This window comes from Dendrobates tinctorius, unplaced genomic scaffold (assembly GCF_039654945.1).
Source record: "Dendrobates tinctorius isolate UK_male_01 unplaced genomic scaffold, ASM3965494v1 ptg000107l, whole genome shotgun sequence".
NCBI lineage: Eukaryota > Metazoa > Chordata > Amphibia > Anura > Dendrobatidae > Dendrobates > Dendrobates tinctorius.
In genome coordinates this window covers 23509903-23581991 of record NW_027361775.1, presented here as the reverse complement: position 1 = coordinate 23581991, position 72089 = coordinate 23509903, and the positions used below count along the sequence as shown (strand labels likewise).

The 72089-nt window shown below is 45.4% G+C and overlaps 1 protein-coding gene across 3 annotated transcripts; it reads left to right on the top strand.

Annotated features, from left to right (window-relative positions):
- The first annotated feature begins 13999 nt into the window (after positions 1-13999).
- On the top strand, positions 14000-49775 carry AP2M1 (adaptor related protein complex 2 subunit mu 1). 3 transcript variants are annotated; one of them, XM_073589261.1, is made up of 11 exons: positions 14000-14152; positions 21628-21744; positions 25444-25709; positions 29938-30020; positions 35642-35777; positions 35857-35998; positions 44269-44388; positions 44730-44865; positions 45547-45644; positions 48341-48452; positions 48694-49775. In XM_073589261.1, the coding sequence occupies exons 2-11, from the start codon at positions 21671-21673 to the stop codon at positions 48826-48828; spliced, it is 1302 nt and encodes a 433-aa protein (XP_073445362.1). In that variant the 5' UTR covers positions 14000-14152; positions 21628-21670; the 3' UTR covers positions 48829-49775. The 3 variants fall into 3 exon arrangements, with proteins under 3 accessions (XP_073445362.1, XP_073445363.1, XP_073445364.1); XM_073589262.1 differs by having other exon boundaries at positions 14098-14210; XM_073589263.1 differs by lacking the exon at positions 14000-14152 and adding an exon at positions 14275-14408.
- The last annotated feature ends 22314 nt before the right edge of the window (positions 49776-72089 follow it).

The following is a 72089-nucleotide window of genomic DNA, read 5'->3' as shown; positions in this document are numbered from 1 at the left end:
TAATAGTAATAATAATCTTTATTTTTATATAGCGCTAACATATTCCGCAGCGCTTTACAGTTTGCACATATTTTCATCACTGCCCCTGAAGGGGCTCACAATCTAAATTCCCTATCAGTATGTCTTTGGAGTGTGGGAGGAAACCGGAGAACCGAGAGGAAACCCACGCAAACACGGGGAGAACATACAAACTCCTTGCAGATGTTGTCCTTGGTGGGATTCGAACCCAGGACAGCCACTGAGCCACCGTGCTGCAAATATACCATTTGTTTATTTGTGATCACATCCCAACTAGATGTGTCCACCCTGGCTCAATACACTAGCATTCAGCGAGTCCATGCACGTCTAGTCCGCAAATGACTGCAATGTATGCAAATCAAATACTTGCGGTCATGCTTCTGCGACAGCAGAAAATCTTCACCGCACGTGCACTGTCATGGTGACTGGAGAGTGCCTGTAGTCATACAGTGACTGCAGACTTTTACCCTAAGGCTGGACAACCCCTTTTAATTATGTTTGTCTTTTTCATCATTATCTTTTTATTAAACAGAACAATGAAACGGAAAACAAAAGGCAGTAGTTTTAAAAAAAAAAAAAAAAAAAAAAAAAAAATGGAGATTGAGGTAAAAAAAGAAAGGTGATGTCAGCAAGACCTTGAAACTAGCACATAAGCAATATGATTTGCTAAATCTCAAGATGACATCCACACCTGTAGGGTAGAATTGTCATAATCTGAATAGGTGGTCCCACAAACAAATGTAGTAATGCTAAGAGTCATGGTATAAAGATACAGGAATCACCATTGGATGAAGAGCTTCTATCCATTTAATATTGAGATGATACATAAAGTAAAAGTAGTAACAGACAATACGAAGTAAAAGGGAGAATAAAAAGGAAAAGAAAAGCAAGGAGTTAAAAACAGGAAGTCAACTACCAAATGCCAGTAAAATGGAGTGTTATAACCATAAGAGTTCTCATTCCATCGCGTAGCTGAAATGGGGTGAGTAATATCTTACAGCCACCTATCAATGTCTGGGACACACCACATTTTTCAGAAAGTATCATGTTTGTCATTGTTTTTTGCCACTCCAGGACCTTTTTAAATGCTTTTAACGGGGCCACTCCTTAGTGCTTAGTATGCACATGCCAATATTTATTTACTTGATCTCATAAATTTAATTTGCCCTTATAATTTTCTCACTCTGCTTCACCATCTTAGACTATTTTGTGCTGATTATAAAAATATTTAAACAGTTTGTAATTTAACAAAATAGTTAAAAAGCCAAGGGGGGTGAATACTATAGCAAGCCCATGTTCAGGACTCGCACATAAGTTTACAACCTCTTAAGGTACTGTCACACTTAGCGATGTACCAGCGATCCCGACCAGCGATATGACGCGGTCAGGATCGCTGGTACATCGCTAAGTGGTCGCTAGTGAGCTGCCACACAGGCAGATCTCACTAGCGACATCGCTGGGGACGGGGATCGCTACTTACCTGTCACACCAGGCGATCCTGCGTCCTCCCGCCGGGCTCCACGCGTCGCTCGTCTTCACAGCAGGAAGCGCCACAGGAAGCTGACGACGAGAAACAGTCCTGAACGTTCTCGCGCGATCAGTGATAACCAGCGGGGGAGCCGGTCGTAGGTAAGTATCAGACACAGAGATATCGCTAGCAATATCGCTATAACGTCACTAGTTATAGCGATATTGCTAGCGATATCTCTTAGTGTGACATGCCCTTTAGCTGATTCCAATTAGACAAACAATACACAGGGTTAATTTAACAGAGCCCCTGTGCCCATATGGAAATAATGTAAAGAGTTCCATGAAAGGAAAGTATTACCCTAAAGAAAAACTTTGCACACCAGAACTAATTCAATAAAAAGAAAACTATGATTAATATCATGATAATGAATAATATAAAGAAATGGTGAACAATACCAAAGAAAAAGTGAGGCACCACAGACCCGGAGGCAAGTTGTATCAAAAAAGTATAATGCACACCACCACAAATAAATAGACCTTGTGACCAATTACTAAGTAATGCCAGATTGGACAGTCACTAAATGAAGTTGCACAAGAAGATGGTAACAAGATGACGTGGTGGAAATAACAGTATAACAATTACCTCAGGTCTGACGGCTGCGTTTGCCTTCTTCCGGGGGAGACTAGCTGGTTGCCAATTAAGGAATTGTAGTACACCCGTTTCTGGGTGATTGTCTGGGTTGTTAATGTTCACAGTGCCATCGGAGGAATAAAATAATCAACAATATCTATAAACAGAAAGATGGGGAGGGAACACTTAACTAATTTAAATATCCTGTTCCAGATGTATTACATCCTAGAGTACGCAAAAAAAAATAGAGGAAATTGCAGAACCACTAGCCAGAATCTTTGAAAAATCCTGGAGAAGAGAAGTAAGTCCCAGACGATTGGAGAAGGACAAATGTCCCCATCTTCAAAAAAGGAAAGCTGATAGAGCCAGGAAATTACAGGCCAGTGAGCCTTGCGTCTATACCAGGAAACATCTTTGAACAAATTATTAAACATTATGTATGTTAGTAATTGTATAACAATACAGTAATTATCCAGTGTCCGCATGGGTTGGTAGCAAACAAGTGATGCCAGACCAATCTAATTTCTATGATGGAATTCCTGTCTGGGTGCCTAAGGAAAATGCGGTAGATATAGTATACCTCGACTTCAGAAAAGCATTTGATAAAGTATCTTATACTATCCTTATTAAAAAAAAAAAAAAAAAAAATTACCCAGTAAGGGATTGACAAGGCTACGGTTAGGTAGATTCAGAATTAGTTCAGTCATCGTAGTCAGAGTGGTAATAAGTGGTTGCACATCCAATTGGAAAAGTGTTTCAGGTGGGGTACCACAAGGCTCTGTCCTGGCCCCAGTGATGTTTAACATTTTTATAAATGATCTAGATAAGGGAACTGAAGGTAAACTAATCAAATTTGCAGATGATGCAAAGCTAGGAGGGATAGCTAACACTAGAGAAGACTGAAAGGAATCAGAAGGATTATAGACAAGCTTGAACAATGGGCAGCAACTAATAGAATGGTATTTAACGGAGTGCAAGATTCTAAATCTGGGCAAGAAAAACAAAAATTACATCTACAGAATGGGAGGATTGAAACTAGGCAACAGCACGTGAGAAAGACTTGGGTATATTAATAGATCACAGACTGCACATGAGTCAACAGTATGCAGCAGGAAAAAAGGCAAACAGTTCTAGGATGTATTAAGAGAAGCATACAGTCTAGCTCACGTGAAGTAATTATTCCCATCTTCTCCTTCTTGGTCAAGCCTCATCTGGAATACTGTGTCCAGTTCTGGGCACTACATGTGGGGAAAAAAAAAAAAGACATTGAAAAACTGGAGCAAGTTCAGAGAAGAGCTAACAGGATGGTGATTGGACTGCAAAGTATGTCCAACGTGGAACGATAAAGAATTTGGGTATGTTTAACTTGCAAAAAAAAAGGCTGAGGAGACTTGATAGCGGTCTACAAATATCTGAATGGATGTCATAGTGTAGAAAAATTCTTGTTTGTACATGGAAACACTAGAAGCAATGGAATGAAACGGAAAGGGAGAAGATACAGATTAGATATTAGAAAAAACTTTTTAAAGGCATCCTGTTACCAGTTTTGTGAAATAGCAGCTAAAAATATCTTATTCAGCGTTTGCGCTGCATTCCCTAAATCCTTATATAACCCCTTGATTCCCCTTGTTATACGCCCGAAAAACCATTTTAATTTTTCCCGCTTTGTATGGTAATAGTCAGTCTGGTCCGATGGGTGTAGTTTCGGGCCTCTCCATCCTTCCCATTGGCTGTTGCTTGCTGTCCTACGTCGTGGATGATGCCTCTTGCATCGTCCACATCGCCGTGCGACATCTCGCGCCTGCTCCTATATATTGCGTTTCTTAGGCTAATTTCACATTAGCGGTTTTTGCGCAGCGTATTGTGCGCAATAGAAACGCATACAAAAAACGCATCATGCGTTTTTGCATGCGTTAGTTTTTATGCGCATTCGTTCTCTAGGGGTTAAAACCAGTGTCTAGACACTTTTACGCCAAAAACGCATGCGCACGAAAACGCAGACGAACACGTCCATGCGCATGCCTGCGTTCCCATAGACGGTAATGTGTTATTTTGTCGCATTCCGTGTGCAAGCGTTTATTACGCCTTTCGGCAGACCCAAAAATGCATCAGGTTGCGTGTGGCGCACGTAGGCGCACTCCTTGAAAAAATGCATGCGCATGAAAACGCATACGAATGCGTGCAAATACAAGACCATGCGCATGCCACGTTAAACATAGGTGTGCACGATGCGCTGCGCAAAAATAAGCTAATGTGAAACCATCCTTACCTGCGCAGTATGTTTTTCCCAACTGCAGGCAAAGCCGAAAAACACAAGTGTCATGCGCCGGCACATGTACTTCTGGCTCATGTACCAGAGCATTTGCAAATGCATGCACACTTCTGTTTTTTGGCTTTGCTCGCAGTTGGGCAAAGCATACTGCGCAGGTTCAATGTGTTGCATAGCAATGTGAATTGTTATCCACTGCTGCCACAAGATGTAAGTTCTCCTTCAGTGGAAGTCTTCAGAGGCTAAACGGGCATCTGTTTGATATGGTTTAGTGACTCGTGCTGCATTGAGAAGAGAGTTGGACACAATGGCCCTTGAGGTCCATTCCAAGTCTAAAGGCCCCTTTCCATTTAGCGATGCACCAGCGATCCCGACTACGATACGACCCGGTCAGGATCGCTGGTGCATCGCTAAATGGTCGCTAGTGAGCTGCCACACAGGCAGATCTCACAGCGATGTAGCAGCGATACAGCTGTCCTTACCTTTCAGACGCGGCGATCCTGACGTCCTCCCGTCCGCGTCCACGCGTCGCTCATCGGTGACGGCAGGAAGCGCCCGACGAGAAATGGAGCCGCACAATCAGCGACAGACAGCGGGGGAGCCGGTCGGAGGTAAGTATCACACAAGCGATATTGCTAGCAATATCGCTGCTGCGTCACCAAATCGGTAATGCTTTAGCGATATTGCTAGCGATATCGCTATGTGTAAAACTCCCTTAACATTCTATGATTCTACGGGTTGAGGCTCTTCCTCCTGGTCGGAAGATGGAAAGGACCTAGGGAGTGCATCTGCCTTGAAGTTCTTATCCGTCGGCTGGAAATGGAGAATAAAATTGAAATAGACGAAGAACAATGACCACCTGGCTTGATGGGGCTTAAGCTGCTGTGCGGTCAGTAGCTAGGCTAGATTCTTGTTATCAGTGTAAATAACCACTGGATGCATCGCTCCTTCAAGCAAAAATTGCCACTCCTCCAGAGCCAGCTTTAGCGCCAAAAGTTTACGATCACCTATCTAGTAGTTGCAGCCTGTTAAATATTTTCTGCAGAACCAGAATCCAGAAAGGCCGATTCAGTGAAATGGATGTCACAGGAAACTGATATTGAGAGAGTTAGGGGAGGAGAATAGTGCTTGCCCAAGGTAGTCCCTCAAACAGACCCTATGCTTTGGAGTTTCCAGGTTGTTTTTTTTGGGGGGGGATAAACTGATTAAATGTTTGGGACTGCCACAATAGAAATGCCTCTCTTCGGCATGACAGTCCACCTTCCGGTGCTTGGCCAGCTTCAGCTGGTCGATCTGCTTGGATTCCGAGGAAGGTGTGAAAGTTCAGGTCTGCTTGATTAGACTTTGAAATGCTGCACAAAGATCATCTCTCGCTAGTCACATCCTTGGAACGCTCCTGAATCCTGATGTCAGTTCTGGTAGCTAGGGACAACAGGTCATCCAGTGAGGTGGGAATATCACGACCAGCCAACTTGTCCTTAATTCTTTCCAGAAGGCGACCACCAGCACCTCATCCAAGGTAAGTTTGGTGGATAGGGTCTGGAGTCAGACAGAGTACTGGCCCACTGTGAGGTTACCTTGGCGCAATCTGAGGAAGGAGGATGCTGTAGAGGAAATATTGCCAGCTCCTCAAAGACCTTGCAGAAGGCTTCTAAGAAACTGAAGGTTGGCGATGATTACCCACTCGCATAAGGGATTGAGCCAAGACCTCGCCAGTGTGATGGGACATGTTGCAAGATACTTCGACCATATCTGATGTGAACGGATGGGCCAAGAGTTCAAAATGCAGCGTGCATTGGTTGACTGAATCCTCAACATAAGGGCAGTTTCACACGTCCAGATAAATCCGGTACCGGAGCTATCAGTGCCCGTGTGCATACGGAGGTCATCCGTGTGCTGTCCGTGTTTTTGAAAAATTTTCAATGTTAACCCTTTGACTTTTAAAAATGCACACGGACAGCATCCTTGTGCGGTACGTGTTTACACGGACCCATTGACTTGTATGGGTCCGTGTGATCCGTGCTGTTGCACAAAAATGGACATGTCAGCGTGTTTTACACACGGTCCGTGAAAACACGCTAACATCTGCATAGACACATTCATGAGAATGTGTCTACGTGTGTCAGTGTCTCCAGTACGTGAGAAAACTGTCACTACACGTACCGGAGACACTGACGTGTGAAACTGCCCTAAGGCAGGATCACCACCATAATGTGTAATGTGGAGGAGCTGATGGACAGGGTTTGAAACTAAGAGCATAGCTGCAGGCTGATGAGTTAAGGCTGAGGTTGCCACAGATTGGGGGGGTGGCCTGCAGATGTCAGCACATGCAGGCGGTGGGTCACTGTCCACAGGTAGATTTTGTCCTGCTTCTCTTTCTGGCGGAAGACTTCTTGGTACATGTCTGAGATATAAGAAGCTTGGGAGCCAGTGAATTCCTTTTCCTGAGCAGACTAATGGGGGCATTGGAACTACTATGCTGTGATCTGAGGAGGGACTAGAGGGGCATGACTAGCAAACACCTGACTTATCGCTGGAGCCATGATGGTGGCGTTAGACTTGGCCCCAGATGGATGCCAGGTGCTGCTCCAGGACAGACATTGAACGCACGGCAGCTGACCTCAAAAAGGGCAGGTAGATGGAATGGCCAAAAGTAAACAGAACAGTATGGCAGGTATGGCTAGTATACAGATTGATATGTCAGGTGCTAGAAGGTACAGCTGGTACAAAGACTGGCACTGCAGGCAGGTGGTGGAGGGCACAGCTGATATACAGGCGGGCTTGGCAGATAAGCAGGCAGGTGCTGGTGGGCACGGCTGATATATAGGGAGGCTGGTGCAGGCGGGCATGACTGATATATAGGGAGGCAGGTGCTGGTGGGCACTGCTGGAATACAGGGACACAAGGCAAGTACAGACAGGTACAGGACAGGAAAACTGACTGGCTGGTATTTGGGACCTGACAACTAGCAAGCGTGCAGAAAACTTTCTTTAGATGTTGCGCAACCACCTCCATTCAGGTGGCTTAAATAATAAGTGTCTCCCAGCCACTGGCTGGGGACACTTTGACTGCGTGCGCTGACCTTTTAAGAAGAGAGCGCGCACTTGCGCTAAGGACAGTGCCTGGGAATCTGAGAGCTGAGCACAGACTCCAGGAAGCAGCCGGAGGAGGGGCCGCAGAGGTGAGCGAGTCTGCGTCCCTGCCTGGGGAGAACCATGCAGGGATGCTGGAACTACAGATTATAATTGGTGTGCTTGTGTGTCTCCAGTATGTGTTAAAACTATCACATGTATCGGGGTCACCGACTTGTGAAGGGGGCTTACGGAGTGAGCGGTGACATTACACAGGACCTTCTCGGCTAGTTCTTATTTCTGTAACTTACTAATTAAATTAAAAAAACGAAGAGGATAAAATACATTCAGTACGGCTTCGGGGTGGAGATTTATTATTTACTTTGTGACAGGCAAAAAAGGTTGTAGATCTGAGTGTAACACCTAAAGTAAGGCTCCGTTCTAATGATTTTGGTGAGGTTTTTGATGTTGCAGATTTTCTGCACCATTTCCTCACCTTAGACACTGGTTTTTTTTTTCTTATGTCATGGTTTTACTAAAGCTGCTTTGTTTTTTATGCTACCTGGTATATGGTTTGATAAAACGTTATTGCTATACTTGGGTGCAGATTGAAACACACTAACAACATGTGCCCTTTTTATCTACAGTTGTGGCCAAAAGTATTGACACCCCTGCAGTTCTGTCAGATAATACTCAGTTTCTTCCTGAAAATGATTGCAAGCACAAATTCTTTGATATTATTATCTTCATTTAATTTGTCTTAAATGAAAAAACTCAAGAATTGTCCTAAAGCCAAATTGAATATAATTCCACATCAAACATAAAGAGGGTGGACAAAAGTATTGGCACTGTTCGAAAAATCATGTGATGCTTCTCTAATTTGTGTAATTAACAGCACCTGTAACTTACCTGTGGCACCTAACAGGTGTAGCAATAACTAAATTACACTTGCAGCCAGTTGACATGGATTAAAGTTGACTCAACCTCTGTCCTGTGTCCTTGTGTGTACCACATTGAGCATGGAGAAAAGAAAGAAGACCAAAGAACTGTCTGAGGACTTGAGAAACCAAACTGTGAGGAAGCATGAGCAATCTCAAGGCTACAAGTCCATCTCCAAAGACCTGAATGTACCTGTGTCTACCGTGCGCAGTGTCATCAAGAAGTTTAAAGCCCATGGCACTGTGGCTAACCTCCCTAGATGTGGACGGAAAAGAAAAATTGACAAGAGATTTCAACACAAGATTGTGCGGATGTTGGATAAAGAGCCTCGACTAACATCCAAACAAGATCAAGCTGCCCTGCAGTCCGAGGGTACAACAGTGTCAACCCGTACTATCCGTCGGCGTCTGAATGAAAAGGGACTGTATGGTAGGAGACCCAGGAAGACCCCACTTCTTACCCCGAGACATAAAGCCAGGCTGGAGTTTGCCAAAACTTACCTGAAAAAGCCTAAAACGTTTTGGAAGAATGTTCTCTGGTCAAATGAGACAAAAGTAGAGCTTTTTGGGCAAAGGCATCAACATAGAGTTTACAGGAGAAAAAAAAAGGCATTCAAAGAAGAGAACACGGTCCCTACAGTCAAACATGGCGGAGGTTCCCTGATGTTTTGGGGTTGCTTTGCTGCCTCTGGCACTGGACTGCTTGACCGTGTGCATGGCTTTATGAAGTCTGAAGACTACCAACAAATTTTGAAGCATAATGTAGGGCCCAGTGTGAGAAAGCTGGGTCTCCCTCAGAGGTCATGGGTCTTCCAGCAGGACAATGACCCAAAACACACTCCAAAAAGCACTATAAAATGGTTTGAGAGAAAGCACTGGAGACTTCTAAGGTGGCCAGCAATAAGTCCAGACCTGAATCCCATAGAACACCTGTGGAGAGATCTAAAAATGGCAGTTTGGAGAAGGCACCCTTCTAATATCAGGGACCTGGAGCAGTTTGCCAAAGAAGAATGGTCTAAAATTCCAGCAGAGCATTGTAAGAAACTCATTGATGGTTACCGGAAGCGGTTGGTCGCAGTTATTTTGGCTAAAGGTTGTGCAACCAAGTATTAGGCTGAGGGTGCCAATACTTTTGTCTGGCCAATTTTTGAAGTTTTGTGTGAAATGATCAATGTTTTGCTTTTTGCTTCATTCTCTTTTGTGTTTTTTCATTTAAGACAAATTAAATGAAGATAATACCAAAGAATTTGTGTTTGCAATCATTTTCAGGAAGAAACTGAGTATTATCTGACAGAATTGCAGGGGTGTCAATACTTTTGGCCACAACTGTATGGATTTTGTGCATCTAATGTAAGTCTATGGGGAAAATCAGCATCGAAACTTCAGCGTACCCGCAACAGAGTGACATGTTGTGGATATAACGCACACTGCGAGAGTGACACGTTGGCGATATAACGCACGTCGCGAGAGAGCGACACGTTATGGATATAACACATGCTGTGAGAGAACGACACGTTGTGGATATAAGGCACAGCGCAAGACAGCGACACGTTGTGGATATAAGGCACAGCGCGAGAGAGCGACACGTTGTGGATATAAGGCACAGCGCGAGAGCGCAACACGTTGTGGATATAATGCGCGCCGCGAGAGAGCGACACATTGTTGATATAACGCATGCCGAGAGAGTGACACATTGTGGAGATAAGGCATAGCGCCAGAGAGCGACACGTTGTGGATATAACGCACGCCGAGAGAGAGTGACACATTGTGGATGTAACGCACGCCGCGAGAGAGCGACAAATTGTGGATATAAGGCACAGGGCAAGAGAGCGACACGTTGTGGATATAACGCACAGTGCGAGAGAGCGACACATTGTGGATATAAGGCACAGCGCGAGAGAGCAATACGTTGTGGCTATAACGCACTCCACGAGAGAGCGACACGTTGTGAATATAACTTACTCCGCGAGAAAGCGACAGATTGTGGATATAACGCGCGACACGTTGTAGATATAACGCACAGCACGAGAGAGCGACACATGGATATAACACACGCCGAGAGAGAGTGACATATTGTGGATATAACGCATGCGAGAGAGCAACGTGTTGTGGATATAACGCACGCCGCGAGAGAGCGACGTGTTGTGGATATAACGCACGCCGCGAGAGAGCGACACGTTGTGGATATAACGCACGCCGCGAGAGCGACACGTTGTGGATATAACGCACGCCGCGAGAGAGCGACACGTTGTGGATATAACGCACGCCGCGAGAGAGCGACACGTTGTGGATATAACGCACGCCGCGAGAGAGCGACACGTGGATATAACGCACGCCGCGAGAGAGCGACACGTTGTGGATATAACGCACGCCGCGAGAGAGCGACACGTTGTGGATATAAAATGCACGCAGCGACACGTTGTGGATACAGTCGTATGTAAAAGTTTGGGCACCCCTATTAATGTTAACCTTTTTTCTTTATAACAATTTTGGTTTTTGCAACAGCTATTTCAGTTTCATATATCTAATAACTGATGGACTCAGTTATATTTCTGGATTCAAATGAGGTTTATTGTACTAACAGAAAATGTGCAATCTGCATTTAAACAAAATTTGACCGGTGCAAAAGCATGGGCACCCTTATTTTCTTGATTTGAACACTCCTAACTACTTTTTACTGACTTCCTGAAGCACTAAATTGGTTTTGTAACCTCATTGAGCTTTGAACTTCATAGCCAGGGGTATCAAATCATGAGAAAAGGTATTTAAAGTGGCCACTTGCAAGTAGTTCTCCTATTTGATTCTCCTATGAAGAGTGGCATCATGGGCTCCTCAAAACAACTCTCAAATGATCTGAAAACAAAGATTATTCAACATAGCTTTTCAGGGGAAGGATACAAAAAGTTGTCTCTCAGATTTAACCTGTCAGTTTCCACTGTGAGGAACATAGTAAGGAAATGGAAGAACACAGGTTCAGTTCTTGTTAAGCCCAGAAGTGGCAGGCCAAGAAAAATATCAGAAAGGCAGATAAGAAGAATGGTGAGAACAGTCAAGGACAATCCACAGACCACCTCCAAAGACCTGCAGCATCATCTTGCTGCAGATGGTGTCACTGTGCATCGGTCAACAATACAGCGCATGCATAACGCCTTTTTGTATGACCAAACAACTCAATCTTTGTTTCATCAGTCCACAGGACCTTCTTCCAAAATGTAACTGGCTTGTCCAAATGTGCTTTTGCATACCTCAGGCGACTCTGTTTGTGGCGTGCTTGCAGAAACGGCTTCTTTCGCATCACTCTCCCATACAGCTTCTCCTTGTGCAAAGTGCGCTGTATTGTTGACCGATGCACAGTGACACCATCTGCAGCAAGATGATGCTGCAGGTCTTTGGAGGTGGTCTGTGGATTGTCTTTGACTGTTCTCACCATTCTTCTTCTCTGCCTTTCTGATATTTTTCTTGGCCTGCCACTTCTGGGCTTAACAAGAACTGTACCTGTGTTCTTCCATTTCCTTACTATGTTCCTCACAGTGGAAACTGACTGGTTAAATCTCTGAGACAACTTTTTGTATCCTTCCCCTGAAAAGCTATGTTGAATAATCTTTGTTTTCAGATCATTTGAGAGTTGTTTTGAGGAGCCCATGATGCCACTCTTCATAGGAGAATCAAATAGGAGAACTACTTGCAAGTGGCCACCTTAAATACCTTTTCTCATGATTTGATACACCTGGCTATGAAGTTCAAAGCTCAATGAGGTTACAAAACCAATTTAGTGCTTCAGGAAGTCAGTAAAAAGTAGTTAGGAGTGTTCAAATCAAGAAAATAAGGGTGCCCATACTTTTGCACCGGTCAAATTTTGTTTAAATGCAGATTGCACATTTTCTGTTAGTACAATAAACCTCATTTGAATCCAGAAATATAACTGAGTCCATCAGTTATTAGATATATGAAACTGAAATAGCTGTTGCAAAAACCAAAATTGTTATAAAGAAAAAAGGTTAACATTAATAGGAGTGCCCAAACTTTTACATATGACTGTATATAACGCACGCTGCGAGACAGCGACACGTTGTGGATATATAACGCACGCTGCGAGACAGCGACACGTTGTGGATATATAACGCACGCTGCGAGACAGCGACACGTTGTGGATATATAACGCACGCTGCGAGACAGCGACACGTTGTGGATATATAACGCACGCCGCGAGACAGCGACACATGGATATAACGCACAGCGCGAGACAGCGACACGGTGTGGATATAACGCACAGCGCGAGACAGCGATACGGTGTGGATATAACGCACAGCGCGAGACAGCGACACATGGATATATAACGCACAGCGCGAGACAGCGACACGGTGTGGATATAACGCACAGCGCGAGACAGCGATACGGTGTGGATATAACGCACAGCGCGAGACAGCGACACGGTGTGGATATAACGCACGGCGCGGGGAAGGTTATGTATCAGGCAGATTCCCATAACTCCCAGCGTATTTCCCTGGTGCTGTAAGACGCTGCATATTACTATATATTATACGTACAGTATATTAGTTTTGAAGCAGGAAAAACACCGCATCAAAAACTCCCCAACAGCTTCTGGTCGGATTGTAGCCTGTAACCCCACAGAGATATGGCGCCTGGGGCCGTGCAGCCTGGAAGCTTAGGACAGATGAGCAGTATGTAGAAATGACATGGGGGCAGCAGGAAGATGCATCCGGCACAATGGAAGCTGTGATCCATCGGGACCGGGAGGTGCAAACCGCAGCTTCCCACTAACAGCCTAAAATCGCACTATGTAGATGGACCAATAAGCAAAACACGACCCTGACAGTCTGAGCCACGGTCCTCCATAACCAAACACTGAACCACCTGGTGTCCTCCGTGCACTGGACCTATCACTGGCCCCCCTGGTGTCCTCCGTGCACTGGACCCAACACTGGCCCCCCTGGTGTCCTCCGTGCACTGGACCCAACCCTGGCCCCCCTGGTGTCCTCCGTGCACTGGACCCAACCCTGGCCCCCCTGGTGTCCTCCGTGCACTGGACCCAACCCTGGCCCCCCTGGTGTCCTCCGTGCACTGGACCCAACCCTGGCCCCCCTGGTGTCCTCCGTGCACTGGACCCAACCCTGGCCCCCCTGGTGTCCTCCGTGCACTGGACCCAACCCTGGCCCCCCTGGTGTCCTCCGTGCACTGGACCCAACCCTGGCCCCCCTGGTGTCCTCCGTGCACTGGACCCAACACTGGCCCCCCTGGTGTCCTCCGTGCACTGGCCCCCCTGGTGTCCTCCGTGCACTGGACCCAACACTGGCCCCCCTGGTGTCCTCCGTGCACTGGACCCAACACTGGCCCCCCTGGTGTCCTCCGTGCACTGGACCCAACACTGGCCCCCCTGGTGTCCTCCGTGCACTGGACCCAACACTGGCCCCCCTGGTGTCCTCTGTGCACTGGACCCAACCCTGGCCCACCTGGTGTCCTCTTTGCACATACATGTACGGGTCTGTTCAGAGACGTGTACGTCGCAGAGGTCTATGTACTAAGTTCATTGTATCACGTGACATGGCATGATCATCAGTCAGCTGACAAGTCGAGCTTCGCCTTCTAGTGCGCGTGCGCACGCTTCCCCTGTCAGTCACGTCTCGACTGTTGATTTAACGCAGCTGCGTGATGACGTAAGCACCGCGGAAAGGAGCGGGTGGGAGGAGTATCGGCCATCTTGCACTCTCCTCAGAACCTCTAGGATTGAGAGAAGGTAAACGGAGCATTGACAGACCGAACGTCGCGCGCTTATGCTGAGGCCATTATTGACGGTGCGGTCTGTGTCAGCTGTTACCTTTGTTACACGGGTGACCGTAACCATCATACGGGCTGCGTTTGTTATCGTCACCCGGGAACGGTCTGCGCTGGGCTGGCGGGTGTGCGGGCGCGGCTGTCACATTAGCCGGGTGTGGTCCCAGAGCCGCCGTGTCTCCGGGAGGCAGCAGCCTGATCCGCGGCCGCCATGGCAGGTAGTCAGTGATGGAGGCGGTGGTGGGGCCGGTCTGCACTCCGTGTCCCATGGGCATCATTAGTACATGGCCGGTGTGACCCTGGGGCCTCTGTGTGTATGGACATATAACTACTACTCCCCGCACTGTGCCTCTCGGTGTCAGCCCCCCACTGCTGGGACTCGCACGGGGGCAGCTCTGATGTCTGCCATATGATGACACCCTTGGATTTCTGGGCTGTAATGTTTCCAGCTCTAGTGTATTATGCGCAGACTAGGCCCACAGTCACACTTTCCGGATTTTACCTCAGTATTTGAAAGTCAAAACCAGGAGTGGGTGATAAATCCTGAAGTGGTGACGTGTTTCTATATACTTTTCCTCTGTTCCACTACAGGTTTTCGCTTAGGCCAGGTTCACATTGCGTTAACACATCTCGTTCAATGAATAGCATTGACGGGCTGTGTTAATGCTAAAGCATAAGGGGATATGCGTTGTTATACCGCTAGTGCAGATGCTTAATCTGTGCTAGCCGCATCCGAGGCTCCGTCACTGAATGACGGCACATCGTGAACGCGTGCCGCTTTACGGCATGCGTCGTGATGGGCCCGACAATGGAGGGCAATGGCAGCGTTAATGGACTGCTAAAACGCAATATGAACCCGGCCTTACGGATACTGAGGTAAAATACTGATAGTGTGCACATAGCCTAATTAGAAGTCTTAAGATCCTGAATAATCCACGTCTGTAGCCAGGTGCTGGTATAAAGACACCTGAATCATTTTTTGTGTGGTAAAAAAAAAAACTTCTAATTCCTCCAGTTTAAAGAGAACCTGTCAGCAGGATTGTGCACAGTAACCTACAGACAGTGTCAGGTCGGCGCCGTTATACTGATTACAATGATACCTTGGCGGTTGAAATCCATCTTGTGGTTTAATCTTTATTTTCAGTTTTGTGTTAATGATATGCTCGTGCTCTGGGGCGGCCTGTGGGGGGCTTCATGTGGTGCCCTGCTCAGGTATTCATGTGTATGGTGTCTGACAGGTCACTGTCAGGACCCCTAGTTTACATAATGAATATTAAATATACATAATGAAGAATAAAGCCCTTCTGCAGGCAGGTCCTAGCTGTGGCCCCTGTGCTGCAGCATAATCACATGTGTATAGCATTAATAGATCAAAAGAAAAAGCCAGCTTGCCGAAACTTGGAAGGTGCACAGAACTCCATCCTGATGAGACGTAACAATGTTAAGAGAATGTTTCAGCTCTTACAGTAAAATATCAATATTTATTCCATGAGATTAAAAATATAACATGCTCCTGGATCGCACTGTGGTGCGCACGAGGACAAAGAGCAACGCGTTTCCATCGCTGTTCATCAAAGCTTTGATAAAGATCGCTACAGCAATCGAAATGTGATATTCCAAATAAAAAAAATCCACTTGAAAATGGCGCGCACAGTAGCAGCTATCCGTGTATATAGAGGTGACCCGATAGCTGCTACAGTGCATGCGCCGGCGGCACCATCTTGCTAGAGAACAGAAAATTTTTGGCGATTACCAATAGCTGCTACAGCGTAGTCTCAGTGCTGCCATCTTGGAGGAGGAAATTTTATTTTTTTTTCTTAAGCAAGATGGTGCTGCCAGCGCAATAGCACCTACTGGTGATAGCTGCTACTGCGCAGATGCTGGCAGCGCCATCTTGGAGTAATTTTTTTTTTTTCTCTAGCAAGATGATGGCACCTGCACAGTAGCAGCTATTGGATCACCAGTATATACACAGATAGCTGCTACTATGCAGGCGCCTTTTCAAATGATTTTTTTTTTTTTAATATCAGGATAACCTTGCACATTACACATGCGATTATTCTGCAGGGCAGGAGCCACAGCTGGCACCTGCCTGCGCAAGGTTTTTTTTCTTTTTTTTTTTTTTTTTTTTTTTCCAATATGTGTATATATAATATTCATTATGTAAACTAGCAGGCAGATCAGTGACCTGTCAGAGGCCATACTGGTGAATACCTAATCGGAGCACCACATGAAGACCCCACACAGGCCGCCCCGGAGCACGAGAATCTCATTAACACAAAACTGAAAAGAAAGATTAAACAACCACAAGACAGATTTCATCAACCAATGTATCATTTATTCAGTATAATGGCTCCAACCTGACACTGTGAAGGATACTGGGCACAATCCTGCTGACAGCTTCACTTTTAAATGTATGGGCCTTCTCTTTATGCACAGTTATCCGGTATGTCCTGTGTAATGTCTGTTGGTATTCACATCAAGTCTTTGACACCACAATCAGGACCATACATCAGAGCAGGGCTTTCAGGAACCCATCTGCTTGGTGCCAATGAGTCGGCAACCAGAAAATGACTTTTCAAACTGTGAAAGTAGTTAATTCTGGATTGTACTGAAATTCTGTTTGATTCATTCAGGCTCCAGATAATTTAAACAGGGCACTGCAAAAAGAAGGCCCCAAAGTCTGTGTACTGTAGTGGGTAGGCCCTACAATTACAGCTCTTCGGTTTCCCCGCCCTCTACCACCTCCTCCTGTCAGAGGTGCTCCAGCCACTCATTAGCATACAACTTCAGCTATTTTGTTTCTCCTAAAACCTCTTCTACCTCCAGGCTCTATTTCCTGCCCAGCCCCACCTTCCACTTCTTGACTGACAACTCACAGCCTTAACAAGCCTTGTCAAGCAGAGGAAGATGGGGCTAGGCAGCATATAGAGCAAAGGATACAGAATATTGGGAAGTGCTTTGATGAGCCCAGGGCACTTATGGTCTATTTGCATATCAATAAAAATAGTACTTTATTAAGCCAGGGTAATCATGTAATCCCTGACATACTCAATGTTGAGATCAGAGCACTGTGAGGGCCATATCATCACTTCCAGGACTCCTTGTTCTTCTTGACACTGAAGATAGTTCTTGATGCCATTGACTGTATACTTGGGGTCATAGTCCTGCTGCAGAATAAACTTGGAGACAATTTGACTCCTCAGTCCTTAGCCAACCACTGCTTTTAGGCTATGTGCACGCGCTGCGGATTGGTCTGCGGATTTGTATCTGCGGAACCGCAGGTAAAATGACTGCGGCTTATCACCTCTACAATGGAGGAGATGGGAACCGCAGCAGAATCTGCAGAAGTGACATGTCATTTCTTTCTTCGGATTCAAAACTACAGCTTTTCCGCAGTTAAAAATCTGCAGCATGTGCACAGCAGATTGTAAATCACATAGATTTACATGCTACTGTACACTGTCTGCAGAACTGCTGCGGATCTGCAGCATAAGCCGCAGCGTGTGCATATAGCCTTATAGTTGACCTTTTTTTTTTTTTTTTTTTCTTTTTCTTTTTTTTTTTTTTTCCTCACCGTAATGCTCAGACATGTGGATAAATACTCTTCCCTCATGCAGTACCAAATTTATTATTCAGCATGACAACACAAACATGCATCCAATGTCATTAAGAGCTATCCAGCATATAGAACAATGAGTCCTAGAAGTGTTGATATGGCCCCCACACAGTCCTGATCTCAGCATAATATTCTGTCTGGGACTACATGAAGAGGCCGAAGGATTTCTGTCTACATCCTCAGAAGATCTGTGGTTCTCCAAGATGCTTAGAGCACCCTCCCTGCCGAGTTCCTTCAAGAACTGTGTGCAAGTGTATCTAGAAGAATTGTTAATTTGATGCTGTTTTGAAGGCAAAGGTCGGTAACAAAAAATATTTGTTTAGGGTTTTTTTTTCTTTACTTTGTGTTTTACTTGATGATTTTTTTTTTTTTTTAAAGCATTCTTACTTTGCCACATTTTTTGCACTCACAATGCATCTCCTGATTTCTGGTCTTCCCTATGTCATAGTAGCGTTTTATAAAGTGCCTAAGTGGTGTCTCGAAGTAAAATTGTACTAGTACTAAAAACTGTATAGAATGAAGGGATAAACTAATAATAAAAAAGCAGTGTTTGTCACTAGCGTTGTGTGTATACATAAAGGGAAAAATTCTAGAAGGGGATTTCATAAATAATACAGCGACACGAAGGAGGATAATATAGCCGCTTCTATGAACCAGAATGGCGCTATGTACAACCTTGTCTGTCCATACTGTAAACTACTTTGTTGGCTCTTTATATTAATGGTTATTGTAGCAGCAGCTAATCATTAGAGATGCCAGAGGAACAGCTGATGGCTGAAGAATAGTTACATTAAAAAGGTGACTAAGATAAATCCCTTCAGTGCAAATTCATGAGTCAGTTTTGCTGAAAGAAACAGATTTACAATAACAAACTTGTACAGCATGAAAATATAGCGATCCTGTTTCTGAAGGGCAGATCCCCTCTCTAGTGGTGCTGTCATGGGCTTCCGAAAAATACCGTTACCGGTACGTAACTTGATGCTTTATACACAACACAAAAATAATGCAATGGGTAAGACAAGTGACGTGAAGCAGAGCTATCATTATGGGAGAGGGATAAACAGTTGTGGCCATAAATATTGAAGCAGGTTATAGATAAAGGAGTGTGAAAGTTTTATTGTCCTCTGATTGGGGTCTGGTTCTGTGTTGTGATGTCACCACAAGGTTTGAGGAGCAAATTCCTTAATTGATGTAAAAAGATATAAATCCATGCGACACTTTCATTCCTGCACGGAGAGTGTCAAAGGTCATCTTGAGCTTATACTCCCAGACCCTCCTGTCTCTCTGAGATTTGAAGTTACCTTTTATTACAAGTAATTTCATGTCCATGGTGCTGTGATCAGGGATACAAAAATGTTTGGCCACAAGTAGATCCATTCTTTTTTCTCTTTTGTGTGACGATGAGAATTCATCCTTGTTCTAAGCTTTTGCCCTGTCTCCCCCACATAAAGACCCCCCCCCAGTTGGACACATTTAGTACAAATAATTATGTACACCACATTAGATGTGATGCAGCTGAAAGTACTTGGGACCTTTGGATCTTTTTACATCAGTTAAGGAATAAGACCTTGTGGGGGCATCACGACACAGAACCAGACCCTAATCAGAGACAATAAGGCTGGGTTCAGACGTAGCGGAAATTACCGCGAGGATTCCATACCGCAGGAAAATCACATTTTAAATTCCCGTGATTTTCCCGTGGAAAAACTAGCGTTTTGCTAGCGTAATTAGCTTGCAGAATGCTAGCGTTTTCCAAGCGATCTGTAGCATCGCTTGGAGAACTGATTGACAGGTTGGTCACACTCGTTTGACGAGTGTGACCAACTTTTTACTATTGAGGCTGCTTATGCAGCATCAGTAGTAAAAGATAGGATGTAAAAAAAATAAAATAAAAAATATTATTGTTCTCACCTTCCGACGTCCCGCGCAGCCTTCGCGCCTCTCTCCACGCTCCCGGTCCCAGTAATCCTTTGCGAGAATGACCGATGGCGTCTGTTCTCGTGGGATCGCAACCTCTCGCGGTCATTCTCGCAAAGGATTACTGGGACCGGGAGCTTGGAGAGAGGCGGGAAGGCTGCGTGGGACGCCGGAAGGTAAAAATAACTATTTTTTATTTTAAACTCTATTTTTTACAGGGATATGGTGCCTAGAGCCCGGAGGACAGTCTCTTCTCCTCCGAACCATGGGTACCATCCGCAAATGTTCTGCTTACTTTTCGCATGGTGTGCACAGCCACATGCGGAAAGTAAGCAGAACAATGCATTCCTATGGGTGCGGGATCGCCGTGATTCCACCAAATTAATGAGTGTGCTGTTTTTTTTACTGCGAAGCGATTCCACCACGGAAAAAACGCAGCATTGGCACAGCATTGCGGAATCCCATAGGAATGCATGGGATGCTGATTTCTCGCATTTAAAACCGCCGCAAAACGCGATTAAAAACGCTACGTGTGAACTCAGCCTAAAACTTAAACTCCTGATCTATGAACTGTTTTAATATTTATGGCCACAACTGTTTCTCCCTCTCCCATAATGACAATTCTGCTTCACCTCGCTTGTCTTAGCCTTGCATTATTTCTGTGCTGTGTTGTGTATAATAAATGTGACTCTTCAGATTTTGTATTCGTCTCGCCTGATTAAGAGACCTGAGTAGTCTCAAAAGCTTGTAATTTACCATCTTTTCAGTTAGCCATTAAAACGTATCAACCACAATTAAATGTGAATTCTTCTTTCTGGTCACCTTATCTTCACTTATCATGGCTTGCAGATTCTGGACTTGTATCTTGGAGAAAAAATGGAAATGGCAGAAAAACCTTACTATGGTCATTCTAGTAATATTACCAGTATTCTGCCTTGGTTATGTATTTGTTTCTTGGACTTATACTTCCTTCATATGCTACTGTATGGGTTTACTGTGGTATGTGACTCATTCAGCCCCTGCATATTGAAAGTTTATTTTTATTAACACCAACCATGGTGCATGCACTAAAAGGTAATGTAGAAGTATGTGATCTGCAGACGCTCAGATCTAATTTGTGTTGTTGTGAACTTAGCTAATATCAGATCTGCCCATCCCCCTCACCACTCATTCCAGAGTTTCTAGTCATTTTCATCTGGAAGGATTTAATGCGCCCCCCCCCCCTCCCCCGTTCTTTGTGTTCTGCGTAGATCACAGCTGTTAGCATCCCCTGTGCATTCAATCCCTGTAATATGATCTATCATTTCTGTGTTTTTTGGTGTGTAGCATTTTGTGAGCTCAGCAGTTCCGATTCCTATGCAGTTTGCATAGAAAACGAAACAGTTTCCTCTAAAATCAGCGATTTCCCTTGAATTTCATGTGAGGATCTCTGCCTCTTCCTTCCTCTAGATTCTTGCAGGCAGCGCTGACTGTTCATTGTTACAGATCTGGGAAGAGACAAGTCATGAGATTGTATGTATGAAGCATCTCCTGTGCCAGCTCATCTCTTCCACCCCCTCATTCTGGGCTTCTACTGGTGCTCTAGACAGAAAACAGGCCTAAAGAGCTGTCGTTCTGAAATAAATGGCCGACTCGGAGGCGTCGCATTGTCATTCATGTAATCATTTGTCGTTGGAAATCTAGATATCTATATATCTGTAGGGCAATTGGTTAATGAGCGGAACAAAAAGGGGAATGGTCAATTTTCTCTGTTCGGATGTGCAGGATTATATAAGATCACTGCTTCTCATGCATTTCTTTTGTATTGTGTGTTCATGGTCCTGTTTCTCAGTTATGTTGGCCAACCATCAACTCACAGCTTTGCCTATTTCCAACCTCCTTTTTATCACTATTTTCCACAGGTCTGTTGTAATCATGGGAATAGGAAACTGAAAGAAATCCATCATGATCGGAGGACTGTTCATTTATAATCACAAGGGAGAGGTCCTCATCTCCCGGGTGTACAGAGATGATATTGGGTAAGCCGCATTCATATTTATCTTGTATGCTTATTCTGCAGTTATTCCCCCTCCCTCCTTTTTTTTTTTTTTTTTTTCTCCTCCTAAAACGAGCATCTTCTAAAGTGCTGATCACCATGATCATTCTTGCTTCAGTTTGTAAGTAATTCTGGCAACTCATTTCCCCTGCAGAATTACATGGTAGTCAAAGATGAGCTTGGCTCTCCTAAAATGGTCAGAGGTTGTCTTCAAATGTAGAACACTTGCCATCCTGAAGGTCTTGTTTGTCAACAGTGCACACATAATGGTGGTAGCAGCAGCTGGCCTTTATTAAGGAGGAATTTCATCCATGGCGGTTTATTCCTGCTGTTCTGCGTGTTTGAGGTGGGGTATTGTACGTTCTGTGTAGCGTTATTCTGGTGTTATATTGTGTACTGATGGTACCTATTGTTTCTTAGGAAAAACGATAAATGATTTATTTCTTATTATGACTTTTTGTTTTAATTGGAGCATACCAAAGGCAGGGCATAGACTGTATAGATAGTTGAAATGGCAAAGATTGAGGTGTATACTAATAAAACTTGGAGGGAAAAGTGGGATGTCTTGGTAGTAAGGATTTCAAAATGAATATGGTCATAATGCACATGTAGAACTGTGGTGGATATTGAGGGATTACTTTACAAAATTGTAAGCTCCATGGAATTTGTCAGGCAAGTCCCTGTTTTTCATATCTAGTTTGGACATGGTCTTAAAAATACAAAACACCCTTTTGGTTGTCTTGCATCATCAGTCACATGAGGTTGAATGTGAATACACTGATCTGCTTTTAGCCTAAAGCCTAATGAGGATCATTGATCTTTCAGAATTTTTCTTTTTCTGACAGTGTTTTCTAAGTAACCCTTATGTTTGCCTTAGTTTTCAGTTTAATTTATAGTTTTACAGATCTTACTGTAATTTATGACTACAGCGCTATGGGAGCTGCTGAACTGGTGTAACTATATTTAGCTGGTGAGCTAGTGTTTTCTTTTCCCTTTTTAGAATGCTCCTTATAAGACCCCTCTTCTAAGGTCATCCACAATTAAAATTTAAATGTGTTAAATCTATGTCCCAATCTTCTAAGGGACTTGTACTTCAGCAGATCGGTCTGTACAGACTGCTACAGCAAGTTCTAGTGCCTTTTGTAGTGAACTCTTCTGCATCCCCCGCTCATGAGCATTCTCCTCTTTTTACATTGCATGTTGGATGTTTGGCACGTTGCCCTTTTTCTTCTCCTACACTTGCCATCCTACATGGATAAAAATAAAGTTTCCTACATAAGTGGTGAATAATTAGCAAAATACTGTCTCATAAAGATTATTCTAAATATTAACGTTTGCTGCTTCACACAAGATTGTTGCTGTGTGTGGGTTTTTATAACAGCAGGTCATGCATGACTACTATTTCCTCCTACCCTGCTTGGTGGACAGGTATTCCTTTTCAAATGGTAGGAAAGTGTGTGTGTGTTCCTGCTGCTCGGTGGCAATCCAGCTTTCAGATGGAAAGCGTGGTCATTTAGGATGTCCTGTTAGAGGAAAAAAGTGTACTTAAAGCGAACCTGTCACCAGTTTTGGACAATATGAAGTAAGACAACCACCTTTCAGGGCTGATATACAGCATTGTATAATGCTGTATATCTGCCCCCAACCCGACCTGTTAGAGAATAAATAACTATTAGGCTGGGATCACACGTGCGAGGAATACGGCAGAGTCTGGCATGTTAATACCCAGCACTGCCGCCGGCACTCTGAGCGGAGCGTGCGGCCGCATAGCAAGACATGGAGCCGCACGCTCCGCTCCCGACTGCCGGCAGCAGAGTATTAACAGCAGCACTGCCGGGTATTAACATGCGAGACTCGGCCGTATTCCTCGCATGTGTGATCCCGACTTTATACTCACCAGCAGGGTGGTCTGGTCCAAGGGGTGTTGCTCTTCTTGATCCGGCGCCTCCCTTCTTATGATCGCTGTCTTCCTGCTTGTTTCATGTGGAAGACGCGTCCTTATGTCATCCATGCAATCTCCTCGGCATTGTGCTCTCCTGCGCAGGCGTACTTCTCTGACCTGTTGAGGGCAGAGCAAAGTACTGGGAAGGGTCAGAGTCCCGGCGCATGTGCACTGCAGTATCTGGTGACAGGTTCCCTTTTAAAGGGGTTTTGTTTTTTGTTTTTGTTAAATCCTGTAAAGTGATGGCATAACTGTAGGGGTCTGACTTCTGTTGGGACCCCTGCCACTACTGAGAATGAAGGCTTTGCAGTGCTAGTTTACGGCTTCCCAGGCGGAATTCCAGATGAACCAATTCCTAATCCACTTTAATAAGGTATACACGTATTGCTAGCCAGTCTATGTGCGTTTTTTTTTTTGTTTGTTTTTTTTTTTGCTTGTTATTGAGCTGTAAGCAGAGGAGGGGCATGAGGCATGGCTGCACTCCACCTTCTCTGCTGAGCAGCATGCATGTGAGCAGAGCATTGCTCTAAGCTGCTGTACTTTACAGTCTGGATGTTACTGCTGTATTCGGTGTGCTCTCCTCCTGGGTCTTTGCTAGTGTGCTGTCCTTTCAGTATTTTATTTCTAACCCTTTCTTTCATTGCTGTCACTGTCCTTTTCCTTGCTGGTGCCATCTCTTTCCATCTCATCACTTCATTGGCTGCTGTAGCAATAGGTAAGATCTTACTGCTGCGACTTGCCCTGTAGTGCCGGCTGTTTGTCTCTGTGCTTGTACCAGATTTGTGCCATGCTGACACTGTCGTAACCAGTATGTTTAATAACTGCTTATATTGTGAGGTGCCAGGGTTTTTTTTATATATTGTACCATAGACTTATTCTGTCTCTGCTAGAGACCTATGAATTGGCTCCCCTCATGGTAATAATGCTAAACCTAAAAATGGATATATATTGGTTCATTGTTTGGGCTCGTGCACTGACATTGGTTAATAACACATGTTGAATTGAGCCATTTTGGTCTCTGGTAGGGAAACTATTGACATTGCTGTGACCATAATGATTAATACGACTTTATAGCGTTCTTGCCTTTTGATGATATACGTCTGCAATACCGCTAACACATCTTAAAGTCCTAATCATCTTATTTTTACTGGTTGATATGGTTAGTTTCTTGTTTTTACTAACATTCTGAACTTGTGATATGGTTAGAACTTCTTCAGCCCTATGTCATTGTGCCCTTTTTATATATGCCGCTTCTGCCGAGAATAACATTACTGATAATCTATAGTAATAATAACAAATCTTTTAATATCTTCTATGGTGAGAGATGGATTTCTGAATTCCCAGGCCCAAAGCCTGAGGTTGCACTGCTAAGATTCTAATGCCAACTTGACCCCCTTAATTTAGGTGCAATGTTATTGGAACTTTGTGAAGCCAAAATGACATAATACAACCATTCCAGGTCCTACCTGGCTTTGAATAGTTGCGGTTGTGGGTGGACAAGGATATAACCGATGACCAACAAATCCAGTGCAAAGTAAGAAAAGGTCCTCAGAGTCCTTGATAGCCAAGCGCTTATGACTCAAAAGGATTAAATGGCATAGAAGATATTAAAAGTGTAATTTAATGTACAGCTTCCCCCATCGCTTGTATTTACCGAGCTAATTTGGCACCTAAACAAGGAATTTGTGAAATGCAATAATTTTTTTTCAGGTTTTAATCTTTAAATTTCTACTTTTTCAGGAGGAATGCAGTGGACGCTTTCCGTGTCAATGTCATCCATGCCCGGCAGCAGGTGCGGTCTCCTGTCACCAACATTGCTCGTACCAGCTTCTTTCACGTGAAGCGCTCAAACATCTGGCTAGCAGCAGTCACCAAGCAAAATGTCAACGCTGCTATGGTATTTGAGTTCCTGTATAAGATGTGTGATGTCATGACTGCCTACTTTGGAAAGATCAGTGAGGAAAACATCAAGAACAATTTTGTACTGATCTATGAATTGCTTGACGGTAAGAAGCCAAACTGTTGTAGTCTGTGCTGTATAGCTTTATTTCAAGCCTCATGGCTAAAAAAAAAAAAAAAAGTGTATAGGAATTGTTCCCTTAGTGTTCTTAACTACTTTTGTATGCAGCTTGCAGGGGTGAGTGTCAGACAGACAGGGCTGTGAAGTCGGTAAGTGTAACCATCGACTCTTAACTCCTCAATTTCCCTAATTTCCAACTCCACAGCCCTGCCTCACTACTGTGCATGTACATAAAGTGCTGCACAGATTCATCTCAACTAAAAGTCGAGATCTTTAGATCAGGAAGAGAACAGATATATGGGATATTTTATAACTTTCTTTTCCTTTTTTTTTTTTTTTTTTTTCCTTTTTTAATTGAAAGATTCCACAGGATAAGATTACAAACATAACAATGCGCTGTAAAGTCAGAATAATCCATATAGTCACCGTCTACAATGACATATGTGATATCACACTTTCAATAATAGAATAAACAAAGAATAAAACAAATGGGACATTTGAAATAATGTCCACTACAAAGCATTGTACCCTCAAACCAACAGGTTCTTTATCAGAGTTCTGAACTTGTACCAGGTCAGGTTATGATAAATGCACTCCAAAGCCCACATATAGCATCACTTTCATGCCCTGGAAGGGTTTGTATTGCAAGATTGATGAAATTGTGGTATTAGGAGTGCGTTAAGGGTGAATCGCACCACCTCTCCCAAATCTTATGGAACTTCTGGAGACATACTGTTTCTATATAATGTTCTCATATGAAAAAAGAGAATAGCTGTGAACAGAGGTATATACATCATATGGGATGAGGGAATATATACCAAAATATCACATTGTAGCTACCATCCTATGAAAATATATACCAAGGACTGTACAAAGACCGGTTGTCAAAAACAATATGTAAAGAGGGAGAGGATTAAATGCAAAAAGAACAACCAATGGTCTATAGCGTAAAACTGCTTTATTGGTGGAGAGGCAAGAGACAGTAAAACGCCAGTAACCCACCAAAAAAAAATACAGGGGCACAGTGGACCATGGATGTCAGGTATGTACGGCTTAGTTGTATACAGCAAAGGTAAATATAGATGGTAAGCAGCCCATTACATAATCAATTAAGACCAATAAGGGTATGCAATAGCCACAGATTTGCAGTAGATAACATGTCAGACTAAATTCAAGATGCATAATACATAATAAGGCACAAGTATATCACCTGGTAACGGCAAGTGCTGGCACACAGAGTCCCCGTGCCATCTGTGTGCCAGCACTTGCAGTTACCAGGTGATATGCTTGTGCCTTATGTATTACTAGCTGAAGAGCCCGGCGCTGCCCGGGCGCGTAGTAACTAACTAACTACGGTTGTTATAACAAATTATAATGTATATGTACGGCCCCGACCACTCCACATAGCCACATTCACTTTAATATCCCACATCATCCCGTCAGCCAGAGCCACCGGACAACTACCCCTAATATCCCACATCATCCCGCCCCACCGCCGGACTACTACCCCTAATATCCCACGTCAGCGAGAGCCACCGGACAAACTACCACTAATATATCCCACATCATCCCGTCACAGCTGCCGGATTACTACTCCTAATATCTCACATCATGTCGTCAGCCAGAGCCACCGGATTACTACCCCTAATATCCCACATCATCCTGTCAGCCAGAGCCACGGGACTACTACCCCTAACATCCCACATCATCACGTCAGCCTGGGGTCAGAACCAGAGCGCTGAGTGGATTTGCCCTGACTTCCATACGAATGATCCCTTTAATAGAAACCTGGGGTGAGAATCAGTGCTGATGGATTTACCCTAACTTCCATACCAGAGATCCCTTTAAGAGAGGCCTGGGGTTAGTACCAAAGCGCAGAGTGGATTTGCCCTCACTTCCATACCGGGGATCCCTTTTAAGAGGGGCCTTGGGTCAGAATCAGAGTGCTGAGTGGATTTGCCCTGACTTGCATACCAATGATCCCTTTAATAGAACCCTGAGGTCAGATTCAGAGCGCTGAGGGATTTGCCCTGACTTCCATACAGGAGATCCCTTTTAAGAGAGCCTGGGGTCAGTACCAGAGCATTTGAAGGAAATTGCCCTGGCTTCCATATCTGGGATCCCTTTTAAGAGAGGCCTGGGGTCAGAACCAAAGCGCTGGATGGATTTGCCCTGACTTCCATACCAGAGATCCCTTTAAGAGGGGCCTGGGGTCAGAACCAAAGCGCTGGATGGATTTGCCCTGACTTCCATACCAGAGATCCCTTTAAGAGGGGCCTGGGGTCAGAACCAAAGTGCAGAGTGGATTTTCCCTAACTTCCATACCCTGGGGTCAGAACCACAGAGCTGAGTGGAATTGTGCTAACTTCCATACCGGGCATCCCTGTAAGAGGTCTGGGGTCAAAACCAAAGCGCTGAATGGATTTCCTCTGACTTCCATACTAATGATCCCTTTAAGAGGGAAGATGTGCCTATGGGATGGAGGATGTGTGATGGGTATATAGGCACGGGAGGGGGGATTCATTTCTGTTGTGCTCTCTGCTCCTTTCTGGGGGCAGACAATGGCTGGGAGCTTATGTTTCTGGGGATGCTAGATTTCTCCCACCATGTTGGTGTCTGCTGAGTTGTTGTCAAGTGGGAAAACCAGCTCTGGTGAAATGAGAGATGCTTAGTGATTGGTTGCAAGGAAAACTGTTGCTCATAGCAAGCAATCACATCTCGGCTTCTTTTGAACAGCTCTGGTGAAATGAAAGATGCTTTGTGATTGGGGACACACACACACACACACACACACACACACACACACACACACACACACACACACACACACACACACACACACACACACACACACACTTTTATATATAGAGATGCATCTTGAATTTAGTCTGACGTGTTATCTACTGCGAATCTGTAGCTATTGCGTACCCTTATTGGTCTTAATTGATTATGTAATGGGCTGCTTACCATCTATATTTACCTTTGTTGTATACAACTAAAGGCCCCGTTACACTTAAAGATGCACCAGCGATCCCGACAACGATACGACCTTGTCAGGATCGCTGGTGCATCGCTACATGATCACTGGTGAGCTGCCAAACAGCTTCACCAGCGATCAGCACCAGTGAGGACGCTGGTATCTAAGGTAAATATCGGGTTACTAAGCGGCGCTTAGTTACCCCATGTGTACCTTAGAAACTTGCGTGCTCGCGCCAGGAGCTGTGAGCACGCAGGTTTCTAAGGTACACATCGGGTAACTAAGTGACGCAGGCCGCTTAGTAACCCGATATTTACCTTAGATACCAGCTCCCAGCAACTACTTGGAGCTCTGGGAGCCTCGCTGATCGTTGGCTCCCGCTGCCACACGTAGCGATGCGTGCTTGCCAGCGGGAGAGCAATGATAAAAAAATGGCCCAGGACGATGGTGCACGATCAGCGATACCTGGCGGGGGGGCGGTCGCTGATCCGTCACACACAGCGATGTCGCTGGCGAGATCGCTGTGGCGTCACAAAATCGCTGTGTGTGATGGGGCCTTAAGCCGTATATACCTGGCATCCATGGTCCACTGTGCACCTGTATTTATTGGTGGGTTACTGGCGTTTTTTCTTGTCTTACCTACCCTTGCCTCTCCACTAATTAACGTTCTCATATGGTATTATATTGTTCACTAATTTCCCCCCCCCCAATCCACCTCAACCGTATTGCTTTCCTAGCCATAATTAGAACTTCCCAGAGAAATCTATCATAATAAACCCACATCTCCTCATCCACAACTCCGGACTACATTCAGTTGGTATCCCAATTATCCGTTCTAATAGTTATTACATCACCCCAATATCTTCGTAATAACGTTCTATTATGAAAACATTCACAGCACTTTACTGCATTATACTACTGTACCCAATTTATACAAATTTTTTTTTTTTTCTCTACCCTGAATCCGTACATTTTATACAGACTGACTCCACAGTCCTGGTGTCAGACAAGGCCAGACTCTCCACAGAGAGGTCAAACATCATTTGTTAATGTTTGCCTTCCTGAACACTGTATACACAATGCTGAGCAAGCATTGTGAATTCAGTATATAGAAAATTCTGTCACTGCATGTACGATAAAACATGAAATTGGTCGGAAATAAGGGGGTAAATGGCCCAGTACTGAACTGGTTAAGTAGGAAACTTGCCATTTTTGATTTTTTTTTTTTTTGTAATAGAAATCCTGGATTTTGGCTACCCACAGAACTCTGAAACTGGAGCATTGAAAACCTTCATTACTCAGCAAGGGATTAAAAGTCAGGTAACAAATTTGCTGCTTTTTTGGAGGGATGTAAACAGATGTGTAGAGGTGAAAAGATACAAGCTAGGTTGCATCTGTTTGAGGTGTTTTTTTTTTTTTTTGTTTGTTTTACCACAAACAAATCTATAATTGTTAAACAGAATATTGTTTTCTCTCTCTTCGTCCACCCTCCTCTCTAAAATATTGTTCATTTTAAACAAAGTACAAAATGGCCTTCCAGACCTGTAGAGAAGAATAGGTCATCAGCATATGTATAGCAATGATCTACCAGTAACGTCTTGTTCTTATTTCCCTTTTTTATGTGTATTTCAATCTATCAGGGTCTTGGTGCTGCTGGTGTCTGCTTTTTGTTCTGGGTTTTGTAGTTTGATGTACTAACTGCTCTTGCCTGCCTTTTAGCTGCAACCCTAGACCTTAACTTGACTTTTCTTGTTTTTATCCCTACGTTTCCTGACCTGCTTGTCCGTTCTTCCCACGTTTGCCTAACGTGCTGCTTCTCCTCTGCTTCATGTGGCTGGACATGTAGCATCAGGTAGGAATGAATGGGAAAAATGCTGGTTATTTTCTGGAGGCTTCTAATTTGTATGTGGAAAACTGGCTTTGTAAAAGTAAGGGAGTTTACTAGATTTGTCATAAATGTTGAATTGTGGGAGACCCACCTCAGACACTTTCACCATGCAAACTGGTCGCTGCTTGCTTGGCACTTTCTGCAGTTATGGGCTTTAGCTAGGATCTAAGGGGTAACGTTTCTCCTTGTGGAGACCTGTCAGGCATATCAAAGTGAAAAAAACATATATGCCATGCATGCTCCTTTGGGAAATTAAAGGGGTTTTCCACAAACAAAGCAAATTATAAAGTTGATTTTAATCAATACATCTTGGAATAGTTTCCACTTTTTTTTTTTTTTTTTTTTTTTAATTTGTGCTGCGATAATATTATAAATGTGCCCCTGCTGTGTACTGTGTAATGGCTGTGTCTTACCATACAGGATCATAGTCTGATCATGCTACATCTGAGCAGGGGGAAAAGACAAGAGTATATAGAGAGCACAGCTGATTGTTTTGTGAGATAAACATTTCTCCTTGGTTTTTTTTTTTTTTTTTAAATGTTTTACTCTCCAAAGAGAATTTGTGTGCTGTAATGTGTGATAGATATATACACTCACTGGCCACTTTATTAGGTACACCATGCTAGTAAGGGGTTGGACCCCCTTTTGCCTTCAGAACTGCCTCAATTCTTCGTGGCAGAGATTCAACAAGGTGCTGGAAGCATTCCTCAGAGATTTTGGACCATATTGACATGATGGCATCACACAGTTGGCGCAGATTTGTCGGCTGCACATCCCTGATGCGAATCTCCCGTTCCACCACATCCCAAAGATGCTCTATTGGATTGAGATCTGGTGACTGAGGAGGCCATTTGAGTACAGTAAACTCATTGTCATGTTCAAGAAACCAATCTGAGATGATTCGAGCTTTATGACATGGCGCATTATCCTGCTGAAAGTAGCCATCAGATGTTGGGTACATTGTGGTCATAAAGGGATGGACATGGTCAGCAACAATACTCAGGTAGGCTGTGGCGTTGCAACGATGCTCAATTGGTACCAAGGGGCCCAAAGAGTTCCCAGAAAAAATTCCCCACACCATGACACCACCACCACCAGCCTGAACCGTTGATACAAGGCAGGATGGATCCATGCTTTCATGTTGTTTACGCCAAATTCTGACCCTACCATCCGAATGTCGCAGCAGAAATCGAGACTCATCAGACCAGGCAACGTTTTTCCAATCTTCTACTGTCCAATTTCGATGAGCTTGTGCAAATTGTAGCCTCAGTTTCCTGTTCTTAGCTGAGAGGAGTGGTACCCAGTGTGGTCTTCTGCTGCTGTAGCCCATCTGCCTCAAAGTTCGACGCACTGTGCGTTCAGAGATGCTCTTCTGCCTACCTTGGTTGTAACGGGTGGCAATTTGAGTCACTGTTGCCTTTCTATCAGCTCGAACCAGTCTGCCCATTCTCCTCTGACCTCTGGCATCAACATGGCATTTCCGGCCACAGAACTGCCGCTCACTGGATTTTTTTTCTTTTTCGGACCATTCTCTGTAAACCCTAGAGATGGTTGTGCGTGAAAATCCCAGTAGATCAGCAGTTTCTGAAATTCTCAGACCAGCCCTTCTGGCACCAACAATCATGCCACGTTCAAAGGCACTCAAATCACCTTTCTTCCCCATACTGATGCTCGGTTTGAACTGCAGGAGATTGTCTTGACCATGTCTACATGCCTAAATGCACTGAGTTGCCGCCATGTGATTGGCTGATTAGAAATTAAGTCTTAACACACAGTTGGACAGGTGTACCTAATAAAGTGGCCAGTGAGTGTAGATAGAGAGGGAGATATAGATAGATATATATTCATATATACTTGTGTACATATATGTACATATGTATAAAATCCGCATCCATTGTATGACATCTTAAACATTCTGAGAATTGGGACCACCCCATCCTAAATAGCCGTAGTGGGATCAGATATGACTGGTGTACTATATACAATTGAGTCATTTTATTATTGGCTGATGGAGACACCCCGGTTGGAGAACCAAGCATCTCCTCCCAATCTTCATTTTGGATATCTGGAACTACAGACCTCCACCTATCCTTTACTGACGATAAAGCAGAGTCAGAGCCCGCGGACAACATATAAGTATAAAAGGTAGAAGTAAGACCCTGGGGGCCTTGTGAATTGAGAATCCCTATCAAAGGAAAGGATGATATTGCTTGGGTCGTATTTCTATTACGTAAGTGTGATTGAATTGCTGATCTAAGCTGTAGGTATCGAAAAAAAATTGGGACCTCGGGACACCGTGTTTAATTTGCTCAAAAGACATTAGGACATTGTGATCATATAAATCATTAATTGAGGAAACATTATATGAGATCCAGAATTGAGTGGACGGGTGGTTTAATAGCATCGGGAAATAGGAATTGTTCCATAATGGCATTTCAGTTATAGCGTCAATAAAGCGAACCACTCGTTTAAGTTGTCTCCAGACTGACCTTGCCAACTGGAGTAAGGGTAATAATCCAGAGACATTAGGTTTGTCTACTTCTAAAAACCCCTGCAGCCTGAGCCAGATGGCTCTCCGAGTTAAGGTACTCTCACACTTAGCGATGCACCAGCGTTATGACCCAGTCAGGATCGCTGGTGCATCGCTAAGTAGTCGCTAGTGAGCTGCCACACGGGCAGATCTCTCCAGCGACATGTCGGGGGTCGTTACTTACCTGTCAGACGAGGCGATCCTGACGTCCTCCCGCCCGCGTCCACACATCGCTCGTCGGCGCCAGAGGAAGCCCAGCAGGAAGCGGCCGACGAGAAACGGTCCAGGACGTTCTTGCGCGATCAGCGATAATCAGTAGGGGAGCCGGTCGGAGGTAAGTATCACACATAGCAATATCGCTATAACTTCACAAAACCAGTGACGTTATAGCGATATTGCTAGCGATATCGCTTAGTGTGACAGGCCCTTTAGGCAAATAATTATTGGGCATGCATCTACTCAGGACTCTGACTTTCCCAGCCAAGTACCGTATTTTTCCGACCATAAGACGCACTTTTTTTCCCCCAAAATTTTGGGGGAAAGTGGGGGTGCGTCTTATGGTCGCAATACACGGTACTAACCTTCTGGCTGGTGGCAGCGGGCGGGGCTCTGCGGTGCCGTGGTGGCAGCGGGCTGTGCTCCGGTGCAGGGGCGGCGGCTCCGCCGGCATTTCTTCGCAGCCCGGAGGCCCCCCGCACTTCCCTTGCTGGCCGCCGCCATGTTGCGGTGGCCTCCGGGAGCATGGACGCCGGGAAGATGGCCGCCGGTCCGGGGACGGCGCATGCGCAGCTTCAGATCTCGTCCCGAGATCTCGTTGCCGAGATTTGAATATCGTCCCCCGAGATCTCGGGACGAGATCTGATCCCGCGCATGCGCCGTCCCCGGACCGGCGACCATCTTTCCGGCATCCATGCTCCCGAAGCCACCGCAACATGGTGGCGGCCAGCAAAGGAAGTGCGGGGGGCCTCCGGGCTGCGAAGAAATGACGGCGGAGCCGCTGCCACCACCGCAGAGCCCACCTGCCCCAGCACAGCTGCCCCTGCCCCAGCACAGAGCCGCCACCGCATGAGCCTGGACCACTGAATGACCCCTGTGACTACTTCTCCACCTGTGCCGGATCCCTTCCCAGGTAAGCTGAATTCGGACTGTAAGACGGACCCCCCATTTGACACATACTTTTTTTTTTTTTCCCCTAATTTCCTAATGAAAATTGGGGTGCGTCTTATGGTCTAGTGCGTCTTATAGTCCGAAATATACGGTAATATAAAAAGAAATCTCGCCCAACCTTTTAAACCTATGTAAGGTAGACAATTTGAGTTTAGGTCTAGTCTCCCCCCCCCCCCCCCCCCCATATAAAGGATGAAATTAATGAATTTAGGCCTGAGAAAAAAGAGTGCAGTACTGATCCCTAAATATGTTGCAGGAACATTATGTTTAAACATCCAATTGTGGAACGTTGTTATTCCAAGATCTACTGATTTAAAATGAACTTTGTGGGACAACCATTTTAAATATGTAAATTGTCTCTTCAGAGAGGAAGAGGACCAGAACTCTAGTGCCACCTATTGGAAGTGGTAATCCTAAGTCAATATCAACCCTTTAACGAGATTTGCCATATGACTTGGGCAATTTGCATATTTGATTTCCCAGAAAAGCACGAATGGCATAAGGCTATGTGCCCACGCTAGCGTTTTTAAACGCTCCCCTTCCCAGAAATCGCGCGTCTTTTTCCGCGCGGTTTTTGACGCGTTTTTTGACACGCGATTTCTGGGATCATTGGGGATGGCTAAAAACGCTCAGCAATGCAGGAATTAATGAGCATGCTGCGTTTTTAGCCGCTAAGCGATTCCTGAGCGGTTAAAAAACGCATGCATTGGCACAAAAACCCAAAAACGCATGCTAATTAATTGGATGCATCTTTTAAGCGTTTCTGCAGCGTCTGATCTGGCTCAAACGCTGCGGAAACGCTTACAAAAACGCATCTTGGGCACACAGCCTAAGACTACTCACTTTGACATGGTAGGCCTGTCATGTCACTCTCCACAAGGAGAAACGTTACCCCTTATCCCAGTTTTAAGCCTATAACATAGCCAAAACTCATACTTTGCACTGACAAAAGGGGCAACACCCCGAAACAGTGTCTGCAAATTGAAATTCTGGTTTGGCTTTTATCCTATGTCATCTTGCAAGGTTTATTCAATTGTTGATATTGACTTTTAGGATTGCTACTTTCAATAGGTGGCGCTAGAGTTCTAGTCCTCTTCCTTTCTGAAGCGCTAATATGCAGACTGTTGCAGAATATGGTAATTTTCCTGTGAAATGCTATGATGAGCTGACATGGGAATACCCCTCTAATCTTATCCTCACATAGTACTCACTTTTTCCACTAAGAACCGTCCATGTTAGTTTTGTACATGATACCAAAGAATTCCCAAGTTCTCTTTTCTGTTAAGAGATATTCACTCTAGGAATTTCCAGATAACATTGTAATTTTTTTTTTTTTTTTCTCCTGTGTTCTGTCAGACCAAGGAGGAGCAGTCTCAGATCACCAGCCAAGTGACTGGTCAGATTGGCTGGAGACGTGAAGGGATCAAGTATCGTCGAAATGAGCTGTTCTTGGATGTTTTAGAGAGCGTTAACCTACTAATGTCCCCTCAAGGTAAGTACAGTGAGGTGCAGAGTTGTGGGTTTGTAAGGACTACTTGTGGCTCCAAACTGACTGATATTTTCTTCTACAGGACAGGTACTCAGTGCTCATGTGTCTGGGCGGGTGGTTATGAAGAGCTACTTGAGCGGTATGCCTGAATGCAAGTTTGGAATGAATGATAAGATTGTAATTGAGAAACAAGGCAAAGGAACAGCTGATGAGACCGGCAAAACGTAAGTGTAGGGAACCACTATACTTCTTTCTAGGATTCCTATGTGCACCAGATGCATTTCATCACCATCTTTGCAAACCCAATCACAGATTTATAAAGGCAATCTAACCGAAAAACTGTTTCTCACAGCAACTAATTGCAGCACAGTTCCTATTATAAGAGCAGTTCAACCCTTTGCCATCAGTCAGTTTTGGCCTGTGTGTGTGTATATGTCCTAAATATCACTGAAATATTCCAGTTACAAAGCTTTATTCATAGTGGAATGCGTTGAGAAAGATAAAACATAAAAATGGTCAATGTAAATCAAAATTGATATCACATAGAGGTCCACATTTGGAATCATACTCAAAATCAAAGTGGAAAGTCAAATTACAGCCTGATCCAACTTCATTAGAAATGCCTCAAGACCAGGATATGATGCTCTGTAGTGTGTGTGGCCTCCACGTGCCTGTATGACCTCCTTACAATGACAGGGTATGGCCTTTGATAAGGCAGCAGATGTTCTCCTGAGGGATCTCCTCCCAGACCTGGATAAAAGGGAATCTGTCACCCCATTTTTCGAGTATCAGCTGCTGGCACCGCCATCAGGGGCTAAGCCCCCGATGTAACCTGAAAGATAAGAAAAATGAGTTGTATTATGCTCACCGGGGGGCGGTCCGGTCTTGGTCCGATGGGTGTTTTGTCCGGCGCCTCCCATCTTCTAACTGTGACGTCCTCTTTTCTCGTTCGCCTTATTGGGGGACACAGAGACCATGGGTGTATGCTGCTGCCACTAGGAGGCTGACACTATGCACAAAAAAGGTTAGCTCCTCCTCCGCAGTGTACACCCCACCGACCGGCAGGGAATTCCTCAGTTTAGCTTAGTGTCAGTAGGAGGTGGACACGGGTCTTTCATTAGACCCATATCTACCTCGTCGTGCGTCGTTCCTTTACAGGTTCTACGGAGGGATACAGAGTGAAAAGTCACATCTGTACTCCCACATTGAGTCTGCGAGTACGGCGTGTACTGCCACCCCGTATCCTTGCAGTTCTCCGCGGCAGGACCAGCCAGACGGACGCCGACACCAAGACGTGCCAGCGACTCCAGGGGTCCTTGTCGCCAGTCTCCCTCCCACTCGCCTACCAGAGCCTGTCGGTTGGATGAGACGCAGGAGTTCTTCAGTCCCAGGTAACGGATCGGGGATGGGTGAGTATGGATTTTTTATTTTTATTTACCTGGCTGCCCATTCCCGACGGACAGGGGGTGCGCCTCTTCAATGGCACAGGGAGCGGGCGCTGCGGTCGCTCGCAGTCGCCCTACGCCCATAGGCACACCATGCTCCATATTGCTGGCCCCCGCGTTCCCCCCTTCCCTCCCTCCTTTCTGGGGACAGGGAGTACAGGGCCTCTTCCTCTCCTTCTTCCCTTGGACGCGGCTTTCGGCGGCGGCGGCGTCCTTTTTCCGACCTCCGCGCCGACCCCTTGCTGACAGGCGGCCGCCGCAACTAATTTAGGCCCCGGCTTTAGTTCGGGCCTACCGCAGCATCGCGGCCACGCCCCCCGCCCCTTTCTTCTAAGCGGGCTTCTCTCCCGCTCTTCCCAGGCCCTCCCACCGCCTGTCCTTCACCTGCCCAGCCTGCTATTGGCCAGAGGGCAGAGAGTTTTAACCCTGTGGTGTGCTCCGCCCTCCCTCCTCTCCTGGACGCGCGCTCTTTCTCAGGCAGGCGCCATTTTCCCAGCCTGTCAGCCGGACACCAGCTCGTCACCGGATATCACCATCTGCCAGCTGGTTTTTCGCTCAGGTGGTCTGTCGGCCGGATTTCGCTCTGACCCGCATCCACTGACAGGTCGCAGAGCATCGCTTCTGGGGACACCGGACCGTGAGTAGCTCTGCACTGCAGACTGACCCTTCTCCGCCCTCTGTCCCCCAACCTTCCGGCACTACCTCAGCTTTTCACTATGTCTAACTTCAGCCTGACGCCGTCCAGGGGCCATCTACTGCCCCAGGTGAGGGTGAACCCCCCCCACGCCTGGCTGGGCCTCCTCTCTATCTCAATCAGTGGCAGACCTCACCAAGGTGTCTCAGTCCCTGGTGACCGTTCTGGATACGTTGCCCCTGGACTCTTCGGCAGGGCCAAGCAGGTCCCAAGTTATTCCATCTGAGTCAGCCAGCGTTAGTCGCAAAAGACTCAGCCGGAATCCTCTCCTCGCCCCATCTCACCGCATAGCCCTTCTCAGCAGCCTCCCACTCGGGCCTCCTCTCCCGAGTCAGGTGAAGCGCTTTCGGACAGGTCATCTGAGGGGATTTTAGAGCTGGATTCAGACCAGGATGCAAACATGAAGGTCACAGTGCAGAACCTCACTGCAGCGATCCATCATACCTTCGATATTGCTGACTCCCCTGCGAAATCCTCAGATCAGGAGGTTTCGTTCAGACGGGCAGAAACTCCCTCCAGGGTATTTCCTTTCCATTCCGAGTTTGGAAAGATTTTTACCAGGGAAAGAGAGGATCCGACCAGACGCTTTCAAAGAGGAAAGCGTCTCGGCGTACTCTATCCATTCGCTAAGGAGCTCACGGACAACTGGTCTGCTTCTCCCTCGGTGGATCCGCCCGTGTCCAGGCTTTCCAATAATACGGTTCTCCCGCTTTCAGGTGTGGCGTCCCTAAAGGATTCTAATGACAGGATTATAGAATCCCTGGCGAAGTCTGCCTTCGAAGCGGCTTCAGCGGCTGTATGTCCAAGCTTGGCTTCTTCCTGGGCAGCAAAGGCCATAGCCACGTGGGCAGACTACCTTCGTCAGGGCATCTTGGATAAAGCGCAACCGGAGCGTTTGGCAGATCTCGCCAATCAGATCTTCCATGCGGGGGTCTATCTTCTTTCCGCTTCCTTGGATGCCGCATCCTGCGCAGTTCAGGAGTCAAGCAACGTAGTTGCAATTCGACGTACAATTTGGCTAAAGGCCTGGCAAGCGGACTTGTCTTCTAAAAAGTCCCTCACTAACCTGCCTTTTCAGGGGGTGCGCCTCTTTGGGTCCCAATCGTACCAGATTATTAAGGACGCCTCTGGAGGTACGAGTTCACTCCTCCCTCAGTCCAAGCCTCGCAGTCCTCCACTAAGGCGTCAGTTTCGACCCTTTCGGGCTTTCCGCCGTTTCAATACGGCAGACAACTCCAGCCAACAGAGACCGCAGGCTCGCCAGGATAGAAAGTTTCCTTCAGACCCACTCCTTCCTGGTGATCCCACTCTTCCCAGGGCAGACCGTCCAGATCTAGATCTGGACGGTCTACTTCAGCATGACTATCGTCGGGCACTCGAGGGGTCCTTCCAATTGGGAGATCGGCTTCCTTCAGGGACGTTTGGCTGGCCTCCGTAGAGGAAGCTTGGGTCAGGGAGGTCGTATCCTCAGGATACAAGATAGAGTTCGTCTCTCTTCCACGGGATCGTTTCTTCGAATCCCAGCCTCCAAAAGATCCAGCCTTGATCTCGGGGTTCTCTACGGCTATCGCCTCTCTCCTCAGTTCCGGGGTGATTGTGCCCTTTCCCGAATCGGAGCGCTTCACAAGGTTCTATTCGAACCTGTTTGTAGTGCCGAAAAAAAAAAAAAACGGCGCAGCTCGACCCATCTTGGTTCTCAAGCCGCTCAACAAGAGGGCCCGCCTTCGACACTTCCGCATGGAGTCGCTTCGCTCGGTCATCGCTTCCATGGAGGAGCAGGAATTCATGTGCTCAATAGACATCCAAGATGCCTATTTACATGTTCCAATTTTCTCCGGACATCAGAAGTTACTGCGTCTCGCGATTCGGCAGCACCACTACCAGTTCGTCGCACTGCCCTTCGGTCTTGCCACCGCTCCCAGAGTCTTCACTAAGATCATGGCTGCGTTGTTGGCTTCATTGAAGGTCAGAGGTCTCGTTCTTTTCCCGTACCTCGACGATATTCTGATCAAAGCGCCCTCATTTCAACAGGCTCACCAAAGTTTGTCAATCGTCCTGGACACTCTTTCCAATTTCGGGTGGATCATCAACAGGAAAAAGTCCTCTCTGATTCCTACCCAACCTCTGGTCTTTCTAGGCGGCCTACGGTTCGACACTCGTCGGTCAAGGGTCTTTCTCCCACAAGAGAAGATTCTCTCCCTGCAGCAGGAAGTACGATCGCTGCAGATCACACGACTCCCGTCCCTCCGTAAAGCCATGAGGGTCCTGGGAAAGATGGTGGCGGCGATAGAGGCAGTTCCCTTTGTCCAATTTCACGCCAGACCTCTCCTGCAGGCCATTCTGTCGAGGTGGAACAGATCGCCTCTGTCCCTGGATTGCCCTGTTCATCTTTCATACCGGATCAAGCGGTCCCTCAACTGGTGGTTGACGTCGCCTCTCATTCTATCGGGTCGTTCCTTTCTTCCCATTCACTGGCAGATAGTAACAGCAGATGCCAGTCTCCTCGGCTGGGGGGCAGTGTTCCGCAACCACACTGTTCAGGGCCGATGGTCGGATCGGGATTCAGCTCTGCCGATCAACGTCCTAGAGATTCGAGCGATCCATCTGGCTCTCGTTCACTGGGAGAAACTCCTCAAGGGACTGCCTGTCCGGATTCAGACAGACAATGCCACAGCGGTGGCGTATGTCAACCGCCAAGGGGGGACACAGTGTCTCAGCTCTGACGGAGGTGTCCAAGATTCTTCTTTGGGCGGAGATCTCCGTTCCGACAATCTCCGCGGTACACATTCCCGGCGTAGACAACTGGGCCGCCGATTTTCTCTGCCGGGAGGGCCTCGCGGCGGGGGAGTGGTCCCTACATCCGGAGGTGTTTCTTCTGCTCTTCCGTCGGTGGGGCACCCCGGACGTAGACCTCCTGGCGTCTCGCCTCAACAGGAAAGTCCCACAGTTTGTTTCCAGGTCTCGAGACACTCTGGCAGTGGGCGCCGACACTCTGGCCGTTCCTTGGTCGCAGTTCGAACTCCCCTACCTGTTCCCTCCCCTGCCTCTTCTGCCCAAGCTGTTGAAGAAGATCAAGGCAGAAGGAATTCCAGTCATTCTCCTTGCCCCGAATTGGCCCAGAAGGTCTTGGTTCGCGGACATTGTCAACCTTCTCGCGGACGCCCCCTGGAAGCTTCCAGACAGAACAGATCTGCTGTCTCAAGGTCCGATTTGCCACCCCAATTCTCGGCCGCTCATTTTAACGGCGTTGCTGTTGAGACCGAGGTTTTGAAACAAGCAGGATTTTCCAACCAAGTAATTCAGGCCATGATCGGAGCCAGAAAGCCATCTTCTTCCAAGATCTACTACCGTACTTGGAAGGCCTATTTCACTTGGTGTAAGTCCTATGGCTTCGCGCCCATGTCTTTTTCGCTCCCTTCAATCCTAGCGTTTCTTCAGGCAGGACTGGATGCGGGGCTTGCCCTCAGTTCCTTGAAAGGTCAGGTTTCGGCACTGTACATTTTGTTTCAAAAGACGTTGGCTTCCTGTCCTCAGGTCAAGACCTTTCTTCAGGGCGTGGCTCACACGGTTCTGCCGTACCGGGCGCCCGTGGATCCATGGGACCTTAATCTGGTTCTAGGGGTTCTGCAAGGTCCTCCCTTTGAACCTATCAGAGATATTTCCCTTTCTCTCCTTTCTTGGAAGGTAGCCTTTCTGGTGGCCATCACTTCCGTCCGGCGCGTGTCGGAATTGGCAGCTCTTGCCAATCTCCCTTCCTGGTACTTCACCATGATAAGGTGGTTCTACAGCCTCCGCCCTCTTTCCATCCGAAGGTGGTGTCTTCGTTTCACCTCAAGGAGGAGATCGTTCTGCCGTCCTTCTGTCCGAGTCCCGCTCATTCCCGAGAGCGGTCCTTCAACAAGCTGGATCTGGTTAGGGCGATAAGGGTCTATCTGTCTAGGACGACTCCCTTCCGAAAGACAGTCGCTTTTCATTATTCCAGACGGGGCGCGGAAAGGTCTCCCGGCGTCAAAGGCCACTGTTGCTCGCTGGATCAAATCGGCAATTTTGGAAGCCTACAGAGTTAAGCGTCGCGGAGCCCCTCCGGGATCAGGGCCCACTCTACTCGGGCAGTGGGTGCCTCCTGGGCGGTACGCCACAGAGCTTCTGTGCTGCAGCTTTGCAAAGCTGCATCCTGCTCATCGGTTCACACGTTTGTGAAATGCTGCAGAGTCCACACCTACGCTTCGGCGGACGCCAGCCTAGGTAGAAGGATTCTGCAGGCGGCGGTGGTGAGTCCGCTGGCCTGATGGAAGTTTGTTTCCCACCCCAGGGACTGCTTTGGGACGTCCCATGGTCTCTGTGTCCCCCAATAAGGCGAACGAGAAAACAGGATTTTTAAGTTGCTTACCGTAAAATCTGTTTCTCGGAGCCTTCATTGGGGGACACAGCACCCTCCCAAGTTCTACAACTCCTGTCCTTATGTTTGTTGGTTATTTACAGTTGAGTTGTCTGTTCTGTTTTTCAATCTATTCTGTTGCTTCTCCTACTGCTTTCTCACTAACTGAGGAATTCCCTGCCGGTCGGTGGGGTGTACACTGCGGAGGAGGAGCTAACCTTTTTTGTGCATAGTGTCAGCCTCCTAGTGGCAGCAGCATACACCCATGGTCTCTGTGTCCCCAATGAAGGCTCCAAGAAACAGATTTTACGGTAAGCAACTTAAAAATCCTGTTTTTTTGCTGCCTGTCGTGGCTCCTGTGCAGGCGCACTGCTCTGCCCTGTTGAGACATGATGTGCTCGATTGGATTCAGGTCTGGGGAACGGGCAGGCCAGTCCATAGCATTAATGCCTTCATTATGCACAAACTGCTGCCACATTTCTGCCACATGAAGGGCCTATCATTGTCATGCATCAGAAGGAACCCAGGGCCCACTGCATATGGTCTAAGAATCTCGTCATGGTACCTCTGGTTAGCACATGAAGATCTCTGCGATCTTCCAAAGAAATGTCCCCATAGACCATTTCTGACAACTCCCAAACCAGTCATGCTGGAAGATGTTGCAGGCAGCAGAACATTCTCCACAGCATCTCCCGACTCTCATGTGCTCAATGTGAACCTGCTATTATCTGTTAAAAGCACAGGGCGCCAATTTCAAATCTGTAAATCTCCCTGCACGGTGTTGGGCTGTAAATGCAACACCCACTTGTGGACATCGGGCCCTCATACCCCTCTGATGGAGTCTGTTTCTGACAGTTTGAGCAGACACGAGCATGTTAGTGGCCTTCTGGAGGTCATTTTGCAGGACTCTGGCACTGTTCCTCCTAGCACAAAGGAGTAGGTCGCGGTCCTGCTACTGGGTTGTTGTCCTCCTATAGTCGTCTCCTGGTGTACTGGCCTGTCCTCTGGTATTTGCACCATGCTCTCGACACTGTGCTGACAGATGCAGCTACCCTTCTTGCCAAAGCTTGCATTGATTTGCCATCCTGGATGAGCTGCACTACCTGAGCAACGTCTGCGGGTTGTAGACACTGCCTCATGCTACTGTACAGTACCTCTAGGGTGGAGAGCAATGACAAAATGCAAAGTGACCAAAACAGACAAAATGAATGAGAACAGCGACATGGTCTGTGTTCACCCCCTGCAGAACCACTACTCCTTTATAGGGGTTGTCTTTCGAACTGCCTATCATTTCTACCTGTTGTCTGTTCTGTTTGCACAACAGTAGGAGAAATTGATTCACAATCGGTGTTCCTTCATAACTGGAGTTATTTTATGCGTTCCCTTTATTTGAGGTGTGTGTTTATCATTTTTATGCAACATGACAGTGTTTGATAGTCTATCAAGCCCTGCCACAGGCAGTATCTGGCTGAGGAATGTCAAGGGCAATTATCAGGCCTCCTGTTGACATGGCACCCCCTCTTTTGCACTCCGGGGGTGTCGATAGGATGGTAATCTCCTTTTGTCAAACTCCTTACTTTATCTTTGTCACTTCTGACATTGGCATGTGAGGGGTTAAAGTGCTGGGATTTGGTGGTTTGGTCTTGTACACCAGCAGCCATCTCCTGCTTGCACACCACATGGGCACAACTGAGCCCGTGCCATCTCTTTTTGATGTAACTGCATTGGATTGCGATAAATCACCTGAAATCCTACAAATGGACAGTTGTCATTTTGTGAGAAGGGGTTAAGAAATGTCAGTTGCGCTCTGGGCTTTTTTGAACAGCTTTTCACTTGGACAGTTTTGATAAATGAGGTGGATTGTTTCACATGTATTAATCATTTATATAGGTAGATGTGTCTAAAAATCGGTCAGAAAACAAATTTTAAACTTTTTAATGTTTACAAGTGGCTTTTTTTTTTTTTTTCCCCCTGTAGTGGGAAACAATCCATTGCTATTGATGACTGTACATTCCACCAGTGCGTTCGGCTCAGCAAGTTTGATTCAGAACGCAGCATTAGTTTTATTCCACCCGATGGAGAGTTTGAACTGATGAGGTAAGATTTGTTTCCTTGCTCTTAACCGCATTCTGTTGTTGGGAAGGCCCGGAGTTGATCTCTGTTCAGCATCATTTCTTTATCCAGCTTTCCATTCGTGCAGCATCTGTTACGTTTACTACAACGTACAGTGCAGACTTATACTATACAGTCTTGTAATATGCCTATAATTTTCATGTGTGTGGCAATGACCGCTTTTCTGCTCGGTCATGCCATATATCCGAAAAAAGTGTCACATAATGTGGTGCTAGTCATGTGAAAAGAAAACAAAAAAAAAAACAGAATTTTGGTGCATATGTCTTCTGTATTCTCTCAACAGAAAATCTTATTTTACGTTTTAGATATCGAACCACAAAAGATATAATCCTTCCGTTTCGTGTCATCCCACTGGTTCGTGAGGTGGGACGTACTAAATTGGAGGTGAAGGTGGTCATTAAATCCAACTTTAAGCCTTCCCTGCTGGCTCAGAAAATTGAGGTACAATATTCTATGGTTTCTTAAGTACTATGGAAAACTTTGAGCAAGTGTGTTTTAAGGGCTCATACTCACTTGCGAGAGACCCGCACGATTCTCATGTGAGTCTCTCGCATGAAAACCTAGCACTGCCACCGGCACTAGGACCGGCGTGTGCGGCTGCATCTAAAGCACGGTGGCGCAGTGGATAGCACTGCAGCCTTGCAGCGCTGGAGTCTTGAGTTCAAATCCCACCAAGGACAACATCTGCAAGGAGTTTGTATGTTCTCCCCGTGTTTGCGTGGGTTTCCTCCGTGTACTCCGGTTTCCTCCCACATTCCAAAGACCTACTGATGGGGCTCACAATCTAAATTCCCTATCGGGGACAGTGATAATGTGTGCAAACTGTAAAGTGCTGCGGAATGTTAGCGCTATATAAAAATAAAGATTATTAAATACATGCAGCCGCCTGCTCCGGACCGAGTGCTGGCGGCAGTGCTAGGTTTTCATGCGAGAGACTCACACGAGAATCGTGCGAGTCTCTTGCAAGTGAGTATGAGCCCTAAGTAGTTAGGAAGCAAGCAGAAATCGCAACACTTAAAGCACTTGAGTTTTCCCATTTCACCTATGCATGGTTTGGTTTCTTTCCAAATATTCCGTTGGCTGATAATCTTGCACATTCTTAAGTGGCTCATTGCTCTACAGGTTCGAATCCCAACACCACTCAACACAAGCGGGGTGCAAGTCATTTGTATGAAGGGGAAAGCCAAATACAAGGCCAGTGAAAATGCCATCGTCTGGAAGTGAGTGAATAGAATAGTTTTAGATGAAATATTTCATTTGTACTCCTATATTTTTGCAGTTGACCTAAAGTAGTTAACTTTTTAAAAAGGGTTGGCCCTGAAAAACACTTCTCGCCTTTCCAAAAGATGGTTAATTATCATTAAAATGTTGAGAACACCCCTCCCCACCCCTTCACTGATTGCTAGAACAGGGAACAGAAACCCTTAGAAGTGATTTAAAATGGAGGGTAGAACACATAACTAACCGCTGATCCATTCTCTGGAATGGGAGTTCAGCCTCATGAGCCCTGTTTCTATTGATCTGTGACACCCCCAGCATTTAAACATATTAGCCAGGCAATGTTTTCTAGTGGCCAACCCCTTTTAGATATAAGTAGAATTCATTCCACAAGACTTTAACCCCTTACTGACCGCTGACGGGATAGTAAGTCAGCGGTCAGTATCCCCCGCTTTGAGGTGGGCTCCAGTGGTAAGCCAACCTCAAATCCGCGACATTTCAGCTGTTTTAAACAGCTGACAAATGCCCGCAATAGGCGCGCGCAGAATCGCGATCTGCCCGCGCCTATTAACTAGTTAAATCCCACTGTCAAACTCTGACAGAGGGCATTAAACTAGAACTTCCGGGACGTGGCCGGAAACTAGCACATCGCTGACCCCCGTCACGTGAACGGGGGTCAGCGACGCTTTAACATAACAACCTGAGGTCTCCTCGAGACCTCTATGGTTGTTGAAGGCAGATTGCTATGAGTGCCACCCTGTGGTCGGCGCTCGTAACAATGCTGTAATTCTACTACATTGAGGCGATCTGAGCATCACCTCTATGTAGCAGAGCCAATCGTGCTATGGCAGCTTCTAGCCTCCTATGGAGGCTATTGAAGCATGCCAAAAGTAAAAAAAGAAAGTGTTTAATATTAAAAATATAAAATAAAAAAACAAGTTTAAATCACCCCCCTTTCGCCCAAATCAAAATAAAACAATAAAAAATCAAGCCTACACATTTGTTATCGCTGCGTTCACAATTGCCCGATCTATCAAAAAAAAGATTAACCTGAATGCTAAACCGCATAGCGTGAAAAAAAAAAAATCAAAACGTCAGAATTAACGGGTTGTTTTTTTTTTTGTTGTTGTTGCTGTGACATTGCATTAAAATGCAATAACGGGCGATCAAAATGTATCTGCAAAAGTGGTATCATTAACGTCAGCTCGACGCGCAAAAAATAAGCCCCACCTGACCTGAGATCACGAAAAATGGAGACTCTACGGGTCTTAGAAAATGGCACTTTTCTCTCTTTTTTTTTTTTTTTTTTTTTTTTTTTTTTTTTTAAAGCAAACTTTGGAAAAAATTTTCACCACTTAGCTAAATGAGAACCTAGACATGTTTGGTGTCTATGAACACGTAATGACCTGGAGAATCATAATGGTAGGTCAGTTTTAGCATTTAGCAAGCCTAGTAAAAAAGCCCAAAAAAGAAAATTGTGGGATTGCGCTTTTTTTTGCAATTTCACGGCACTTGGGATTTTTTTTCCCGTTTTCGAGTACACTACATCGTAAAACCAATGGTGTCATTCAAAAGTACAACTTGTCCCGCAAACAATAAGCCCTCACGTGGCCATATTGACGGAAAAATAGTTATGGCTCCGGAAAGAAGGGGAGCGAAAAATCTAATAACTCCGGTCATTAAGGGGTTAAAGTAAAATTTCTGCAAAGTCCATTATGTTCATGAAAATCCGCTATGTGACAGACATTTTCCAGACCTGTCAGTATTGGCACGTTTGGTCCACAAATTGACGGAAATTAAAACTAAAGTCCACATTTCAAATAAATCTGCATGCTTTTGCCAACTGTAGATGTGTGAATTCATCCTAATCTAAGGAGGAAGGAAATGAAAAGGCATTTTACTACTTAAAAAAGTCAACTTTCTCAAAATGTTTTTTTTTTTTTTTTTTTTAAGCCACTTCAAGTATAATGTGGCCCCTTGACTTTTTAGGTAATGTTTCAGCTCTTCTAGATTTAAAGGGCTGTCCCATGAACAAAAAACATTAATTTTAAAGCTTGCATCGTAGAGCAAAAGAGCAAACCGTGTTTTTCATTACTCATTATCATTACTACTATCTGACACAGTTAAAGGGGTTGTCCCACAAATAAAGTTCCTTTTAATCAATGGATCTTGGAGTAATAATTTTTGTTGAGATAATCTTATAAATGTGCCCCTGCTGTGTACTGTATAACGTCTGAGTTTGACCGTACAGGGACATGGTCTGATCATACCACACGTACGGGCAGGAATGGGGGAGCAAGAGAGCCTGGTATCACGGCTGTTGATCATACCACATGTCCTGGGCAGGAGGGGGAGCAAGAGAGGATACAGACCGGACAGCCTGGTATCACGGCTGATTATGTGTGAGGCAAATCCGACGTTTTTTCAACAGGCAAAGAAATGTTTTGCCTCACAGCAGCTGCGATCCTCTGCTGTAATGTCTGTATACTCTTTTTTGCATCCTTCCCTACCCAGCAACTGTGGCATGAACAGACCATGTTCTGTTTCAGGTTTTCCTTTTTCTTTTTTTTTCTTTTATAGAAACTTGTAAGAAATTTTAGGGGGGCAATAAAACCTAGGAAGAGTCCTCTTTGCATCCTGATCCGATGTAGATGAGCATGGTATGTTGTAACCCATTTTCTGATGCCTTATCGCTTAGGATAAAACGGATGGCTGGAATGAAGGAATCACAGATTAGTGCAGAGATTGAGCTCTTGCCGACCAATGACAAGAAGAAATGGGCACGTCCTCCTATTTCCATGAACTTTGAGGTAAGACAGAACCTTTGTAGGCCGGTGACAGGGTGAGCTGAACGTGAAGATGTTGCCTGTATTAACCAGCATGGGTGGGTGTTTTTTATATGAAAGTGCTGGAATCTCCTTACTATTGATACTGGTTTTACTTTTGGCATAGCAATGTGTCCTATGATGACAGTGGTAAGCATCTTTTACTGCAGTCAGTGTACACAAATGTCTCTGTAACAGATTAACTTTGGTTTCTTACTTTCCCTAGGTCCCCTTTGCTCCGTCTGGCCTGAAAGTTCGTTACCTGAAAGTGTTTGAGCCTAAGCTGAACTACAGCGACCATGATGTGATAAAATGGGTGCGATACATTGGCCGCAGTGGAATCTATGAGACACGTTGTTAATGCATCGATATTTAGAGAGGAGGGAGCCACTTCCATGGTTAATGCTGCCCCATCACACTACATTCCGATGGGGTGACCCCAAGTTACAAACGGGAGGCATTTCTCTCAGGCTCAGAAGAGTGGAAAATGCTCCTTACTTTCTTGCTTCTTCTGCCCGACCATTACAGTCATTTGGCTCATTAACCCCATTCAGTCTGGAGGCTCTGCACAGATTCAGCTTTGGAAAGGTTAACCACACTTAGAGATCTCCAATTTAAGGGATCTTCTTGTCCACCTTGCTGCTATGTGGTTTTATTAAAACCCTTCTTACATGCAGGTGCCCCCGACCTTGTATACCACCATACCGTCTGTGATATTGCTGGCAGATAGTATTTCTGAATAGTGTAGTGCTTCCTGCACGCTTCCCATCACATCCCTCTTACCAGTAGCTAGCAGCATCATTTTTACTGTGTCCAAGTATTTGTTTGTCAATAACTATTAACGCTGTCGCAGGCCAGATCAACAACAAGAGGGCAATGCGGAGTTCTGACATCAATATATGGGATAGGGAATCGCAGAATGATCACTCTACTTGGAGGGGGGATTACTGCTATGTTTTGAGGGTTATTGTCTACAATGTTTATGACCAAATCTAGGGGAAAGGGGTATTTGATGCTCCTGGGGGGGACCCTTTCCCTAATTTTTTTTCTCAGTGAAGAGGAGGAAAAGACCATGTTATAAACGTCACACAGAATTTGTCATGGAGTGCAAAGAATAAAACATATCACTGCCAGTGAGCAGTGACTAATTCTAAAGCGGCAAGGATGGGATCCTGTAGCTACCACTGATGTGATTTGTGTGGCCCTGTGACCTTTCTCATGTCCCTGTACTCCTTGTGCCGTGATTTGCTCTGTTTTTTTCTTTGTGATGGTCGAACCATAAGCCTAATAAACAGTGTAGAAAATGAAGCCTTTAATTTATTTATGCAAATATTGCCATTAAACAATTGTACCACATTAACTTATTCTGCAGCAATTCCTCAAATAGGGCATAAATATAAAACCCGAAAGATCTTCCTGCATCATCTTTTAATTATAACGTACAGCAGAAATTAACTGTGGCCCCTCTTCATCAGTGTTACTGCAGATTTCTGCATTAACACTTTGCATAATGCGAGGTTACTCCAAAAGCTCTACAACTTTGCGTCTTGGCTTGCTTTGCCAAAGCGATCAGAGTTGGGGAGGGACTGAGAGCCAGCAACACCCGGTCGTCTAATTCATGATGAGGTGTGTGTGTGGTGTACCTTACACCACAAACGTTACTCCAGTTAAATGTGTAGCAAGATGCACGTCACTTTTAATACACTCGATTCATTAAGAATTGTGTGCATTTTAATGAATTGTGTGCATCACATGCTTTCTCAAGACTGATGTGTAAAATGCAATTCCTGATGAATAAGGGCCTAACTTTAGACTGTTGCAATTTGAAAGCATTTGGCTACAGTATGCAACTTTAGGCTGTGTCCATATTTGCTGATCTGATCCTATTTACATCCTGAGTACACGAGCACCATTGTGTATGCAGCAACAAGCATTGATGATTGGAGAATGCCCCTTTTGGGTTAAATTGTCACACATAAGGGTGTTGTCTTATCCTCTCTCCAGCTTCCTTGCCTTCCTATTTGCTGGGAGTGGTACTCTTATGTGCTTGACAGTTTTGGACTAATGGCATGGTTGCGAAAATGGCCAAAACTATGTGCTCTTCAATGCTGCAATCAAAGGCAGTGTTGCCTATACAACATTGGCAGAGCACAGTTGCATTGAGGTTGGGCAGCTTCTTGGCAGTGCTTCCAAGCGCTGTTGAGTATCTTGTAAAACCTGCACAAATTCGAACTCATAGGCAAGAAGAAGCACACCGCTTTAAGGGCTGACAAAACAAGTATATTTCAAAGTTGCTAGATTTTACATGGTTAAAAACTTTTCTCCTACGCCTCATTGGGGGACACAGAGACCGTGGGTGTTATGCTGCTTGCCACTAGGAGGACACTAAGTAAACCAGAAAAAAAGCTAACTCCTCCCCTGCAGTACACATCCTCTCGCTGGATGAGATTTCTCCAGTTCATGCTTGGTGTCTGTAGGAGGCACTTGGGTCTGGCGTCAGACCCCACCGATTTTATTTTATTTTTGAATTTTCTGGAAATTTTTTTTTAATTAACGGAGTGAAGGGGGCGACAGTTCCTTTCTATGGCCCGCTCTCCTCCGAACCAACAACAGGCAAGCACGCGGAGTATACCTCCCCGTACGCTTTCCTGCGACGTTTGGGGCTGAGGGTTCCTCTGGCAATAATGGCGATGATCCTTACAGCCGGGGGAAAAGTTCCGGTAATCCACGGATACGAGGGCAGGCGCACAGAATGGAGAAGACTGGACAGCGCTTCCGGAGGCCCTGAATCGGCTCCATAGCTCTCCATCCCCCTACCATAGGGAGGATCGATTGCGCATGACCCTTTAAAAACTCCTCCAGCTCTGCTACATCAGCCCAGGAGGATGGGAGCCTGCATGGATGGCCCGGACAGTGCTGAGCATTGGAGTTGAGGAATGGGGTCGGGTCCTGGCCCCTGGGAGAAGCGCTGACTTGATGTCCGGCCCACTCGCCCTTACGACAGAGTTCCCCAACTCCAGTCCTCAAGGCCCACCAACAGGTCATGTTTTCAGGATTTCCCTTGTTTTGGGCAATACTAAGGAAATCCAGAAAACATGACCTGTTGGTGGGCCTTGAGGACTGGAGTTGGGGAACCCTGCCTTACGAGACGCGCAATTCTAATCTCGGGGGCCATGTCTTTTTACCTCAGCCTGCTCTGGACACGAGCTGTGAGGCGAGCATTCTGCCGGATACTGGGTGACACCGCAGGGCCACCGCTATTCCTCCCGGGGGACACAGCACAGGACTGGGTAAGCTGCATCTGCCCTCAGATTAAAGCTTAACCCCTTCCCGGCACATTCCCTGCAGCTGCAGACAGACTGCCGTTAACCCTTTCAGGAGCGCTATGTCAATCTAAGGAGGCTAAACGGGCTGCTATAAAGCACACTCCTGAGTAGGCTGCGTCCCTGTCACCATCTGTGGAGTCTCTGACCCAGGCTATATTCTCCCTCCGGGAGGACTCTTTAAGTCAGAAAGCGTCCTCACCTCCCGAGGGGGACTCTGGCGGCCGGGAACCGTCCACCAGCAGGGGCCGTACTCGCTCAAGGGATGGTCAGGTCTCTAGAAAGAGGACCCATGACGCGTCCCATTCGCGCTTCAGCAGCGGCGACTCCTGTGTCTCGCTCTCCCTCTCCTGAGGTTCACAGCGAGCACGACTCTGAATTCGAATCTGACACATCGGTTCCTCAGAATCCCCCAACTGATCAAGAGTCCCTTGATTCTCTTATAGAATCAGTCAACAGGATTCTGAAGTTCGATGAGGAAAACATTCCCGCTCCAGCACACCCTATTTCATTTAAGAAATCCAAGCTTGTGCGCAGGTTATTCACCAGCCATCCGGAGTTTAAGGAAATTGTCCAGAAACATAGGGATCGTCCACATAAGCGGTTCACAGGGCAAAAGTCTACTCGGGCTAAATACCCTTTTGATCCAGACCTTATGAAGGATTGGTTACAGTCCCCTCCGGTGGACCCCCCTGTATCGCGTCTTGCTTCTAAGACGCTCCTATCAGTTTCGGAGGGTTCCTCAGTCGGAAACCCCTCCGATCGTCAAATTGACTACCTTGCCCGTTCAGTTTTTGAAGCTTCAGGAGCAGCGCTTTTTCCATCTTTCGCGGCTATTTGGGTCACTAAGGCAATGGCCGCTTTTGCAGAGGTCTTGATTAATGCCTTCCAGGGCACCAATCTTCCTCCGGAGGCAATCTCTGTTGCCAGGCAGATAAGTCACGCGGCAGACTTTGTAGTAGACGCTTCTTTTGATGCCGCCAATTGCGCTGCTCAAACTGCCGCTAATGCGATCTCCATCAGAAGAGCCCTATGGCTCTGCGATTGGCGGGCGGATGCCACATCTAAAAGATCGTTGACCTCTCTCCCCTTTCAAACTGGTCGTCTTTTTGGAGAGAAACTGGACCAGCTCATTTCTGATACTACCGGGGGGAAAAAGGCTATTCGGTCAACAGCCAACGCGTTTTTGATCTTTTCGCAACAATTCCGGTTGGCCCTCCTCTACCTTCTCTTCCGGATCAGGTCGGTCCCTGCGTGGAGACAGAGGCTCCCAGGTCTCATACAGACCTAACCACTCTTGGAAACCCAGGCCTAGGGCTTCTGGATCTAGGGGAGCCAGATCTCATAAATCTACCTAATGACTTATTGCGGCATCCGGTGGACACCGACCAAAGTAGGCGGTCGCCTACTTTCCTTCAGCCACACCAGGCTCGCAGTCGTCCACAAGTGAGTCAGAGAGCTGCTGTCCTCCGGATACAAGATGTCTTTCCCTTGGGGGAGAGGAAAACTAAGAGCCTTCCTTCGGGCTGTTCAGGCTCTGCTAAGGGATGGAGTCATCATTCCGGTCCCTCATCATGAAAGGTTCACGGGATTTTATTCTAACCTTTTTGTGGTCCCAAAAAAAGGACGGGACAATGCGACCCATTCTGGATCTCAAACTGTTAAATCAGTTTGTCAAGGGAAGGCGATTCTGAACGGAATCTCTCCGATCAGTTGTCTCTTCCATGGAAAGAGTTCCTAGCATCCATCGACATCAAGGATGCTTACCTTCACATTCTGATCTGCCCATCTCACCAGCAGTTCCTGCGGTTTGCAATTCACGAACACTTCCAGTTTGTTTCCTTGCCCTTCGGACTCGCCACCGCCCCCAGGGTCTTTACCAAGGTCATGGCGGCTGTCATTGCCATTCTCCACTCTCGGGGAGTAGTGGTGTTTCCGTATCTGGACGACCTGCTCATCAAGGGTCCATCCCTTCCAGCCTGCGAGGAATCCATGGATATAACAATATACACTTTCTCGCCTGGGGTGGAAGATAAACTTCGAAAAGTCTTTCCCAAAACCAGCTATGCGGATTTCCTTTTTAGGAATGATCTTGGACACTTCCGGACAGGTTGGTCATTCTCCCTCCAGAAAAGACCCAAGCTTTACAACAGGCAGCACGGACTCTTTCCCGACCAGTTTCTCACTCCATTCGTTTCAGCATGAGAATTCTCGGAAAGATGGTGGATGCGATGGAAGCAGTTCCATTTGCACAGTTCCATCCCTGTCCCTTACAACATGCGTTGCTGTTAGCTTGGGACAAGAAGCTGCTCTCCCTGTACTGTCGGATCCTTCTGTCCCTGCGGGTCAGGCAAGCCCTCAGGTGGTGGACACTGAGGTCCTCCCTGCATCAAGAGAGGTCTTTTGTCCCAGTAAGATGGTTGATAGCAACCACCGACGCAAGCCTTCTCGGCTGGGGTGCGGTCTTTTGTCACCACACGGCACGGTCGTTGGTCAACCCGAGAGTCACGTCTACCCATCAACATTTTGGAGATACAAGCAATCAGATTAGCTCTACGGAGTTTCCACCATCTCCTCGCGGGTGACCCCATCAGGATCCAATCCGACAACGCCACGGCTCTAGCGTATATCAACCGCCAGGGAGGTACCCGGAGCAGGATGGCCATGCACGAAGTGAGTCACATCCTCCATTGGGCAGAGACCAACTATTCGCCCATCTCAGCAATCCACATCCCGGGCGTAGAAAATTGGTGCGGCAGATTTTCTCAGTCGTCAAGGCATTGCCTCGGGAGAGTGGTCTCTTCATCCGGAAGTCTTTCAGCAGATTTGCTGTCGTTGGGGGACTCCGGATGTGGATCTCATGGCCTCAAGACTAAACAACAAGGTTCCTCGGTTCATTGCCCGATCCATGCGCCATCGGAGCGGACGCCCTAGTTCTGCCATGGCACCGGTTCCAGCTCCCGTACATCTTCCCTTGCTTCCGAGGGTCATCAAGAAGAGCAGAGGGAGTACCAGTGATCCTAGTCGCGCCAGATTGGCCACGCCGAGCATGGTATGCAGAACTAATACAACTAGTCGCCAACGTCCCCTGGTGACTTCCAGATCGCATGGATCTACTCTCACAGGGCCTGATTTACCACCAAAACTCCGGGGCCCTGTCTGACGGCGTGGCCGTTGAATCCTGGATTTTAGCACAGGCTGGGTTCTCTCACGACGTGTTTTCCACCATGATTTAGAGCTAGGAAACCTGTGTCCATGCGCATCTATCACTGCACCTGGAAAGCCTTCTTTTCGTGGTGCAAGGATCATGGTCGATCCCTTCTGGTGTTCTCCATTCCGGCCATATTGGAATTCCTTCAATCCGGATTAAAGTCAGGACTCGCGCTTAGCTCACTCAAGGTCCAAATTTCAGCCTTGTCAGTGCTTTTCCAGCGCAAAATTGCCGCCAAACTTCAGGTCAAGACGTTCATTCAGGGAGTCCCCCATGTAGCGCCTCCTTATAGAAGGCCATTGGAATCATGGGAGCTTAATCTGGTTCTCGGGGCCTTACAAGAGGCTCCTTTCGAACCGCTGCAGGATGTGTCACTGACCGTCCTCTCTTGGAAGGTGGTCTTGTGGCAATTACGTCAATTAGACGAGTTTTGGAATTGACGGCCCTGTCCTGCCGTTCTCCGTTCTTGAATTTTCATCAGGACAAGGCAGTTCTCAGGACGTCCCCGTCCTTTCTGCCCAAGGTCATCTCTTTCCATCTCAACGAGGAAATTGTTTTGCCTTCCTTTTGTCCGGCGCCAGTCCATGGCATTGAGAAGGTCCTCCACACCCTGGATGTGGTTAGGGCTCTGAGATGGTACATCTCAGACGGCTCCTTTCCGCAAGTCAGATGTCCTGTTCATACTTCCTGAGGGGCATAGGAAGGGTCTAGCCGCTTCAAAAGCAACGCTAGCCAGGTGCATTCACTTGGCGATTCAGGAATTCTACAGTGTCAAGAACGCGCCTGTCCCAGCAGGGATTGAGACGCACTCTACCCGGTCAGTGGGCGCTTCTTGGGCCATTCGGCACCAGGCCTTGGCAGAACAGGTCTGCAAGGCTGCAACTTGGCCCAGTCTGCATACTTTTACCAAACATTACCAAATTCATTCTCGGCCTCTGCGGATGCAGCTCTCGGCAGACGCATCCTGCAATCGGCAGTACCTCAGCATTGACTCAATGGTACATGGGGAATTAGCAGATGTATGCTCCCCACCCAGGGTCTGCTTTAGGACGTCCCACGGGCTCTGTGTCTCCTAATGAGGCGTAGGAGAAATAGGGATTTTTGTGTACTCACTGTAAAATCCTTTTCTCCGAGCCATTTGTTGGGGGACACAGCACCCACCCTGTTTAGCCTACTGGCTCATTGTAGCATTCTTAGGTTGTGACATGGTTATCGTTGACTGTTTAAGCTCCTACTGCTTTTTTCATTGAACTGGAGAAATCTCATCCAGCGAGAGGGTGTATACTGCAGGGGAGGAGCTAACTTTTTTTCTAGTTTACTTAGTGTCCTCCTAGTGGCAAGCTGCATAACACCCACAGTCTGTGTCCCCAAATGAATGGCTTGGAGAAAAGGATTTTACGGTGAGTACACAAAACTCCCTTTTTCTATTTTTCAGTATTGTGCATAAAGATATAGCGATAATGATATTTTTAACCAGTGTGCTAATCACTTGTGTGAGGTGCAGGCTGAAAAGAGAAACAATTTTTTTTTTTTTTTTTTTTTTTTTTTTGTCACTAATAACACCAAAGGGATGGGGGAGATCCTCCAAGGACAGGAAACCTTCAAGATAAAAAGGATGGCATCTGGCTATGCATCAGTAGGTTTCCTGTCATTGATGGGGAACCTTTCTGCAAGGTGCTGCCTACCAAACTTAGGGTGGTGCTTAAATCTAATGAAATCCAGACTGCAGCAATTAAGGTCACAAGGCTTCCTGGGCCTCATAATAGACTCAGAAGCAAGAATGTAGTCTCTCAGAGGAAAAAGCGGAACCGGGTTACAGTAGCCTACATAAACCACCAAGGGGGTAGACCTTTTTGCTTCCAGGAAGAACAGGAAGGTCCAGAAATTCTGTTCTCTCAGCCTGAGGGAGAATCCTCACATGGTGGACTGCTTCAGGATGAAATGGACCCTCAGGCTCGTCTATGCATTTTTCCCTGTATGTTTGATCTTGTCAGTCCAAAAGAAAATCGGAGGATGAAGCAAGGATTATTTTCATAGCCCCTTTTTGCTAACAAGACCGTGGTTCTTTTGGCTGAGAGCAATGTCTGTCACGGATCCATGAGTTCTCCCGGAAGACCCAGATCTTCTATCCCAAGGACCATTTCATCACACCCAAGTGTCCAGGCTGCTTTTAACAGCCTGGAACTTGAAATGTTGATTCTAGAGACAGAGGGTTTTTCCTCTAGATTAGTCTCTACCCTGCTTACCAGTAGGAAACCAATAACTACACATGTATGGGAGGACTTGGGGTAAAAAATTCTTGTCCTCTACAGTGGTGGATGTAGAGGGAAAGAATGAAAAACGTTTTAACATCTAACCTAGAGTTCCTTCAGAAGGGACTATAGTGGGGTCTTTCAGTCAGCACTCTTAAAGGGAATCTGTCACCTCACTTTTGGCATATAAGATGCGGCCACAGCCATCAGGGGCTTATCTACAGCATCCTGTAATGCTGTAGATAAGCCCCCGATGTAACCTGAAAGATAAGAAAAATGAGTTAGATTATACTTACCGGGGGGCGCAGTTCGGTGGGTGTCACGGTCTGGCACCTCCCATCTTCTAGCGATGACGTCCTCCTGCCACGGCTCCTGCGCAGGCGTACTTTATCTGCCCTGTTGAGGGCAGAGTAAAGTACTTCAGTGCACAGGTGCTGGACCTCTCTGACCTTTCCAGGCGCCTGTGCACTGCAGTACTTTATCTGCCCTGCTGAGGGCAGAGTAAAGTACGCCTGCACAGGAGCCGCAGCAGAAGGACGTCATCACTAGAAGATGGGAGGCACCGGACCGCCCCTGAGTGAGTATTAATATAACTTGTTTTTCTTATCTTTCAGGATCCATCGGGGGCTTATCTAAAGCATTACAGGATGCTGTAGATAAGCCCCTGATGGCTGTGGCCACATCTCATAGGCCAAAAATGTGGTGACAGATTCCCTTTAAGTTTCAGGTCTTGGCCCTGGGAGCATTGTACAGTTATAATCTGGCAGGCAATAAATGGGCCTCTAGAAGATTTATCAAGACCTGTAGTAGATCTAGACCAATCCCTTCCTATAGAGCCCCTCCTTGGGACCTGAATCTAGTCTTAATGGCATCAACCCCTTACTGACAGAGCCAATGTTGTACTTAATGACCAAGCCAATTTTACAATTCTGACCAATGTCACTTTGAGGTTGCAACTCTGGAATTCTTCAACGTATCCCACAGATTCTGAGATTTTTTTTTTTTGTGACCTGTTGCACTTCATGGTAGTGGTAACATTTCTTCGATATGACTTGCATTTAGTTGTGAAAAAAACGGAAATGCCCTTAAATCGGTCATATCGTACAAAATGGTTAATAAAGAACTTTTCCCATATGTCTACATTAGCACTATTTTGTATACAATCGTTTTTGTTAGGTTGTTATAAGGGTTAAAGATTGACCAGCAACTTATCATTTTTCCAACAAAACTTACAAAACCTTTTTTGGGGGGCGGGGGACCACCTCACATTTGAAGTGAGTTTTTGGGGGGGGTCAGTATGACCGAAAATACCCAAAAGTGACACCATTCTAAAAACTGCACCCCTCATGGTTATCAAAAATACATTCAAGAAGTTTATGAACACTTCAGGTGCGTCACAGGAATTTTTGGAATGTGGAAAAAAAAATGAACACTTTTTTTTTTAACAAAAAACTTACGTTAGTCCCAAACTTTTATTTTCACAAGGGTAATAAGAGAAAATGGTCCACAAAATTTGTTGTGCAATTTCTCCTGAGTTCATCGATACCCCGTATGTGGGGGAGAGCCACTGTTTAGGCGCATGACAGGGCTCAGAAGAGAAGGAGCACTGTCTGACTTTTTGAACCCAAAATTGGCTGGAATCAATGGTGAGTGCCAAGTTGCGTTTGGAGACCCCTTGATGTACCTAAACAGTGGAAACCCACCAATTCTAACTCCTACCCTAACACAGCCCTACCCTGACCTTAATTGCAGCTCCAACACCACCCTAACCCCCACACCACAACCGTAACCCTAACTCTAATTCCAACCCTAACAGAAAAAAGTAAATAAAAAAAGTATTTTATTTTTACCTAAGGGGGTGGTAAAGGGGAGTTTGATGTACTATTTTTTAATTTTTTCTATTTTGATCACTATGATAGACCCTATCATAGTGATCAAAATGAACCAATAGGCGAAATCTACTGTTGCTGGGTGCCGTCCGGCAGATCTCGGTGGACTCACTGCGCATGCGCCCTCCATATTCCCAGAAGAAGACACTGAGGGCCAGGGGACAGAGCCGGAGGGACCAGGAGACACCGCAGGGACCTGGGGGGGCTCGGAGGACCCCATTTCTCTGACGTGCTAGGTCATATCGGAGGAGAGAGAAATAAATGCGAAATCTGACTTTTTTTTTTTTTTGCAGTCGCTATTCTGTGAATAAAGGCGAAGCAGAAGCGTTTTTTTTTTCTCTTCAATATGTATAGTAACATAGCAGTATTATCACCCATCCCTTGAAGATTGTGAGCCCTCGCGGGCAGGGTCCTCTCTCCTCCTGTACCAGTTATGACTTGTATTGTTTAAGACTATTGTACTTGTTTTTATGTATACCCCCCTCACATGTAAAGCGCCATGGAATAAATGGCGCTATAACAATAAATAATAATAATAATAATAATAGCAAGCAAGGCCAAAAAAAAGACATTTGTCCATCCAGTTACAATAAATCCCCAGATCTACATCCTAAAGAACCTATTAACAGTAAGATACAATATTGTTACGCTCCAGGAAGACATCCAGGCCTCTCTTGAACCCCTCGACTGAGTTCGCCATCACGACCGCCTCAGGCAGGGAATTCCAGATTCTCACTGCCCTAACAGTAAAGAATCCCCTTCTACTGTATGTTGGAAAAACCTCTCCTCCAGACGCAGAGAATGCCCCCTTGTGACCATCGTCTTCCTTGGTATAAACAAATCCTCGGGGAAATATTTGTATTGTCCCTTACATACTTATACATAGTTATTAGACTGCCCCTCAGTTGTCTTTTTTCTAGACTAAATAATAATCCTAATTTTGCTAATCTCTCTGGGTATTGTAGTTCCCCCATCCCCTTTATTAATTTTGTCGTTCTCCTTTGTACTCGCTCTATTTTCATTGTATCCTTCCTGAGCACCGGTGACCAAAACTGTACACAATACTCCATGTGCGGTCTAACCAGGGATTTGTACAGAGGCAGTATAATGCTCATTATTAGAGTTGAGCGACTTTGGTCGGATCGGGTTTCGTGAAACCCGAATGAAACAAAATAAGTTTCAGATGAAACTCGTCCGACTAGAGCAAAAACAAGTCGGAGTTTCGTCCGACTTTTATTTCCCATTGACTTGCATTGGGGTCGGGTTTCGGACGAAACTCCGACTTTGTTTTGCTCTAGTCGGACGAGTTTCATCTGAAACTTATTTTGTTTCATTCGGGTTTCACGAAACCCGATCCGACCAAAGTCGCTCAACTCTACTCATTATCATTAACTAGGATCCCTAAGTCCTTCTCCATGTCAGATTTACCTAGTGGTTTCCCGTTCAGTGTGTAAGGCTGGAGTCACACACAACCATTAAAAAATCGGTCCGATTTTAACGGTAAGAAATCGCACAAAGATTTCTTGTCCAGGGATCCGTCTGTCATCCCATTTTCCGGCGATGAAACGATTTTATTCGCATCTAAGCATCAAATTGACATCCAATGCCTGATGCTCTTTCCTGTTGACCTGGAGAAGTCTTGCGATTTAATCGCAAGTCACACGTGTGGTGCGTTTTCAATGTGATTTTTAATCGCATCCAGAGACTTGCATTGGCGAATCCGATCCGAAAATCGGTGACAATCACAGCATGCTGCGATTGTCTCGGTCCGAGGAACGGATCCGATAAAAAAACGCATGATGGGAGCAGCACCATAGAATAACTTTGGGACGAATGCTATGCAATTTTTTTTTTTTATCGCATTGCATTCATCCGATTTAATCGCTAGTGTGACTCCGGCCTAATGGTAATATTGATTCCTTCTTCCCATGTGTATAACCTTACATTTATCATTGTTAAACTGCATCTGCCACCTTTCGGCCCAAGTTTCCAACTTATCCAGATCCATCTGTAGCAGAATATTATCGTCTCTTGTATTGACTGCTTTTTATAGTTTTGTATCATCTGCAAATATCAATAGTTTAAGGTGTGTGAACATAATATTCATTATGTAAACTAGCAGGCAGGTCAGTGAGGGATGTGTGACCTGTAAGAAGCCATACTGATGAATACATAATCAGAGCACCACATGAAGCCCCCTCACAGGCCGTCCCGCAGCACGAGCATATGATTAACCTAAAACTGAAAAAAGGATTAAACAACAACCACAAGATGGATTTCATCAACCAAATTATTATTTAATCAGTATTACAGCGCCAACCTGACACTGTAAGTTACTGTACACAATCCTGCTGACAGGTTCCCTAGACATCCCATGCTATACTGATAGACATTCATATGTACTGTAGTTGAATGTAGGTTCTACTTTTCTTGGAATATTTTCTATGAGACCTTGGATTGTCTGTGAAGATTTTTGCCCATTCATTAAGAAGAGCATTTGTGAAGACTAAGGGCGAAATCAGAAAGCCGTAAATATCAGACTTCAGGGCGCGGACTGGCCGGCGGCTCTCCTGACACGTGTGGCAGCTCTAGGGGTTCCTTCACACGTCAGTGATTTTTCATCAGTGTTTAAATGCCAACTGCAGGAATAAAATATGCAGAGAAAAAGTATAATTGAAAGATTGACGCCTGTTCTGTGTTTTGGAAACACTCCTGGTTTTGGCATAGACATATTGAAAAATCACTGAGGTCTGAATGAGCCCTAACACTGATGTTGGACGAGCGAGAGGGCCTGGCTTGCAATCTGTTGTAGTCCCAAAAGAGTTGAAGTTAGCACGTTGTGTAAGGGTTCGCTCACACCACTGTATAAATCTGACATTTTTTTTTTTTTATCCAACAGCACTCGGACCGATGTGCTGATGACTGATTGTCATTGAAAAAAAATTTCTGTGGAAAAAAAATGGCAGCATGCTGTGATTGCACTCTAAAATTGGGCGGACACTCACCCTTTCAAGAAAAAATTTGGATGCAGCAGAATGGCATCTGATTTTTATGGATATATTGCAATTCTGTAATATAGGAAATGGTAAATGGTCTTGTAAATGGTTAATTACAGCTAATGTACAAAACCAATTGCACATGTATCACAAGGCAAAAAAATATATACATTCGTGACACATGGCCAAGGATGACCACATCAATAATGCCCAGCTCATAAGAAAGGCAGACCACACCTTTCTATGCACAGAATACAAACAGAAAAACACCCAAAGGTATGAACTGGGATATAAACTGGTGTGCATGCAGCGTGTAAGTGCACGTTCACACTTGGCCACTGAACAGAAAAAAAACAAAGAAACATAATGATTAAATACCCTGCAGTAAATAAATAGCATAGAGCATAAAAATAATACACGGTAGTTAGTTAACATGTTTTTGGATCATGTACTTGAGCGTACAATTCATCAAGATTCGCTGCTGGCAGCTGCCTTTTGAAATTGCTGACTAATGACTTCCCACATGAGTTTACTTTGTGTCAAGTCCGGACACCATGGTACCACGTTTAGGCCACACAGGTTACTCACAATAGCATGAGCAAAATGTGGCATGGTGTGTTGAAAAATGGCTCCTGGGACACTTTGATGTTCTCTCATGAAGACTACATCATGGTGTTGCCCCACATGGTCTCCAGAGTAATTGCTGGCTATCATTGTGTCCAAGACAAAAGTCAAACTCATCGCTGAAAAGGACAGTCCTCCATTCCAGCCTACATAGCTCTCTTGCTCTGCACCACATATGTGATACCAAAGAAATCAAGAAGTTTTGAGAATTTAATTTCTATTTTTTCCATTATTTCCATATCAATAACATATCCACGGATCCCGTGATTTCCATTATTCCATGATTTTTCCTTCTTGGCTTTTCAGCTTCAATGAACAACTTGTTCATTAACTTCTTGAAATCAAGTTGGACTTTGTCAAGCCTGACGAAGGAAAAGAACTTTTAGTAGAAAATTATAACAAAATAGAAAAGTCAAGAAGAGACCCTAAGGGGAGAGGAAGAGATGAGCAAGGTTTATGGATCCACCCAGATTCAGGTATGTACAGGTACAAGATATGGTGTCTTCATCACGACAGAAGGATTGAGGAGAACTCCAGGGAATCTCTGAATAAAATCCATCCTTGCCAAGTACAGAATAAGTTGTCTGAGCTAATTTTATTATGAGCAGAGAGTCTTTCCATTCTACAAAAAAATCCATTTCAAGAGACCATTCTTGGATAGATGGAGTGATTCTAGAACATCACTGTTCTAATGGCGGATTAACAGTGTCTCAGAAATCCTCTTTTGATAGATTTTAAAGACCCTGGTATCATAGAAAGAAGTCCGATCTGGGGAGTTCTATTTGATGATTCCCCTGTAATGTGTTTGTGAACATCATAGAATCGTAGAGTTGGAAGGGACCTCCTGGGCCATCTGGTCCAACCCCCTGCTCAAAGCAGGATTCGCTAAATCATCCCAGTCAGATGTCTGTCCAGCCTCTGAAGACTTCCATTGAAGGAGAACTCACAACTTCTCGTGGCAGCCTGTTCCACTCATTGATCACTCTAACTGTCAAAAAGTTTTTTCTAATATCTAATCTGTGTCTCCTCCCATTCAGTTTCATCCCATTGCTTCTAGTCTTTCCTTGTGCAAATGAGAATAAAGTTGATCCTTCTACAATGTGACAGCCCTTTAGATATTTGTAGACAGCTATTAAGTCTCCTCTCAGTCTTCTCTTTTGCAAACTAAACATTCCCAAATCCTGCAACCTTTCCTCATAAGACAGGGTTTGCAGACCGGTCACCATTCTGGTCGCTCTTTTCTGAACTTGCTCCAGTTTGTTGATGTCTTTTTTAAAATGTGGTGCCCAAAACTGGACACAATATTCCAGATGAGGTCTGACCAAAGAGGAGTAGAGGGAAATAATGACTTCACGTGATCTAGACTGTATGCTTCTGTTAATACATCCTAGAATTGCATTTGCCTTTTTTGCTGCTGCATCACACTGTTGACTCATATTCAGTCTGTGATCTATTAGTATACCCAAGTCTTTTTCACATGTGCTGTCACTTAGCCCTATTCCTCCCATTCTATATATGCTTTTTTCATTTTTATTGCCCAGATGTAGTACTTTGCATTTCTCCCTGTTAAAAACCATTCTGTTAGTTGCTGCCCACTTCTCCAGTTTATTTAAATCTTTTTGAATCCTCTCTCTCTCTTCTCTAGTATTAGCTATCCCTCCTAGCTTTGTGTCATCAGCAAATTTAATCAGTTTACCCTCAATTCCTTCATCTAAATCGTTGATAAAGATGTTGAACAATACAGGGCCCAGGACAGAGCCCTGTGGTACCCCACTTGAGATATTCTTCCAACTGGATGTGCAGCCATTTACGACCACTCTTTGGGTCCGATCACTAAGCCAGTTATGAATCCACCTAACAGTTGCCTTGTCCATTCCATACTTAGTCATTTTTTCAATAAGGATTGTATGAGAGACTTTGTCAAATGCTTTGCTGAAGTCAAGATATACTATATCTGCAGCATTTCCTTGATCCACCCAATCAGTGATACCGTCATAGAAGGAAATTAAGTTAGTCTGACATGACTTATTAGTTACAAACCCATGCTGACTCTGTTTGATCACTTCATTCTTATCCAGGTATTGACATACATGTTGTTTAATAATTTGTTCAAAGATCTTTCCTGGTATAGAAGTCAGACTCACCGGCCTATAGTTGCCTGGGTCCACCTTCCCCTTTTTGAAGATAGGAACAACATTTGCTCTTCTCCAGTCTTCTGGCACTTCTCCTGTTCTCCAAGAATTTTCAAAGATTATGGAGAGGGGTTCAAAAATTTCTTCTGCTATCTCCTTCAGTACTCTGGGGTGTAATTCATCTGGACCTGGAGACTTGAATTCATTTAAGTTAGCTAAGTGTTTCCTCACTATCTTTCTGTTTATAGATATCCTGGATTCTTCTATTCCCTTAATAGGACAGTGAATAACAGTTGGTGTTACATTTCCTTTCTGAGAGAAAACAGATGCAAAATAGAAATTTAAAAGTTCAGCCTTCTCAACATCCTGTCTTACCATTTCATCATTTTCATCCTGTAAAAATCCTATAGCATCTTTGACTTTTCTTTTACTTTTGACATATCCCCAAAATCCTTTATTATTGCTTTTGACATCTCTTGCAAGCCTCAATTCATTTTCAGCTTTAGATAATCTGATTTGTGCCCTGCAGGTTCTGCAGACAGCATTATATTCTTCTTTAGATATGCCTCCCTCTTTCCATTTTATAAACATTTTTTTCTTCCTTTTTAGCATGTGCTTAAGTTCTGTGTTCACCCATCCTGGTTTCCTTAAATGCTTCCTATTCTTCCCTCTTTTCGGAATTGTTAACAACTGTGCTTTGAGAATTTCATTTTTCAAGATTTCCCATCCTTCCTGGACATTTTTGTCTTTAAGGATATCCAGCCATTGGATCCCTCCAATTATCTTTCTGAATCCCTTAAAATCTGCCTTTCTGAAATCTAACCTTGACGTCTGAGTCTTCACAGGTCTTCCGCCTCTAGTTATCCAAAATTCTAAAATAGCAAAGACTTTGCTCCAGAGGCCACTTATTTGAGGGCATTCCCACCAGTTATGAAGCATAGTGCCTTCAGCATTTTTAAATCTCCAGCATTTATTGGAGACCGAGGGAAATATCTTATGAAAATCTGCTGGGCAGCGATACCATCTAGTTATGATTTTGTAATTTTTTTCTTGAGCTTTGCAAGCCAATGGAAGTCTGTGTGTACAAAAGAAAGTTTTGTTCCATTGCTCCTTTCAGAAGGTCATCCCAATCTCTCTCGCCCATACAATACAGCTTTTAACATGAAACTAGAATCATTTTATAGACATCATCTTGGCTATCTCATATATAAATTTTACTTATGACTATTTAGCATCTGATTAGTTATGCAGATATAAAATGATGGGTAGTGTCACGTTTAAAGCAGTAGTGGATGGTGAGATAGGGTGCTTGAAAGTCAAAAGTTTAAAACGTTCCCTTTTTGCTCATCAGAATATTAATACATGTGACATCATCTGTCCCACTCAAACTGGAATAGCCTTCTAAGAAAATTGGTAAATAATTATTTTTTTCCTCCAGAGCAGTGCTGGGTCCCTGGGTAACTCTGGAATTTCATTTCAGTCCCATTTGAGTTTGAATGAGTTGATGTGCAGTTTCTGGGGGGCTAATGTTTACAACACTGAAGTTTAGAGGGCTGACTGCTCTATTGGTTGCGAAGTATGTAAGAGTATAAACTTTTTTCTGCCCTAAATTCCCAGAAATGCACACAGTAACCCTTTCCATGACATTAATCTATTCCTTTCGGAAGACCACAGAAATGTATTGTGTTTCAGTCATAGACCTCTCGGATATTAGCAAAAATCTAGTAACTGCCATTGAAAATTATGGCAAATTGTTTATATTTAAAAATATTTTTGTCACTGTTTAAATCTCCCAATGTGGAAGAAACATTTCTCCTCCCATGACAGCACCATGGAGAGAGGGGATCCGCCCTTCAAGGACAGGAAACGTACAGATAAAAAGGGCAGTATTTCTCCCAGGGGTGGATTAAGGGTAGCCAGGGCACCGGGCTGTTCAGACTCTGTGGGCCCCCCAGTCGTGACGGGGTCGGGATGTCACTAGTTTTCATGACGCATACGGTGCGTCAAGGGGTTAAATACTGAGGTAAAAAAAACTTCAAATGTGTGCACGAGGCCTCACAAATACTGAGGTAAAAAACACCAAATGCTCAGCATGTCCATGAGGCCTTACAAATACTGAGTAAAAAACTCACCAAATACTCAGCGTGTGCACGAGGTCTTATAAATACTGAGGTAAAAACTCACCAAATACTCAGCGTGTGCACGAGGCCTTACAAATACTAGAAGGCTTCCACCCAACATCTAGTCCTGACTCACCTGTACCTAACATCGAAACCAGCTAATAGTCTGCAATCACCTGCTGACCAGGACCCATGACCTGTCAGACAAGTTACTTCACATGAGTCACACAGAGGCTTCTGCTTCATGAACTTCCCCAGATAGAAGAAGCAGCCTCCGATGTGCAGCCTGTGGTCGGATACACAGGAAGAGACGCTCCTCGTCACAGGCTGTGCCCAACATGTCAGCAGAGGGGTTAACGCCACAGACAAGTAGCTGTCTCCTTACACACGGGACACGACGCTGCATCTGGTGACGAACAAGCGCACATTGTGCAATGTTAGTCATGTCCCAGATGTTCAGCATGTGGAGGACCAAGGGGGGGACCAAAAAAGACCCCAGGATTGGAACAGGAGCATGGGAAAGTGGACAGTGGTCGGAGTAAGTAAATTTAATATATAAAGCTGAATGTGTGTGTGTATGTGTGTATGTATGTCCGGGATTGGCATCTGCACCGTCGCAGCTACAGCCAAAAAATTTTGCACAGTCACACGTCTGGATCCCGAGAGCGTCATAGGCTATATTGTGAGGTGAAATTTTAACCCCGCACGTTCCAATTCACCAAACAATTTTGCCCCTAGGTACATAATGGGGAAAATGTGTATGTATGTATGTGTGTACAGGGCAGTTTCTAGGGAATTTTGCCAACAGGGCGAACATCGAAAAAGCGCCCCCCTCCCCGAACATTAACATGCTGAATACTTTAGATAAACTTAGATAAATGTGTCTTACCTTATGTACCACAGATATTACCACAAAATCCCCTCCCCCCCAATATAACAAACACAAACAGCAGGGTAAGCATCCCAGATATTGCCCCAAACGCCTGCGCAGTATGAAATCCACATGCAGATTGGACGCAGGCATCTTGATTCACTTGCGTCTACATTGACAATCATATGTTTTTGCTGACACATATCAGGATGTCTGCAGATTTTTTTTAACACCCAAAAGTCGCAACAAGCTGCGTTTTGGGAGAACATGGAAAATCCTGATGCATCCTGATCCTGATGCAAACGCAGGTCCATGCATCCCTATGTTAAGTATAGAGATGTAATCTGGATCAGGATTGCTACACTTCACAACGCACAGTACCACAACGCTAGTGTGAACGCAGCCCCACTCGTACAGCCCCTAACCAGGAGCCCCCATGTTATATGCATGCTCCCAATACATTTTACTATCATTACCACACTGTAACATAGGGCACAAGCCCTTCTAGTGAGGCAGGAAAGATCACTGTATGACAGAGCAGCATGCGGACATAGTCTAGATTATGTCTGCAGTCTGTTCCCATACAGTTTCATCACTTTCCCATAGCACATCCCTCACTTCCGAGCATCAGTGCCGCAACACCGATCCCTGCACATGGACCCGTGTTCTCCTGGATCCGTGCTCCATAGAGCTCCATGTTAATTCCAGACGTGTAGCCGCGGATCCGTGCGTCTCCCTGCGCCTGCGTGTTTTTCAGATGACACAAAACTGCAACAAGTTGCATTTTTGTGCATCTGATAAAATATGCAGACACACGGATCCTTGGGAAAACGGTGACAACTGGATGCACAGTCCCATCCATCACCACTGAAAGTCAATGGAGATGGATCCGTGTGCATCCAAAATATGCAAGTGTGAAACCATCTGAACCCCATAAGGCCATGTGCACACGTTGCGGATTCTGCTGCGGATCTGCAGCGTTTCAGGCTCTGCGGGTCCGCAGCAGATTTAGGTGCGTTGTACAGTACTATTGTTTTCAATGGTAACTGAAAAACACTGTGCACATGCTGCAGATTTTTCCACGCGGATTTGCTGCGGGTTCAAATCCACAGCATGTCAATTCTTTGTGCGGAATCCGCTGTGGTTTCAAACCTCCATTGTAGAGGTGTGAAACCGCAGGTCTTTTTTTACCTTTCGGATTTTTCCAAATCCGCAGCACCAAAATTATGTGTGCACATGGCCTAATTATTGGGGCTGGACCTAGATCTCTCCACAGGTTTTTGCCTGAAATCACTTTATTATATTGCTTACCCTACCCTGAGCAAGAACTGACGCTTCTCCCTGTAGGGTTCCTGTCCTGTGTGACTGTCCTGAATCCTCCTCACTCACTCAGTGCTGCACTGCTGCTGCTGATGCTGAGCTGACTATTAACTAATAGTAAAGTAAACTATAGTATATGTGAGAACATGAGACCAACTTGCTGAGTCACTTGAGTTTAACCCCTCTACAGTCACATGCCATATACTGTATTCCATGCATGCATGCATGTCTGAAGCTAGGAGGAGTATATCACTTTAAATATTTCCACTCCAGCACAGACAGCACACATTTCCCCCTCTCCTGACAGCTCCTCCCAGATGAGTCACTGCCTGTGCCTAGGTCAGAAAAAAAAAAAAACAGCTCGTTCACAGTGCAGAGCCGGCTCATTTCATTCACAGCAGGGAGCCAGCTCTTTGAATCGAATCCTTCATGAACACCATCACTACTAGGCAGGTGCCCCCTGGCTTGGGTGGCGCCCCGGGCGATTGCACCCCCCTAAAAACGGCCCTGTGTGTGTATGTCCGGGATTGGCATCTGCACCTTCGCAGCTACAGCCACAAAATCTTGCACAGTCACACGTCTGGACCCCGAGAGCGTCATAGGCTATGTTGTGAGGCGAAATTTTAACCCCACTCGTTCCAATTCACCAAACAATTAGGCCTATTATTCTCATTATTTCTATGGTGTTATCGTCCTTCTGTAAAGCTGGAAATAACACAATTTATTACTGTGCCAACACAGACCACCCTCTGACACAGACTGCAGGGGGAGCCCAGTATCACACAGGATAGGATTAGATACACGGCTCAGCAGTCAGTATCACACAAGAGAGGATTAGATACACAGCTCAGCAGTCAGTATCACACAGGATAGGATTAGATACATGGCTCAGCAGACGGTATCACACAGGATAGGATTAGATACACGGCTCAGCAGACAGTATCACACAGGATAGGATTAGATACACAGCTCAGCACACAGTATCACACAGAATAGTATTAGATACACGGCTCAGCAGACAGTATCACACAGAATAGGATTACATACACGGCTCAGCAGTCAGTTTCACACAGGATAGGATTAGATACACAGCTGAGCAGTCAGTAACACACATGATAGGATTAGGTACACGGCTCAGCAGTCAGTAACACACAGGATAAGGTTAGATGCACGGCTCAGCAAACGGTATCACACAGGATAGGATTAGATACACTGCTCAGCAGTCAGTATCACACAGGATAGGATTAGATACACTGCTCAGCAGTCAGTATCACAAAGGATATGATTAGATACACTGTTCAGCAGTCAGTATCACACAATTTATTACCGTGCCAACACAGACCACCCTCTAACACAGACTGCAGGGGGAGCCCAGTATCACACAGGATAGGATTAGATACACGGCTCAGCAGTCAGTATCACACAGGATAGGATTAGATACACTGCTCAGCAGTCACTATCACACAGGATAGGATTAGATACACAGCTCAGCAGTCACTATCACACAGGATAGGATTAGATACACAGCTCAGCAGTCACTATCACACAGGATAGGATTAGATACACTGCTCAGCAGTCAGTATCACACAGGATAGGATTAGATACTCAGCTCAGCAGTCACTATCACACAGGATAGGATTAGATACACGGCTCAGCAGTCAGTATCACACAGGATAGGAATAGATACACAGCTCAGCAGACAGTATCACACAACATAGGATTAGATACACAGCTCAGCACACAGTATCACACAGAATAGTATTAGATACACGGCTCAGCAGACAGTATCACACAGAATAGGATTAGATACACAGCTCTGCAGTCAGTATCACACAGGATAGGATTAGATACACGGCTCAGCAATCAGTATCACACAGGATAGGATTAGATACACGGCTGAGCAGTCAGTAAAACACAAGATAGGATTAGGTACACGGCTCAGCAGTCAGTATCACACAGGATAGGGTTAGATACATGGCTCAGCAGACGGTATCACACAGGATAGGATTAGATACACGGCTGAGCAGTCAGTAACACATGATAGGATTAGATACACAGCTCAGCAGAAAGTATCACACAAGAGAGGATTAGGTACACAGCTCAGCAGACATTATCACACAGGATAGAGTTAGATAGACAGCTCAGAAACCGGATGTGCCAAAGGAGAGGACATTTTAATTCCAAGAATTCCACTCATTCCATCTGATTTGTTTTTTGATTTTAAATGCCTACAGTTTCTAGTTCAACTGCTATTTGCAATGTCCATTAACAATGCACAGGGACAGTCCTTGAAAGTAGTAGGGATCGATTTGCAATCTCCATGTTTTTCTCATGGTCAACTTTATGTGGTGTGTTCAAGAGTTGGAACTGCCAAAAATCTGTTCATCTTTGCACCGAAAGGAAAAACCAAAAATCTTGAATGAGTTGAAAATAAAATACTAGCAATACTTGGGTAATCGTTTATTTAATTTGTGTTGCAAATCTGTAGTGTTGAATATATGATATGAAATGCTTTTATGTGCAATATAATCATTATAATTTGTTATAACTAACCACAGTTGGTTACTATGCCCAGGCAATACTGGGCTCTTCAGCTAGTATATACAGTCATATGTAAAAGTTTGGGCACCCCTATTAATGTTAACCTTTTTTCTTTATAACAGTTTTGGTTTTTGCAACAGCTATTTCAGTTTCATATATCTAATAACTGATGGACTCAGTTATATTTCTGGATTCAAATGAGGTTTATTGTACTAACAGAAAATGTGCAATCTGCATTTAAACAAAATTTGACCGGTGCAAAAGTATGGGCACCCTTATCATTTTCTTGATTTGAACACTCCTAACTACTTTTTACTGACTTCCTGAAGCACTAAATTGGTTT

Excerpts from the sequence above, each read along its gene's own strand:
- AP2M1 (XM_073589261.1), top strand. The coding sequence starts at position 21,671 with ATGATCGGAGGACTGTTCATTTATAATCACAAGGGAGAGGTCCTCATC. Across the intron at positions 21,745-25,443 it reads GTGTACAGAGATGATATTGG|GAGGAATGCAGTGGACGCTT; the intron begins GTAAGCCGCATT and ends CTACTTTTTCAG. Across the intron at positions 45,645-48,340 it reads GAAAATGCCATCGTCTGGAA|GATAAAACGGATGGCTGGAA; the intron begins GTGAGTGAATAG and ends CTTATCGCTTAG.